The sequence below is a fragment of the Protomyctophum bolini genome (genome assembly GCF_963924005.1).
Source record: "Protomyctophum bolini genome assembly, chromosome: 1".
Lineage (NCBI taxonomy): Eukaryota > Metazoa > Chordata > Actinopteri > Myctophiformes > Myctophidae > Protomyctophum > Protomyctophum bolini.
In genome coordinates, this window is record NC_137862.1 from 44,272,704 (window position 1) to 44,344,792 (window position 72,089).

The 72,089-nt window shown below is 42.8% G+C and overlaps 1 protein-coding gene across 1 annotated transcript; it reads right to left on the reverse strand.

Annotated features, from left to right (window-relative positions):
* Positions 1-25,553: 25,553 nt before the first annotated feature.
* On the reverse strand, positions 25,554-59,960 carry zfand3 (zinc finger, AN1-type domain 3). The gene is made up of 6 exons (XM_080772308.1): positions 59,604-59,960; positions 47,256-47,296; positions 43,582-43,770; positions 39,497-39,562; positions 35,659-35,856; positions 25,554-29,462 (listed from the first exon to the last, which is right to left on the reverse strand). The coding sequence occupies exons 1-6, from the start codon at positions 59,678-59,680 to the stop codon at positions 29,308-29,310; spliced, it is 726 nt and encodes a 241-aa protein (XP_080628434.1). The 5' UTR covers positions 59,681-59,960; the 3' UTR covers positions 25,554-29,307.
* Between the last annotated feature and the right edge of the window lie 12,129 nt (positions 59,961-72,089).

Here is a 72,089-nt window from a genome sequence, read left to right on the forward strand (position 1 = left end):
AAGGAATATGAAAAATCATGTGAATCATGTGAATCTGTGTCGCAGTGTTTTTTGAAGGAAATGGGGGATGTTGCCTCCAAGGAAGCCACGTATATCTATTCTACGTCCGAGCATAGACATGGTAACACCTCTGATTGGACTACCGACACCTCACTGCCCGTCTTGCACGTCTCACCAGACTGTCCTCAGAGACGCGAGGTTACTCCGTGGTGGGAAATAATACAAGGACAAGGTTATGGCAGCTTGGCACGCACGACAGTAACTTGTAACTTGTATTTTCGTAGAAGAGGCAAGTATTGTTTATGCAGTTTACTTTGATTTGTATGATTTGATTAGGGTGTGTTCTAAATTAAAGTGTTGATTATCATGTATTAATGTAATTATAGTAAACTAATACTAAAAAAGATAAAGATAAAGGGAAAAGAGACCTTTTTACAGTACAATAATGTTTAAGTTTACACTGTAAACAATGTATTAGTTTGCCTCTTCTACAAAACATAAAAGTTACTGTCGCGCGTCCCAAACTGTCACTCTCATGTATTATATCGTACTTGTATTATTTATTTATTTCCCACCACCTAATTAACCTTGCATCAGATTATCCATGCAGTTTATAGCTATCCACCTCGGAGGAGAGTCTGGTGCGGCCGGCAGTGTCGGTGGGCCAATCAGAGGCAGGCGGGGCGTTACCATGTCTATGCTCGGACGTAGAATAGATATACGCATTACTAGCCTGTCTAAAACGGTTCTAGCCTCTCTGAAAGTCTTCTCAGTGCAGCTTTTCTGATGGGGGCATGGCCAAAGTGGAACTCTTTGGCGATTGGTTCATGCTGGACCATCCCAGTGGCCAGAGATTCAGGGGCTGGAGCCAGCCAGGCTACAACGGTTCAACAGTTATACCAAAACATGAAACGCTGTATTTGAAAAAAGGTTTCACGGCAATCAATGGTGCTGGAGATTAGCTGTTCACAGATGGACGGTTGGACACACAGACTGATGGATGGACGGACAGACAGACAGACAGACAGACAGACAGACAGACAGACAGACAGACAGACAGACAGACAGACAGACAGACAGACGGACGGACGGACAGACGGACGGACGTGTCAGGGATGAAGACAGAGTTGAACCCAGGAGCATAGTCACAACAAACTAGAGTAATTAATAATAAAGAATAAGCAGATCTTACACGGTAGATGCAGGTAGGAATCAGGCAATCAAGAATGACATACAAGTCAACGCAGGAACAGGCAGGACATCAATGACAACAGGTTATGAACTGACAATGAGTGTTTGTACTGAGTCCAGTTTTATAGTGAGGAGGTTGATTGGAGAAGTGTTCACTGCTGGGCTGATGAGGTAGTTGAAGACAGGTGTGTAAATGGAACTGGGTGAACTGGGTGTGCTGGAATGGGATATGGGAGTGGCCAGTGTGGAGTCACAGACTGAGGGAGAGACAGAATGTGACAGGACGGACAGACAGGAGATCCGGCTTGGTCCGCCTGGCCTGGTGGATCAGTTATTGCTCCTGTAAGCAGCACAGAGCTGAGAAAAACACTGCTGCAAAGGACTTCCATGACCCATAAACATAATGTACTTGTCACACTGCCCAGTTACGACGTGGTTTGCAGTGTAAACTACTGCAGGTAGGTGTGCAATGCATGCACTGTGCAGTGAATTAGGTGAGTGCTGGAATGATTTTAGGGAGCCTCGATCTTGTCTTGTTTATGTCATATTCTGCACTGACACACTTTATCCATCTCTCACTTCCCTGAACAGCCTCCACGAACCCAGAGGACTGCTGTGCTGTGTGTGCTGTGTGTGTGTGTGTGTGTGTGTGTGTGTGTGTGTGTGTGTGTGTGTGTGTGTGTGTGTGTTTGTGTGTGTGTTCCAACAGAATTGCCTTTAGAGATGATACTGCCTTTAGAAACAATGATGTTCTCTTATTGAGGCATGCCAAGAAACCTGGCTGTAGCCCAAGAATGCAATAAAAAGACAGGATGGAGAGATGTTTGGGCAGGATTCCATGATTGTGTTTATATTGTATGAAATGGAGAGGCAGGAGAGTAATTAATTTATCGATGTGAGTTTCTTGACAGTCTTGAGGAAAGTCAAACAAGAAATGCTTTGAATAAATCATATGCCACTGGCTTCTCAGCCTTTTCTATAGGCTACACTGAGTATGGGATTGTGAACACATGTAGAGGAATTCATGTTGTTTAATCTACTGCGTGCTTTATCATTCAGTGGCCTATATTTCAGCTGAATAATAAAATGTATGGAAAAAGAAAGAGAAAACTACATTAGGGAAGAAAAAGTGAAGGATATGGTCATTCTCCACTTGAATGACGCTGCTAACAAACAGCAGCACTGTCTGCAGGTGTGTGGAGTCAGATCACATGCAGTGATCTCAAATCTCAGTGCTGAACGTTCAGATCAGAGCCCTGTGATACACAGAACTGTCCAAGCTGTCAGATTGACTAGAGTGAAGGCATGTCTGCTTCATAGAGTACAGAGGAGAGAGAGGGGGCAAAAAGCCTGTGTGGAAAAAGTCTATGGTGTCCAATGGGGTTACTATTAATGCAGGAAAACGCCGCGGACAGCCAACTCGGATCGCGACAAATCATGACAATGAACACAATATTTTGGGCCGATCAAATCATTAGAAAGAAGAAAATAAAGACACTATTTGTTTTGTTTTTCTTCTTATAAATTATTTGATCGGCCCAAAACATTGTGTTCATGACATTGTGCGTGCGGTTTTTCACGTAACTCGAGAACCGTTTCCCCCATACCTGCCAATTGATTCCACTTTTCACAGTCAGTTAATTAATTTGCATTGCACTTCAGACACAGGCAGACAGGCAGATATGGAGATCTTCATCTGGGACACAGTCAGACAGTTAAAAAGGTGCCATGACAACGGGTATACAATTAGGCCGACGGGCACGTACAGGTCTAGTTACAACAATAAGCAGATTGAAAAGCATTTGGCCCAATAAATTGCCCAGCAGAAGGTATGAGAAAAGGTCAAAGCTTTACCCTCCATCTCAAGACAACAAAAATTGGTCCATTCAGGGTTTCCTGCACAATGTTCTTGGCATGGCGCTGCGCCATGCCTGGAATTATTTGCGCCATGCCAAGCTATAACAAAAAAAAAAAAAAAAAAAATGTTTTTTTTTATTTTTTATTTTTTTTAAAGGGGGCTAGTGAATCATGGTGTGTGTGATATGAAATGTCCAGTACCTCCCCAGTGTCCCCCTGAGTGCCTCCCCAGTGCCTCCCCAGTGCCTCCCCAGTGTGCCCCTAAGTGCCTCCCCAGTGTCCCCCTGAGTGCCTCCCCAGTGCCTCCCCAGTGTCCCCCTGAGTGCCTCCCCTGTGTCTCCCCAGTGCCTCCCCAGTGTCTCTCCAGCGCCTCCCAGTGCCTCCCCAGTGCCTCCCCAGTGTCCCCCTGAGTGCCTCCCCTGTGTCTCCCCAGTGCCTCCCCAGTGTCTCTCCAGCGCCTCCCAGTGCCTCCCCAGTGCCTCCCCAGTGTCCCCTCAGTGCCTCCCCAGTGTCCCCTCAGTGCCTCCTCAGTGCCTCCCCAGTGTCTCTCCAGCGCCTCCCAGTGCCTCCCCAGTGCCTCCCCAGTGTCCCCCTGAGTGCCTCCCCTGTGTCTCCCCAGTGCCTCCCCAGTGTCTCTCCAGCGCCTCCCAGTGCCTCCCCAGTGCCTCCCCAGTGCCTCCCCAGTGTCCCCTCAGTGCCTCCCCAGTGTCCCCTCAGTGCCTCCTCAGTGCCTCCCCAGTGCCTCCCAGTGCCTCCCCAGTGCCTCCCCAGTGTCCCCTCAGTGCCTCCTCAGTGCCTCCCCAGTGCCTCCCAGTGCCTCCCCAGTGCCTCCCCAGTGTCCCCTCAGTGCATCCCCAGTGTGCCCCTGAGTGCCTTCCCAGTGCCTCCCCAGTGCCTGCCCAGTGTCCCCCAGTGTCCCCCCAGTGTCTCCAATCGCAATACAAGAGCAATAATACGAATTAATCTTAATTTATTAATCCTATTAATTAATTAATCAAAATTTTCGACGCGCGGCCCAAGGGCGCGCGCCCTAAGCTCCCCCCCCCCCACGCCCAGCACCATGCCAAAGCTTTTTCCTGCAGGAAACACTGGGTCCATTATTATAGAACCATTTGCAGAAAATGTTCTTAAGTGGTTGTGTGTCTTAGTCAGTGGTTGTCAAACTTTTTTATGTATTTGGCCAGGGACCCCCATCTGTAACCTCTTAAAATATTGTGTTTACAAGCTCACAAAACATTGGAACAATGTAAAAAAAAAAAGAAAAGACGGTTGAAACGGCAGTATACAATAAATTGCTTTACTCGGTCGAAGCTGATTTATGAAAGGCAGAAGTGAGTTAATAACATGTCAGTCATGATCTGTAATCTCCTTCCAGGTGTGATTTGTCATATTCAAGTGATTAGCAGTGATGCACACATAGGCACCCCCAATTCTACACACTGACGGTGAAACTGATAGGCGAAACGGAAAAAGAATTCTAAGAGAAAATAAAAGAGTAAAAAGTGTACCTTTATTATGAATGATATTGATCTAAGAAGAAGTCAGAGTGCGGTGTGGTTACAAGAAAGGTCATTTAATGGCAAGGTGGTTGAAATGCCAAGCATTGTCTGGAGGGGTCTATGCTAGTCCTCGTCATTTTTGAGGGGCTCTAGCCCCTCCTATGTCCAGCTTTTAGTGTGTCCGCAAACTCTGTCCTAAACAAACATTAAATTCACATTGACAATTAATGGACAATTTTACGTCATAGTGTATGAATTCTACGTGATCATAGTCAAATTACGTAAAATTTTACATCATATAATGTAAACACAAACATTGCATAAACATTGACGACAAAGATGAGAACGCAAATTGTGATTGGCCGGTAAGATGTATGATAATGTACAGTACGATAATAAGAGCGCCCCTCACTTTACACGGGTATGATATTTATTTCCCTCTACAACAAATCTGTCGCCAAATGTTTTCCCCCAGAATAAGAACACTATATGGTTAATTAAATGTAATGAACGTTAAATTAGCTGGTATGAAATATTGCGGTTGTACATCAAAATACAACTGCACTCACGAATTAATAGTCTTTTATTAGTCTTTTATTAGTCTTTTACGGCATTTAATTTAAGCAGTGGCTGCTTCTGGGGCACATTAAATGCCTTAAAAGTATGATTGCTTGGAATCTGCACCCGTCAGTGAACAAAGTTGTTTTTAGTTGAGCGTGTCGAGTGTTTGAAGCACTTGGATCATCTGTGGAATAGCCACAGATCAAGCATGACTTTTCTCTGGAGCAATGCATCTGAAAGTGATCTGATAACATGGAATAAAGCAGTGAGGGAGGCCTAAATCTGCTTCACAATATTAACCACTTAAGAAATACACTATATATACTTTGTTATACTGATATATAGTAGTGGAAATCTCATACAAGCTCACGTCTCATTGCATCGTGTTCTGAGCTTGTAGATCGACTATTATTTTACACTATTTTTGAAAATGTATATATATTTTTTTATTCTGACTATAATGACATGCCCAAACTAGGAACATGTTGAAAGTGCACTGTAAAATCCTCCATTTGTACACTCTCGGAATCACTGAGGACCCCATGGAACACCATCAAGGACCCTTGCGGGTCCCCCAACCCCACATTGAGAACCAGAGGCATGTGCTTTTCACCAACTGTATTTCATGTTCTCCACTAGGGGTTTTGACTTTCCAAATAGAAACTGGGGTTTGGTGAGATCAAAAACCGTGAACATTGTATCAAATAGGGGTCTGTGAAATTAAAAATGTTGAGTAGATGATTTAGAGTAGACTAGAAAGGAGACATCAGGAAACTGGTGGATTGTACGTCCACCCCAGCTATAGAGAATTTGTCCCTACTCTAATAGAAGGACTTCAAGTATATCACAGACAGTTCACGAGTGAGGGGTGGATGCAGTGTGAGATCAGCCAGGGCAGCAGGGGCAATACGTTACACAGTTGTGACAAACAGAGCTGAGCCAGAAGGCAAAGCTTTCTGCATCTGCACGTCAATCTCCATCCCTACTCCCAGCTATGAGCATGCAATTTGGGTCATGACTGAAAGAACAAAGTCGAGGATGCAAGTGGACAAAATCATTTTTTCCCCCTTATTTTCTTTATAGGAGGGTGGCTGGCTGGCTGCCATAGGGATAAGGTGAGAAGCTCAGTCATCTATAGAGACACTGCTCCTTCACGTAGAACGGAGGCAGCGTCTAGTGAAGATGCCTACTGGTCACCTCCCCAAGGAGGAGGTTTTCCAGGCAACATCCAGCTGGGAGGAGGCCACAGGGCAGACCAAGGACCACATGGTGGCATTACATGTCTCCACTCTGGCCAGAGAACGCCTCAGGGTCTCCCAGTTGGAGCTGACTATAATGTGGGGAATGCAGGGAAAGAGATGTGAGCGGATGGAGACGGACGACAGATAGATAGACAGATAGACGGTGGCACAGTCGGTATAGCCTGTCACCTCACAGCTAGAAGAGACGCTGTGGGCGCTGGGTACAGTACATGTTCTCTCCACCGTGGCATCAGCGCCCATACCCTATAGTGGGGTTGGTTGAAAAGGGCCTGTGTGGAGTATGAATTGATTGCATAGGGCCAAAATGGAAACAAGACCTTTTTTTGGTGCTATCCCTTTTGGACTGAGTGTTTGACTGTACTCTGTTGCTGTTTATAAACATATTCTGTCTAATAAACTACTCAATCAATCAAACCCCGGTTAAGTACCCTGACACAAAACATTCAGTAAAGCTGGTCTCTATACTGCCTCCCAGTGGTCAGCTGGGGCTTGGCCGGGTGGGAAAGGAACTGGTTGGAATAATGTGTTCCGCTATGTCCTACCGAAACTCCCCCCTCTCAGGTGATAAGAAGCGGCCTGCTCACTCCTCATGCACTGGAGGAAGCATGAGCTCAGTTCGGGGCTCTCCCAAGGTTGGCAGAGGGAGAGTTTAATTAAAAAACTAAGAAAAGAAAAAGACTGATGGACAAACGGATAAAATGTTATAGTAATTATGGTTCAAATTAAATGTAGGTAGACGATAATCACTGTTGTGATATACAACATGATATGTGTATGAGTGCCTATGCTGTGTACTTGTACATGAATATACAAATGTACAGGATATGTATTGTGTACTGCCATGAACTGTAACAGACTGACTTTAGCCACTGAAGCCATCTCAGAGCAAGGACACTTGCTGCTAGCCGATGTTATTGTTATGTCTCTGTGGCACGTCATGAGGACACGAGGATCCAGAGTTAGTATATATGATTCTGTATGTGTGTAATAAAGTGTGAACCTTTGGCGAGATACTGTCTGAGTGTCCCGTTATTACTGTTCTCCCGGGCCCGTCCGATCGCCGCCGTTACCACAGGAATAATTCAGTTGGATTATCACACACCACCCAGTCTGCACACACACTACCGGTCAGCCAGAACCGGACCAGGGTCCTTACCAAGAGATTACAACAATCACCACCATTCATTTGTTGGCTAAAGTATTAACTGAATACATTAATTCAAAGTAGGCTGTGAATTGTTTTTCAAAGCTGCATTTTGAGCTGGCAAATTGTGAAATTTCTTTTCAAAACAGACTTACTGTCACGTTCCGGTGGTGTGGTGAGGACCCAAATGCAGGACAGCAAGCAGACAGAGTTCAAGATGCAAGATGGGTGATTTATTATAAAATAACTGGGAAGACAACACAGACACTGAACTGAACAAGGAGTGACACCAAACAATGACTGGACAAAGACTGACTGGGGAACAGGACTAATATACACAGGAGGGCTGATTAGTGATTACACATGAGAAACACCTGGGGAAGACAACATAGAACCAAAACAACTAGAACATAACATAGAATTACAAGAGCTAGACAGGCAGAGTCTGTGACTGTGACACTTACGACTTACTCTTTGCAGAATCTCATACTTCTTGGGTCACGTAATGTTGTAACGTTCTGTTGGGTGAAAGTAACCCTGTTCATCAGGGGTAGGCAACAGGCAACTGGCACCCCAGAAATAATATCTGGCCTGTGAGATCATTTTTTAAAGATTCTTTGAAAAGATATTGGCCCGAGAACGAGAACTTAGTTGCATATAGCTCTGGAAATAAGAACCTGTATTCCAATGGATCCATTATTATTAGTCACAAGCTTTTAAAATACTTTTCATAGGTTTACTTTAAATCATTATAAAACCCACAGACATACTGCCACTATCAACCTGGCATACACATTTTGTGTATGCATTTTAGGCCATTATAGAATACAATTATACAAGCTAACAACTCTTCACAACATGATACGTTGTGAGCTTACACTATATCTATTTACCTTTTTCATGGCACTGCCCTCAGACGTATAAAATTAATTAAAAATAAAAAAAGAGCATAAAAAGATACAAGGTTTCTGCCCCAAAGCGACGATGACCAAAACATGGTCCAGTTGCTGCGTTGGGTCACATATCACATAATAGGTCACCATTAAAATGCTTTCAGGCAGCACAGTATGACAGAGGCCAGTCTTTTCCCATTACGCTATCTGCAGTCTGATCTGAAAATCCAATAAGGTTGTGGGGGCGGCCAGACTGTCCACTCCGCTCCGCTTTGAACCAGGTGTGGACTGGAGGCCTGGCAGGTGCTCTTCATTACCTGATAAAAAAAGAAGAAGCTTTTTCATTCCCTACTGCTGACTGTGCAGCACTGTGTGTGTGTGTGTGTGTGTGTGTGTGTGTGTGTGTGTGTGTGTGTGTGTGTGTGTGTGTGTGTGTGTGTGTGTGCGTGCGTGCGTGCGTGCGTGCGTGCGTGCGTGCGTGCGTGCGTGCGTGCGTGCGCGACTGTGCGTGGGTGTGACCTCAGAGAGGGTTACAATGACACACACAGAGGGAAAGAGAAGAGTCCCATAAGGTGAAGTTGCAGAGTAAAGACAGATTTCTGTTAGGCTATGGTTTACTCATCAAGCCAGGTTCAGTTTTCTTTTCCTGGCACTGCACCTGTCCACCCGGGTGCGGTTATTTTGTGTGATTAATTCCCATTAATTCATTAATATTGAACTAATAATCAACTATTAATTAATACAAGCTCACAATGCGTCAAGATGGGCCGCGTTGTGAGCTTGTAGATCTATCTAGGCTATTTTCAAATAGCCGTTCAGTTGTGAACGGTTAAAGTGATTAAACAGATTAAACTGATATACCAAATTATATTACCAGTAAGACGCGCAAACGCGGGAAGCGAACGCAGCTCGTACATATTTGGATTTATTTTTAAGTTATTATTTTTTTTAAGTCTCATGTCACCATGACTCAGCCATAACCATATAAGGAGTCCCCAAAGCAGCTATACGTCCAAATATGGAGTGTGTTGCATCAATCACAAACAAATCACTCAGCTCCATATATGGGCACAAAGGGACACACGCACGCACAGACATGATCTGCTAGGTCTCATAGTAAGTGCTCACTGCATTCGCAATAATATGATTTGATATATATGATATCGTTTTGTCAGTTCACACTGACAATGCAGCCAAGTATGCAGAATACATATACACACATTTGACATAACACAAAGAACAAGACAATTTACAAGAGCAATATCCACCACCAAGAATTGTCTTCACCAATGTGTTTGTAAAGGTGTCTACTAACATATCCCACATTGGTTTATATTCAACCACCCTAGGGGAATTTTTGACAGCTGCTGAAAGTAGGCTACCATACAACGCAAGGCAAAATGTTCTAAATTTCATTATGCTTTTAAGTAGCATGTGACGTGTCAAACTATAGGGTTTTCATGATGCTGAATTTAACAGCATTAACTGACATTTAAAGCATAATGAAATTTAGAACATTTTGCCATATATTGGCTGTTGATGGTACCCCAACTTTCAGCAGCTGTCAAAAATTCCCCTAGGGTGGTTCAATATAAACCAATGTGGGATATGTTAGTAAACACCTTTACAAACACATTGGTGAAGAACATTCTTGGTAAGAAATGTATTCCCAGATTATATTGATAATATTGATAATATTCCCTGACTATTAGTATTAGAGGTGATATTCCTTGCTAACCTTAGGATGCTGTTATCATACGTAGATGACGTATAAAGTTTCTGAAGTGGTTGTCCAACAATCGTTGAACAAATGTTCAGTTGTTGCAGCAGTTGACTTTAGGGCTGCAGACAAACATCCATACCAGGTGGTACTACAGTACTGACGAACACTCATAATAACAGAAGTGAAAAACAAAAGAAGAATCCGTCTACTAGAACCGAAGGATCTTAGACGGCGAAGGAAGTAGATTATTTGCTTTGTTTTCTTACACACTGAATCAATCTGATCGTTCCATGACAACAGATGGTCTATTACTACTCCTAGTGCATGTTATATTAACACATTTTGTTCAGTAACAGGGGTCTCCCCATCTACCCAGCTCTTTAGTACAGAAACAGAAGAAGGTAAAAAAAGGGTTCAGCTTCGGTTTACATTGTTTCAGTTCTAAAGTTGTCTGCACATTTTTCTCTCTCCTGTCCTGCTGATTGGATGAAATTTCTATCCAGATCCAGACCTGAACATTTATTTTCAAGTGACCATTGTCGCACACATGCACACGCACACGCACACACACACACACACACACACACACACACACACACACACACACACACACACACACACACACACACACACACACTTGTGCTTCTTTCAAGTGGATAAATCAGTACAGTATGTAATATGGAGGGCTGATGTGAGGAGGACATGGTGAAGACGTTCTGCCCAATGCCCATAGCGAGAGAGAGAAATAGAGAGAGAGGTAATTAGGGGAGCAGCTGCTAGACAGAATGAGATGACACACACACACACACACACACACACACACACACAATGAAAGGGTGTAAATTGGACACTGCAGGTGGAATCATTAATGTTCACAACATTCACATAGATTAGGTGTTGAGATATGTCGTCATTCCTCAATAATCTGAGACATTCATGTTGTCTGTTTGTACTGCAGTTGTGTGTGCATGCACACGTGCGTGCACAAGTGCGTTGATGATGAATGCTTCTTATTCTTGGGTGCAGGCACAGGTTTCAAGGATGTTTAATAAAACAGTCCAAGCAAAGGTATCCGGGAAAAGGCAAAACTCATATAGACAAAGGCAAAGTACAGTTCAGCGACAATTAAGACTAACACTATCCACGACCGCGTGGAGTGTGAAGACAATACTGAGTGAGCCAGTGGAAGAGGTGGGTATATAATAGGAGTGAACTAATGAGGAGCAGGTGCGTAGAGTTAATAGGCTGGAGATGAGGATCTCTGGAATGAGGTCGTGGGCGTGGTCCTGGCAGGTTCTCTTTAAAAGACAAAGAACCTACAAAGGACCATGTTATATAATTCACTGCGTTTTGCATGGGAGATATTCAATAAATGTAGCATACGCCTATACCAACACAATCCATGGTTAATGACTCTATCTGACTATGTCTTCCATCGTTAACCCTCCTCTCTACAGCCGGGCACTGGTCTAGTATATTTTAATAATCAATTAAATGGATTAGTTCAATGAACTGTTACATAAACAAGATGAATCGGCTCCCAATTTCCAAGAGGGACGACTCCTCCTACCAAAAATGCACGCACGCACACATGCACGCACGCGCGCGCACGCACGTCGCACGCACGCACGCACACACACACACACACACACACACACACACACACACACACACACACACACACACACACACACACACACACACACGCACGCACATGCACACACACACACACACACACACACACACACACACACACACACGCACGCGCCACTGTCGTCTGAGTGAATTTGGGCCTTCAGGGATTTTAGCTGCAAAGAAACAGCATTTTGCTGCTGTGTCTTCTGTAAGGCCACAGGAGGATACTCAAACACTTTCCATTGTGTTCCATAAATGGCTACAGAAGCTCCAGATGCCTCAAAGCCTCAAATGCACGTCTCTGTGGGCATGTCTCTGTCAGGGGAAAACTTTATATAGCTTTGTTTTGAAATGTTGACCAGCAGACACAAAGAAAAAGCTTCCAGCCAGCATGAATCCCACACACATCAACCCTGAGTGCAGAGAATGGTCAATAAAAAGAAACAGCGTTGGAAGAAAAGACAACCATTTTATCACTGTCGAGTAGAAACCTTGTGTGTCCAGAACCTTTTTCCAGTGTAGTTATACTTTATTGTTAATACTTTTCATTAGTTCAATATTTATGAAACCCATGCAGAGACCCACTTAAATATTTTCACTTTCACTTCAAATGTCAAATACTATAAAATATTGTAAAGTAACACAAATAGCAGCTATAACCTGCGCAACGCATCACATCGCATGATAGTGAGCTTGTAGATCGGCTACTTCCCCCACTGCCCCAAGGTGTTTTGGTATTTCCATGTCAGGCCTTCAGACTTTGCATTGTATAAAAGAGCTATAATGTCTCATCCCCCCGAAGGCCACAGTAAAGGAGAGACTGTCTCAGCTAGGGGCCCACGTGTGTTGCTATGGAGCAAATTCAACACGCTGCCAAAAGAGTGTGAGTCAACACTGAGCTAATTAGACAACCCTCCCAAGGAACATTTGTACATTTCTGGTGTTGTGTTGTTTATTTCTTCTCGTAACAGTTTCCCAGCCTTTGTGCCAAAACAACACCGCCTGAAGGGAATAGTGCCTGGTGTGCAGTACACCAGGGGCATGTTCAAAACCTCAACTCGCCACTAGCATTAGCAATATCGACAGTGACTGTAATCAAGATAAATCAAAGAAGCCTACTATAAATGAATGCGTTCTTATAATATGTTATGTATACTTTACTTATATATACTTAGTTTATTATTATACATTGACACAAAATAATTCCATTTCTTTTTTTTTTTAATAATCAGCTAAATCAATTAGTCTGATTATTTAACCCTGAAACCCGAAAATAGAAGATCTACACAGGGTCGGGGCAATACCGGGGCCCCTGACGGCTGACAAGTAAGCCTTGCCGAGCCATGAGGCCCATATAGTATAGTATGCCCATATAATAGGGCAGGCCGCCATACCTCCTGTTTCTGTAGCGTGAGGCAGCTTGAAGTAGACCCTCTGGACATGATGCTAGTATGTCGCAGACTCGCAGGGACTTACCCCCAATCCAACCCTCGATGCTGAGTGCCAAGCAGAGATAGCCTGGCGCAGCCACACTTCACCCGTCCCTATTGCATATGGCCCGAGGCACGTAGCCCAGCGCAGTGGTATATTAGTATCGCAACGCGAGGCTAAAGCAGAGAGGCATTTGGTATGACCCAGCCGGGGATCGAATCCCGACCTCCCAGACTCAGGGTGGACACTTTAATCACAAAGGAGCTGGTTGACTGACTGCTGAGTCATGCTGACAGCTTTGTGTATTTGTTTGAGAAATATGAAAACCTCAATCTGTGGATGCACATGGGACAAGCGTGTCTCCAATGTGGATCTCAGGCTACATGTGGCCAGCCTGCAATGTCAGTCATCTACATCTACTCAATTCAGTCGGTTCAAAGCCATACCCATTGACTTCCATTATGAAGGTGGCCTACTGGTGGTGTGCTGCCCATGATGAGTGCCGGTTAAGGCTCACCGGTGCTGCGGGTTTACAAACAATTCCATTATGGATAAGTCTTCATAATCCCATGGCATGTTAGATAGAAGTCCATAATCATGTCACAATGATTGTATGATTTCCTCTGTGCCAGTCCCTTCAGAGTACCCTGTTTTGACAGTGACCTTGTTGTTTCCATCCAGTTCATAACAAATATGTCAGGGCCTCATCATCATTTATATCTGTTATATCTATTATGTAGCCCTGCACATTCATACAGCATTTGTCACCACGTTCCTCTGGCCAACCAGGGGCCACGTCGGTCCTCGTCATCTAACATCACCGGACATGAACTCTTCTCATCCAATCACAATAGAAAAACAACTCCTGCGTCATTTTGCCTATAACTCTGTGTATTCACGGTTTAGACTTTAATATATTAGCGCCCCTCACTTCACACGGGTGTGATTTTTCTGTAATACTAAGCTATGGATAATTTATCTAATGGTAAGGGTTTATGATAACTATTATACATTCTTCTGGTGGTCTGGATATATTATATTTTTCTAAGGGTTTTTAAGACTTACATCAAACCCATGCTGCAGGTTAAAAATCACCTGTGGCTAGGTTAGAGTTTGGGATAGTGTTATTAATGAGTCTGACTAACGGGAGATCAGACCAATGACATGTTACCGCACAAGGAATGGGGCTCTGATCGGTCCAACGGTTTGCAAGATGAGCTCCAGAAACCCAGGCGCGCGCGTGTGCTCTCTCTCTCTCTTGCTCTCTCTCTCTCTCTCTCACACACACACACACACACACACACACACACACACACACACACACACACACACACACACACACACACACACACACACACACACACACACACACACACACACACACACACACACACACACACACACACACACACACACACACACACACACACACTCACACACACACTCTTTGCCATAATATGACGGCTGCCAATAATAGTGGAGACACCACCACAATACTTTTCCAGCCTTTTTGGGCATCCCAAGTTGTTGGAACCCTCGAACAACCAGTCTGTGCTTATGCCCTACAGGCTGTCAAATATAATAGCCCAGCTCTGAGATGGTATGTAGGAGTGTTTGGTATTTAAGGACCGTGGTCATAAAGGCTTCCTCTATGCTATAGTCAAAGGTGTAGGCTATCAGACTCTTCTCAACCACAACAACATCTGGTGTATTAGCTGTCAGAGATGTAAAGGTATCTGGGTTATCACAGAGTTGGAACATGGGTGGAATGACACAGGAATGTTTCTACATTCTCACTGAGGATGCATGATATCTGCATGATCCTACTGTATGTCCTTTGCTGTGATTTCCACTATTCTATCATGGCGTACGTGCTATGTACTGTACATTCCTTTGTATGCAAAACAGCCGTTCAAGAGATGTGTGACCGTGTTCCAGTCATGTGTTCTGTGGTGTGGCGCATGCAATGAGGAATCTGAGTGGTGGGGAATCAGATGGAAAGATTGAGTCTGGTGGGAAGGACTTCTGCAGTCTGCAGGCTTTAACTGTGAATGTGATAATGTCCTTGTGACCAAGCTGGTCACAACCCAGGGCACGGAAGGACACGACACAGCCAGTCAGTTGTTCTCAAGTAGGCTGTTTATTCCTGGTCATCAAACAAACTAACTCAGTCATCAACAGGAGCCAAAACTATAGGTAGCTAGTCACAGAGTGTCCTCAATGTGAATCCTAAACTCCTATAACATGAACTAAACAGTCACCGAATGACATTAAACATCCAACTATCACATCCACAACTAACCCAGTCTCTCACTGCAACCGAGAATGCAAGCACATTAGCTTCCTTATATACACAGCAGCTGTCCTTCATTTAATTGACACAATCTGCTGCAGGTGCGCCTGTGAGCTGGCAAAGCCCTGTCACCCCACTCACAGACACCTTGATCCCGCCCCCTGCCACAGTCCTCATTGAGTGCAGTGATCTTAATGAATGACGCATGCACGCACACACACACACAAGAAGAAAAACAAAAGATATGTGAATTACATAGGTTTACAAATAAAAAGCTAAGACTAATTTCAAAACGATCTAAAAACAGTTACATATTGTGGGGGTCTGTATGCTCAGTTGCTCACCAAGGTTTTAAAACGGCTACCAAGATCAGAGACAACTTTTGGTACCTTGAATTTGGGGAAACCACTTGACCGGGGGTCGTACAGTATAGGGCTCAGAGTCCCACTTCAGAAAAGATGAGATGTATTTAGGACAATCTCCAATGGCTTTATACAAGAACAGGTGCCAATGCAGCTCTCGTCTCTCTGTCAGGGAGGACCATGTCCAACCTTGTTATATAAGATATACAATGGTGAGTACCATCTATCACCTGTAATAAATCTGAGTGATAAACTGGGATTTAAGAGTGGATGCTGCTGGCATGTCTATAGATTATGTCTCCATAATCCAAGACAGACAGGAACACTGCCTCAACTACCCTCTTTGTGCTAATGACAGGAACACTGCCTCAACTACCCTCTTTCTGCTAATGACAGGAACACTGCCTCAACTACCCTCTTTCTGCTAATGACAGGAACACTGCCTCAACTACCCTCTTTCTGCTAATGACAGGAACACTGCCTCAACTACCCTCTTTCTGCTAATGACAGGAACACTGCCTCAACTACCCTCTTTCTGCTAATGACAGGAACACTGCCTCAACTACCCTCTTTCTGCTAATGACAGCAACACTGTCTCAACTACGCTCTTTCTGCTAATGACAGGAACACTGTCTCAACTACCCTCTTTCTGCTAATGACAGGAACACTGCCTCAACTACCCTCTTTCTGCTAATGACAGGAACACTGTCTCAACTACCCTCTTTCTGCTAATGACAGGAGCACTGCCTCAACTACCCTCTTTCTGCTAATGACAGGAACACTGCCTCAACTATACCCTCTTTCTGCTAATGACAGGAACACTGCCTCAACTACCCTCTTTCTGCTAATGACAGGAACACTGCCTCAACTACCCTCTTTCTGCTAATGACAGGAAAGTTGGCCTTATTTCTATACAAAAAGCCAATTTTCTGTCTCAATTCACGAGCAAGGACCTCTACATGGTGTTTAAAAGTAAGTTTCTCATCAATCCAAATACTAGGATATTTACAGTATACTCTGTGACTCTTTCAATATCAGCTCCATTCATATAAGATATGCGAATGTCATTATAGGAGATTATTTTTGCTCTGGAGAACATGAATTTTGTTTTGTTGATGTTCAACATCAATCTGAGACCAATAAGGGGATCCTGGAGGATGAGTGAATGTGTCATCTGCATAGAGATGAGAGCTACAGTTATTTAAAGATGATGATAGTGCATACCTCTCCACCCCATCACTGTGATTTTAACCATTGCTCACTAGATTAAGGCAAACACATAAAAACATTTAGATATAAAATTATGTTTTGGTTAAAAAAAACAGTAGTATTTGACGAGTTAGGGTGACAATAGGACAACCCGGGCAAAGTGCCCTGATCCCCAAACTAATGTTGAGATGGTGTTTTAGATGTCTGCCTTCCTCAGTGTTATCACGCTGAGGAAGGCCAGGGTGCTTCCTCAGTGTTATCACGCTGAGGAAGGCCAGGGTGCCGATCTCTGAATAGAATACCTGAAGGACATTTCTGAGCCATGTCATTCATCATAGACTCCAATTCAAAGTCAAAGATGTTTCCATTGCTTTTCAATTGGATGTATGCCATGGCATACCTAAATCACTGCCGCAAAAGTAAAGAAGTACCTTAATCAACCACCTTTTTGCCTCTCTATTTTTGTCTCTTTCACTTACCATAATTGAATCCATGCTCAGCAGAAGTGAATAAACTTGGACCGAAGTAAGACGGAGAACAAAAAGCATATTGCTGAATGTCAGTCCGGAGACTGTCTTGAAGTGAAATGCTCTCAGCGTGCTCTGAAGATGCCAAGGCACACCCATCTGAACACTTAAAGGACCACTTCACCACTTTTCAACTTACCTTCATATAATTGGTCCTCACAATGTTCATGATAAAATGCCACAATTTTTTTCCTACTCTGTCTGTCTCATGTGAGGGCTGTGGGCAGTTCAGAAACCCGTCCACCAGTGACATCATCGATGGGGAATCAAAGCTAATAAAAACTGCAGACTTTCTATTCCTAAAACGTTGCAATATGGTAATAGAAGCCATCGTTCTCATGATAATAAAAATCAAAATATATATATTTTTTTTTATCTTGTTTAAAATAAATCTGCACGATGATGTCACTGGTGGACGGTTTCTGAACTTCCCACAGCCCAGCTATGAGACACAAACTGAAAGAAATGGTGGTATTTTATCATGAACATTAGTGAGGAACATACTGTATAGTACAGTATGAAGATAAAGTGGTCCTTTAAGTAGTCAGATGATATGGGTGGTCTACGAAACTTTAGAGAATGGCTGGAAAAAGTTTGGGAACTGCTGCACTGTATACAATACATTGGCCACAGAAACAGGAAATAATGCTAATCACTTTGTGTATTGTTTGATAGAGAAGAAAAGAGAAAGAAAGAGAAGAAAAAAAACTCCCAAACTCTCTCCTTTATCTCCCAAGAGACATGACGTGACCAAAACGTGTTAAATGCTGTGGCTGGCCACCCCTCCGACACAAACGGGATGGCCAAACTCTATTTAACCTCAGTCTTGGACAAGAACCAAGCAGACAGTCGACCGCAGCAAAGCAGAACATAATACTGGGGGGTAGGGGGTAGCACAAGGACAGAGGGAGAAAGGAGAGAGAAAGGGGTGATAGAGAGAAAAAGAGAGAGCAATAGAGAAGCCAGGGAATGAGAAAGAAAGAGCAATCCAAAGTAAACACACTGTTCCTCTCTGGCCTGTGTTAAGAGACTTGAGAGACAGGAGAATCAATAATGGCAACCACCCAGGCAGCCAAATAAAGAAGGCTCTACAGTAACCCCACGACGCAGGATGACTGCAGATTAATAAGGAAATGCTTTTTGGAGGAAAAATGAGATGCCAGTGACCTGCTGCCCTCTTGCTCACATAAAGCATTGTTCCAACTGGCATGAGGAATGGACAGAGGATGGGACTGCTGGAACACCATGCACTATGAAATGACTTCTTGTTTTTTTTTTTGCTAATCGAGGCAATTTAAGAAAGATTCAATCAGTCTTCTCTTTATTCTGTGAATTAGTTTTTACCTCTTTAGACCTGGTGTCCTTATTTTGGAATTGTCATTATATGCCAACATTGGCAAAACAGTGAAAAGTGGCAGTTCAGTCAGGACAACTCATGAAAGGATGAAATATATATATTTATTTAATTTAATTATTATAATAATTAATTGGATCTGCTTTGTACAAGTAAGTACTCTGATCAAGTGCATCAGTCCCAACCATAGGGACTCCCCCGTACCTAAACATCAGATCCAAAATGACAGGTGGAAGGTGAGCAGCAAAGGTTTAAGCAGACAGCAGCACAGCAGAATCAGTGTGCAGCAAGCAGGATGAGCAGTGCAAACTTCCAGTTTAAATAGCCGGTATGAAGATGGAATGACAGTGTGACTGGATGAAGTGAATCATGTGAATGTGATGCTGAGGCGGCCCAATGAACGGCCGGCAGCGACTGCACTGAGTTTCCTGACTGAACTTGCTTTGTGCACGTCTGTGACAGGCTCAAAACTACAGTACAAGCTCACAATGTGTTGCATTGCGATACATTTGATATATCAAGATCTAATGAACCCTAACCATTTGAATGACTAAATAAACATTTTACATTCATGCACAGCATTTGTTTTTAGTAACGTTGATGCTAACCACTTATAGCAGTTAAGAACACATTCATTAAGTGGGTTACACATTTTGGTTGACCTTTTGAGACCAGGTCAGATAAGCAGGCCTAGCCTAATGATCCAATACAACTAATAGACGTGACACCTACTTTAACACTAAATTCCAATAACATTTGCTACTGTGTGATGGATAGTAACTGACTGTTAAATGTGCTATACAAATTTGTTTTTATATGATTTCAAATTATTTGTTACTCAATGGTTCAATGGTGGCAAGTGAACATCATTTCTCTCCCTTTGCCTCTCACTCGCTCTGTAAACAGAGATCTCAAATTCATCAGTAATTCTTCATTAAACATTCATTCTTCTCTGGCTTGCGTGGTTGAGCTCAGCACAAGTCAGCTCCACTCAGAGCAGGAATGTGCCGTCAGCTTCTCCCGTAAAGGTCAGCTTGAAAAGAAAAGAGAATCAGCCAACTCACCGCAATGTCTGCAGAGAATGTTCAACCGTCACCGTCCATTTCCTCCAAAAGCCCACTAAATGTCAGCAGCACGCTGCCGGAAGCTGCTGCAGTGTGCCGTTGTATTCGGTTGGTGGGTTTTAGATGATAGACAAATAATAGCATAATGCAGTCATTGGTAATTGTATGGGAGATGGTGGGGCCATTTAGAAGGTTGTATTACACACAAACATTGGTTATGCTTAGCCTACCTTAACCTTTAAGGCCACTATGCCACACTATCTCCCAATTCGCTTTCTGGAAAAAAGTTACTCTGACCACATAAGCCCTTTTTTAAACTTTGGCCATTCAAAAATAGGCGATATGCAAACTCGACACGGTGTGAGCGTGTACTAGATACTGTAGGAAAGAAATACATATATATTTTAAACACTCACCTTTTAATTATTATTATTACAAACTAATACAGGAACTTTTGTTGTAAAAACAAAAACAAAGTTGTCCTTAGTAAAGAATCAGAATACTTCTTCCACCACTTTAAAGGATCAGTATTGCCAGATGGAAAACACAGGTGTAAATGTAATGTAATTTCACGAAAATAGCATATTTATTGTAGGAAACAACCTCGTTTGACACACTGTGGAAGCAGGCAACTTCCTGGAAGTTAAAAGCCTGGAACTGACTGAACTACCGGTAGAAAGATGCGACCAGAAAGATGCGGCCCTTTGGAGATGCCTCCAAAGGGCCGGTCCAAGGGGGCAGGAGTGGCACTGGGCAGAGCCCACCCAAACCTGCATCATGCCCACCCAATCCAAAGTTATACCATTTATCATTTATGATAAAGGCCACCTGAACACCGTTTGCCATCAGTGCTGTTGACTGACAGGGTGCTGATGAAAATTGGGTTACTGTTGGTAGGAGAAGCTAGATAGATGGATAGATAAACTGATATGATGAGTCAGTTTCTGACACATCCACGGTCACAGAGTCGGGCGGGCGCACATTTCGGATTGCATGCATTTCGGGGGATTTGACCCCCCCAAAAAAATCCACCCGCAGGCGCTATGCAGCACATACAGGGACGTCCCCCCAATATATATTTGTCCCGCACCCCCTAGTTGGGCAGGCTAGAACCAGCACTGAGTCCATAATATTTAAATATAATAATATTATAATATTTTAATAATATTTTTATTATGTTTTAAGTGGCATGTGACATCTCAAACTAAGGGTTGATAATCAGGCTATTGCAAGCATACATTTTGCACGAAAAACACATTCCTTGGGCTAAATTCGGACACTTTTTTAACCAAAGGAGTGTTTTTCGCGCAAAACTAATGCTTGCAATGGATTCAGAATGAAAACCCCCTAGTTTGACATGCCACATGCTACTTAAAGCATAATGGAATTTTGAAATGTTTGCCTTATAGGTTGTCAGTGGTACCTCAGATTATTATGCTAATTATGAAAATTGCCCAACATGTGCAAGTTAGCATTCGGCAGTTTCTAAATGCTGGGGACCCATACTCAATATTTCTAATATAAAACTTTAGGCTACTCAAAATGTCCGGGTTCACAAAGGGGCTCTATATGGGCTGGCAAGTAGACTAAAATACGATGGACAAAGTCAGAGAGAGAGAGAAGAATGAGGCTGGCAGGTACTGCATCAGGCACCCAGAACTTGAGGCAATATATGGGAGCCAACCCAGGGCAAAGCCAGGAGGGGAAAGAAGCGTACCACCTATGTAGACGTGCTACGGTGCGACAGCTTGGCTGACAACACTGCAGAGCTGATGTTGGATAGGAAATTGTGGAGGGCAGTGATCCAGGGATCCCGAGTTGGTGTTGACTAGACCGCATGATCACATGATGATGATCATGCACCTGGCAACATGTAACAGTACCCTTTTTTCTGCACACAGCATACACCAGGGAGGACATGTTAAGGAAGTGCACTTTCCCCAGGTGCAATTCACTCCATCGAGCCATGTCGACGCCTTGGTTTTCAGATTAGCATAATAATGGGTGAATTAACGACGTTGCTTGAGCTAAAGTGGGTCTCGTGTGTCTGGAGAAGTAGAGTGTAGCATTGTTTTTATGCTGTGAATTTGCTGCTGAAATCTAATAAGCTTTGTTCGCCTGGGTGACACTGATGCTGTCCCGGAACAGAGCCGGCTACATTACATGACAAGATGAAAGTGATCCTCACTTCACCAGTTCACCTTAGTCATAATCACATCACAGCCACTGTGCGCGCACACACACACACACACACACACACACACACACACACACACACACACACACACACACACACACACTATACTATACCTGTGAGGTCCAGATGTCCACACAAGTATACAGTAGTAGCATAATGAGAAAAATACATTGTGGGGACCATTTCCTGGCCCTCTCTTTATGTTTAATATGATTTGGGGAGTTTAGACTTCCAATTAAGATGGGTCTAGGGTTAGGCATTTAAGGGTAGATTCAGAAGTTGGATACGGGAATTATGCCTGATGTATATAATTTGCTGCATTAGGGTGAAAAATGGCAAAAGATATAAACAATTAAAATGCCATACATAAAATCAAGGTCCTAAAATGTTGATGGCCTCACAAGTATTGTAACACAAGCATCTCTCTCTCTCTCTCTCTCTGTGTGCGTGCGCGCCCGCGTGTGTGAGAGAGAGAGAGAGAGAGAGAGAGAGAGAGAGAGTGATAAGACATAAATGTGCAGTCAGACAGAGAGTGAAGACAGTACACCAGGCACAGTGTGAGTATGACAGAGACGGACAGATTGAGAGAGGAAGGAGAGTGGTGCACAGAGAGATAAGCAGCACTTAACAAGGACATGATCTGATCTTGAGGTGATGCACATTAGCCAATCACCACAGTCAGACTGTCAGGCCTTCCTGTTTGACGGTCTCTAAACAGATTAGCACTGTGTTGTATCACCATCCCACCACACGTCCAAACCCCCATCCAGTTCCAAAACAGCCTCTAGCACAGCCATTCCCAATCGGTGGAATGATCGAGGCCCACTGGTGAACCGTGAGGATATCACAAACTATGGGCCCCCAAATAATTGGCAAAACACTGAGATTTTAATAACGTTGATATAAAAAGAAAGAATGACAGAGAAGATGTCGTGGTAGTTTTTCGACTGCCAAGTGCGCCTTTTGACGGCTATTTTCGTATGTACCTCGTTGTGAGTGATGCCTTATCACGCCTTTTTTAATATCAATTGATTACGGTGCTCAGCTGCGTCCAGTTTCCACATGTACTGTAACACTCCCATTTGCATCCGGTGAAAATCTGCTGGCTTATGCTTATCTGCTGGCTTATGCTTGCTATGGGACACAGCAACTTAGAACGTAATCACTTTTTAGACCAAAAACAAGCTGGTTTGCGTCTGATGTACGATAGTATTTTGCTTTACCAAAAGTATGTTTTGGGTGGATTAAATGACAATCGCGGGACATGTTATGGGGCTTTTACTTCCTGATTTAGAGGTTTCTGGCCAACACGTATCGCTAATTCACAATGAATGCCTGGCAATGAGAACCCTCCACCATGTGATGTCGCTGGAAAAATCAGCTTCATTGGGATACCGATTAGGAATTTCAAAGGCGTGTTGTGCGGCTGAACCGAACTAACACTAGTGTAGTCATTACTGGTCTGGTCCTGCCATGTCATTCCTATGGGATCTACAGAGGCCATTTTGTAAATAACTTGGGCCTCTTCCCTACTTCCTTCACAGGCGTTACCGATGATACTAATGAAGGCTCTGTTCCATTCTGGTCAAACAGAGTCAGGGTGCTGCTATTGTGCATGTTGGCTCACTGGAAACACTGCTACGCCAGAGGATTTGGTTCCATTTGGGGGTGTCACTGTACACTAAATGGAACAGAGCATTAATTAGTATCACCTTAATTAGTATCATCTGTAACACCATATAGCATCCTCAAATCTGCCACCTCCAGGTCTGCCTATTATGCTACTGTCTTTTTGTAGGTAGTAGTACCACCGTACAGGCGTACACTACAGCATGGTCTCACTACCATACCGTCTTAGATGACATTCCCAAAACCCATTAGTTTGATTAACTGTTTCACACCCTAAAATGATCCATGGGTCTGGTCTCTACAGTCTACACATTCTCCGTAGTGCCTCCAGCCCATTGCTCCCCTTCCGCTGTGTGCTGGTTTGCAATCAGGACAACATCAGGAATGGAGTATTGAGGGGTGAAGAGGATCAGTTGGCTCCCAAAAGACCAAGGTAATCTGAAGAATTGCTTCCAGCTGTGTTTGTGTGATGAAAAACTGGTAGGGAAAAGTAAGAAAATAGATACAGAACAGTTCTATATTGTAGTCGAGCAGAAACCTTGCATCCTCCCACTACTTTTGTTTTAATGTTTTCTTCGTACAAGAGTGTTGTACAAAAGTAGCCGATCTACAAGCTCACAATGCATCATGCCATGGCAAGGAGTACTCCAGTACTAGTCTACTACTTTGACAGAGCAACTTTCACTTGTAGTTGAGTAATATTTGATACTTTGACTGAAGTACTGTGGTTGAGTACTTTGGCCACCATTGCATCCATAAAAACCAACACGACCCGGGAATGGTGTTCTCCAGACTTACCTCAAAAAGCCTCCCTACGACCTTGAGGGAGAAAGAGAACAGGGAACAGTTGGGTGCTCTGAGGAGACGTGCTCTGTCTCCATATCTCTGCCTCCGTTCGGGCGAAGAGGAGTGTTTCTGCCTGCCGCTGGTAGCCAGCCAGGCTTGGCACCATTTGAAGATGCCTTTTGATCACAGTTACATATGTTCTTTTTTTCACTACACTAATTAGTGCAGCCGGCCCACAAGACTCAACGCCCCTCTCTCCGTTCCTGCAAACATTCTCCATTAGTAAGAGCGCACACACATGCATGCACACACACACACACACACACACACAGAATCTGTTAGGTAATTGAGAGTAGCTTTACAGGGGCCTTCTGTGGAATTGTAAACAGCCAATTACATCACTATAAAAATAACTGCGTACATGGAGTTATGACTAACCTGGCAGACAGCCAACTTCCGGGTTCGTTGTCTCTCTCTCCCTCACTCACTCACTCACACACACACACACACACACACACACACACACACACACACACACACAGCAGCCATTTTGCTCTGACGTCATATTGGCGGTTTGGGAAGGCGTTAACATAATTGCAAAATGGCTGCCGTGTCAATATGATGAATTCACTAGCAACTGTCCAGAGTCCAGACTACAATAAAGATGGCGGCATATGTCCAATCCTGTCTGCTTGTCCTATACTTGACACTAGGGTTGAAACTTTAGTGGAAGAGTAGACCACATCCAACCACTGCACATGTACTAGTTAATTAACATTAACTAGTACATGTACTGTGCAGATGTGCTAGTTATATTGTAGTAACATACTCTCCTGCGCAGATGTGCTATAGTTATATTGTAGTAACATACTCTATCAGACAGATGTGCTGCCAGACTACCACTCACACACCCAGTCTGTCAGTGAAGGATAACACTTTTGTCTAATCCAGTTTTTATTCTTCTCAGCAAAACAATGGAAAGGGGTTCAAGCAACACAAAAAAAAGGAAACAAACCAATAAACAACTTTCCATCTTCTGGTCACTTTTACAAATGAAAAGATGTAGCTCTCTATGCTAACTAAAAGTGTCAGTAAATCCAAAACGCAAGAAAAGGGTTAAATTAAGTTAAATATTCATTCATAATTAGATTGTTATTCCACTTGCTTTTCATCCTTCCCACTGGTCAACATCCTTCCCACTTGTCAACAGGATAACATCCTTCCCACTGGTCAACAGGATAACATCCTTCCCACTTGTCAACAGGATAACATCCTTCCCACTGGTCAACAGGATAACATCCTTCCCACTTGTCAACAGGATAACATCCTTCCCACTGGTCAACAGGATAACATTGGAGAAAAGTGAGTCACACACTAGGGCTGAGCAATATATCACACTATTGTTTAGAACCAATGACCTAATCTAGCTCATCATTCTATATACGGTAGCTCATTAATCATAATCAAGGCAAAGGTTTGAAGTGATTTGAAGTCATATCACCCAGCCCTAAGTCTCACTATAGTTGTCATGGAGTCTGTCTCCCCCCCAACCCACCCACACTCACTTTCCCCATGTCTGCTCTGGAGGAATGAGAAAGATAAAAAAAAAGGGAAAGGAGGGGGGGGGGGTGGACTAAGAGAATAAAGAAAAAAAACAGCGATCAATAACGTGAAGAGATGAGAGGGAAATAGAAAGGCGGGGGGGGGGGGGGGGCAAACAGAGTCTACCGTGTGGGTTGGAAATTAAAAGATGGTGTGGAGAGAGAGAGATAGCTTTATGATAGATGGGAGCGAGGGCTATGAGCAGTGGAATCTCATTTTGAGGGTATAGCTTTGAGCTTCCTGAGGCCAAAACAAAAGAACAAAAAATGAAAAGATAAATAATTTTCACACAGTGGTGGCTGCTGGGAAATGAGGGAAGACATGGATTGTAAGCATTAGGGATCGGTAATTAAATGGAAAGTATATCAAAAGATAACATATTTAGAAGCAATAACAGAGTTAATCTCACTCAAGTAGGTTAATTTAATAATCACGGACCAGGTTCTCTTTTCATCTTCAAAGAATGTTCCTATAACACCACATTGACCAAAACAATTAAATTGCTTTACCACTAAATCTTGTATTATACTTTGTTTTATAGTGGTGGCAGAAAAAAAAAAGGGAAATAAAATAACCAAACTACAAGTTCAGTATGCGTTGCATCGTGACATGTTCACCCAGCCCTAGTAAGCATCATCATCCCATAGGCCGGGGAACATTCTGTCCCATCTCGCTTTGGAGTTTGACTCGCTCATGCTCCTGCAGCTGAAACACACATGGGTTGTCTCTCGGGTTTGACTTGCTCATGCTCCTCTCAGCTGAAACAGTCGGACAAAACCTCTTTATCTCCATATTTTAACGTAGTTTTTTCGTAACGCCCTAGTTCATCAAACACAAAGGCAAGTAGCAAGCATTTTGAGCTTGTAGAACTGATACATACGTAGGTAATTTTGTTATTTGAATCCTGGAAAGTAACTTTTTGTTGTTTGGACATATGAGGTTTATTATACCCGGCAGAGACTATATAAAAGAGTGACTCTGTATTTGCAGACCAGTTCTGTGTGTGTGTGGACATAATGCAAACATGTCATCTCCAAACAGAAGACCAGTTCTTTGTGTGAGTGGACATATTGCAAACATGTCCTCTCCAAACAGAAACCTTAACACAGTTCCACAGGTCATTGTTGCACCCTCCATTCCTTATCGTTCGTCCAGCACCCGTAATGCAAATATTTGGGAGGGTGTTATGTGTTTTTTGGGGGGTGGGGGAAGAACCCAGAGAGAAGTGGCATGACTTATTCTCTCTCATACGATAGTGACACAAAACGAATATGGCTGATTTCCAAGCTTGCAAAATCTTGCATTGTGAGTAGGGCTACAACTATCGATTATTCCACCGATTCGTTTTCCAATTAGTCAAATAATTAATTGACTATGCACTTATTTTATACTTCACCTCACAACAGTTTGAATGTAGCCGATTTACAAGCTCACAACGCATCGTATTATGTGACATGTGAGTTATGTCATAATAGGGTTAGATTATTAATAGACTATTTTATTAGTTTATGGATTAGCAATATTTTAATAGATCAATTTGATTACATGTTGCACCCGTAGTTGTGAGCTTATGGATCTGTGATTTTCGGAATGCGGCAACGTCGGCCGACTGTCGACCATTTCAGACACGAGGGAGGCGTGAGATGGGACCAGACAGACAGAACGGGAGATGTAATGAAGACCAGTTCACTGTACCAAACATGATGAGCGTCCCTTTGCAAGTCCAGGTCCAAAGGTAGATAAAAGAAAAAAGATCTAAATTCGAGGCCGAATCACAGCCTAGGTCATTCCTCGTAATTAGTCCCACCCCCCATATTTCTCAGGTCACTTTCCACTGTGTGCCGTTCAGTGGAACTCAAAACAACCAGTCTTCATTAAACAATACAGAAAAAGGGGAGGAAGGCAGGACTAACAGGGAGGTGATAGTGTCCAGTGTCCTCTGGTGAAAAACAACCCACAAAGTGGCGGTGTAGGTAGAGATGCAGAAAAGGAGGCGGGCTTTGATATTCCCATAACCTGAGGCGGCATTGTTGTGTAGTGTTGAGTGTACAATTTCCCAGACTTTGTGCGTGCATGTATTTCTATTACTAAACTTGTGAGGGCCAAATCTATAGCAGAATTTGAGAAATACACATTGCGAGGACAATCATGTTCTGGTCCTCACTCAGTGTGTGTGTGTGTGTGTGTGTGTGTGTGTGTGTGTGTGTGTGTGTGGGGGTGGGTGACAGAGGGAACTCTTTTATTCACAATCACATGGAGCATGGTGATGACACTGTGACTTTGTGTTTGTTGGTGTATAAGCCACTGATTTTAAAGGTGCGTCTGGCTACACAGCAGCTTTGTCCAACGTTGAGGTAAAAGAGCCCAGATCTGCAAAACAACGTGTCCTCCACTCATCTCCTCCCTCCCATGCGCGTGTGTGGGTGTGTGTGCGCGCGTGGGGTAGGTAAAGAGCAAAAGGTCAGAAACGGGCTTCGGGGGCAACAGTTTGTACAAAGCGCTATAGGTTTCCTCCTCTTCTTACACTCCTGACATTTGTGTCTTTTGAGGAGCCTTAAAAAAAAAGGACAAAAAACAAGTTGTGCACAAAGCATACGTATATAGATTTAATTTCCTTCCATTCTGTCACTCTGGGATCCGAGGGGGCTTTGGTTTCCCACTGAAGGCATCTTATCTTAGGATGTGATCAGGAAAAAAAAGAAACGATAACCAGAGTGCATGTAAAAAAAAAAGGAAAAAAAAGGGCAGGGTGTCAGAAATCCTTTTTTTTAGGGGGGATGAAGGTGGGGGTCTGGAAGAACCACAGACAAAATCTGAAGGATTGAACAGTGGTTGTCAAACAAAATTTCAAGGACGCCCTTAACTCCAAGAGTGCAACAATGGACCCAAATGGACCGATTTAGTTCCATTTCCACACTCTCAAAGTTACAGACCTGTAAGGGTCCATTTGGACCCCAGAGGGTCCCTGGACTCCTTTGAGAACCACTGAAATAGAAAATAAGATCACGTCCCTGTTAGCAAGTGAGACACCATCTTGGCACTGAAGATGCCTCTTTTTTTTGGGGGGGGGGGGGGGGGGGGGGAATGTTCAAGAGCATTCCTCCCCGATGCGCTGGCAGGATCGGCCCACTTTGCGGTCCAACTTGACCATCTTGAGGACGGCCTCCTGGCGCCCGCGGCCCAGGTGGTCAAACATACAGTCGTGCTGCTCGGGGAGCCGGTGCAGCATGCAGAAGACGTAGCCTGGAAAGAGACAGAGAGGGAACTCATTTGTTCACAATCAATGTCAAAATCAGGGTGACGATCACACTGTGACTTTGTGTTTGTTATTTTACCTCTGTAAGTGTATACATGGAAAGGCCCACTCCTTCCTAGCCAGGAAAACCCTGCTCTCACTTTGTCTGCATGTACAGTAAGCGAACAGTAGTAGCCAAATCCTCATCTCAATCTCCCCACAACTCTCACGCCGCCCTGCAGTGCCGACAGGAATGCTCGTTAAGCTTGGAGAGACAGAGCTCCTTAGCTCTCGTAGTCTTAAAATTAATTAATTAATGTGCACGATAATGCTGCGCAGCGCTTGTTGAGTGCTGATTAAATGTCACCCTCGAAATTAAAGTCTGGGAAAAATTACGCCGGGCCCCGATCGACCCAGGATAGAACAAAAGAGTGGAAAGAACAGTAAGGGAATTGGTTCAGCCCAGGAGGATGACATTGAGCCTCGAACCAGGCGGGGCAGTGCAGATCAGGATCTGATTGGAATAATAGTGTACAGTATAGTGTCCAATAGGAACTGATGCAGAGACACAGAGATTAAAATAGGGTGCGTTTTGCATCACAAAACGCAGTTTATAGTTAAGGGACGCAATGAAACAACGACCTCTGCATCCACAGGATGCACTACTGTACTGTTTTTTATTCTAGTTCATTTTGCTAGCTTTAGTTATGATCATCATTTCTTCTTTTGTTTTCTACATGAATATAACCACATTATAACCATATAAAATGAAATGGGAGTTAAATGCTGCAATTTGTAAAAATGGCAAATAGTGAAAATACTGTATGACTCCTAACGTCGTTGAAGTGGGACTCATAGAATGTCCCTGGGACTCATCTAAAAGACCATCCCTGCATCCTGGGACTCATTACTTTGAAAACCTATTTACATCACTGCAAGTGGACCATAGTGTCATGGAAAGCCCTGACAGATATGGTTGCTGTCTATATATATATATATATAGTGTCATATGTTTAAGTAGGGAAATAAAATGGGATTTTTACTCTAGTCGTGACCCATAAAAATTGGTCAGTGACCCACAATTGGGTCCCGATCCAGTGTTTGGGAAACAGTGCTCTAGTGTACGCCAAAAATAGCATTATTTTTTGGCAAATGGGATACTGGGGTTCAAGTGGTTAAAACTGCCATCTGCTGCAGCCAGTTTGCATTTCTCTTGGTAAGTCAGATTTACTGACACAAAATAATGGATTGAAAGCAATGCACTCTGTCCACGGACCCCCTGGGAATGGCTTCACGGTCCCATGCCCCACTTTACTGTGGGTTCAGCTGTACCAGCAGAGACAAGGTTACATACACAGAGCTGCCGATAAGCATGCACACAAACAAACATAAAACACAAACCTTGTATGTCCAAAACTGTGAATTTCCAGGAAATGTGTGTTTATTTATGACAAACAGACTTAACCACTTTCAATTAAAAAACACATTTGTTTTGTGTCGGCCTACAACGCAGCCAGCCTACAAGCTCACTACAACACTAGTCTTGAATGATGAAGTGGGGCATTAATGTATGAAAAATACACATGAAAAAAAGTGAATGATGACGCAAAGGTCCCCTTTGGTATGGAAGTACCTTAGGGATTTATCCAAAGAGACGAGTTGCATCATTCTTCATTTCTGAAATATACACGTTTTTCAAAATGGCCACCAGATCGTCACCATTTATAGCAATACAGCTGAGCCAAAATCTTTGCTTCTGTTAAAGCTATAATAAAATTGGTGTCAAAGTGTACATTTTTGGCATCAAGTAATCCAATTCAATAGCTTTCAAGGCAAAAAAACTAAACTGAATCCTTTTCTCAAGGCCAAGACAACAGGGGTAAAATATGCAAATATCACTAAAAATATCAATAATATCATTTAAACAGGGTAACTTGAAGTGCCAGGTTGTTACATCAATTGGGCAGCAAATCATTTACAACTCTGTGAAATGCAGATCCACGTGAAAGTAGTGTCAGTCCTCACATAAGAGAGAGAGGGAAACACCAGCTTCACTGTATCTAGCAATGAATCCGCACCTGCATACTGGCAGCAGACACCTGGTGGATGTCATGCATAATAGAGTTATGTGTACGTTATCGCTTGAAAACATCGAGTACAGATATGGCAAATTCAGTGATCAATCAGTGGGAGCAGATTGGTGTGGTGGTCCCACTTCAGGCAGTTAATGTGGTGCGACGGCACAACCTCAGCCTTTTTTGGAAAGAAGAAGACAGCCTAGTCTGTGTGGCAGTCCATACCTGAACTGACCAGTTCGTGGCGTGCTACGAGCTTGTAGGTCTGCTATTTTTGAAAAATCGAAGAACGACTGAAATAGAAACATAGCTTTTTCAGAAAACTCAGGATGTAGAAGACATTTTTAGAATCTGATCTCAGGTCAGAATGTACCTGGGGCGGCTTTGGAATAGCGTAGCTGGCGTTACGTATGAGACAAATGCACTTGGGTAAATAGAGGGAGAGAAATGGAATAGGTACAGTAAGGGTATTGGATTTCATTTGTCATTCTACCGACATTTGTGAGCATGCAGCAACACTCTTGAAAACAAAGAATTGCATTATGGGTTTGAGCTGACAGGCCTTTTTTATGTCAATCAATGAAGTCAACTTAATTCAAGTGGCAGATGCCAAAACGTTTTTTTGAGTGGTGCAACCACTCCAAGGAACAGCAATGTCCGTGTTCAGTACTGTTCACCTATGTGTGTCTGTGACGTTAATGAGCACCGTATATGACTACGAGTACCAGTAGGGGTGCTGTTGTGCCAGAAACAGAGAGAGGGATAGTGCTGCACTGTTGCCTGCTAATGAGAGAGAGAGAGAGAGAGAGAGAGGGGTGGGAGTTGCAACACTCAGTTCACACGGGTTTGATTTTATTTTATAATAAATGAATTATTATTTAGGGCTTATTATTTATGTGATCTACCTGCTGCTGCACAGCCTTTGTGATCTACCTTCTACGATCTACGATCTACCTTTCGGACACCCCTGCAGTGTATGGTGTGACGGGTGCAGGGACATCAGGACTCTCTCTCTTAGCAGGCTGTCTTACCTCATAAGAGTATAGCTTATCAGGTAAGACAGCCATGATAAGGTCATAGTATTTAAATTCCATTATGCAATATGTATATCACAAATAATGTTTTTCTTTTCAGAGTGGACATGTTTGGGGCGATATGCTGGCCAAAGACACTGGTGCGGTCTCAGCCTCACAGTGGGGATGGCAGCGGGAGTCACTGCACCAATACCAATGTACACTGCAACTTCATTTAAAATCAAGGGACTTGCCAGAACTGGTTATTTGCAAGTCATACTATAAAGCACCTTGCAAATGCTGCATGCCGAGGCAGTCGTGCATTTCGGCTAAGCAGCAAGCTTAGATGATTTCGGTTTATATTAGGATAAATGTGTGCGACTTTGAAGATGAAACAAAGTGGGGAGGAGGCTTTATCACTTACTGATCAGGGCTTCTATGTTCCAGGCTCTATGAGCAGAAACATTTGAAAATTGTGAAAGGCAACAGTCTGGCCACACGGGACTAATACATCTAAATCTAAAACAAAGCAAAAAATCACACACGTGTGAACTGAGTGGTGCAATTCCCCCCCCCCCCCCCCCCCTCTCTCTCTCTCTCATATATTAGCAGGCAGCAGACACAGCACTACCCCTCTCTCTGTTTCTGGCGACCCCTACTGGTATTAATAAGTCACATACTCGTGCTCACTGATACAGGTACACAGGTACACGGACATTGCTGGTTGTAGGAGTGGTTGCACCACTCAAATACTCTCACATTAATTACTCAGTAACTAGGATTCTCAATGTTTCACATCCATATAACATAATATGCATATTTCAGCAAGTGGGAAGACATGCATTTCTAATTAAATGTGCATATTGTAACCCTGTTGTCATGGTCATTTAGTCTTGAAACCTATTTAATTAGATTCCTTGACCCCAAAAATGTTAAATAACACCAATTTGATCATCGTTATAGCTTTAACAAAAGCAAAAATATGGGCTATGCTGCGATTGTATTAGAAGCAACTATCCTTTCTAGCCAGTCACACTCTGAAGAGCAGACATACATATTCAACTAATTATCAGATCCAGTTAGCTTCCAATCCATAGATAAACCTTCCACAACAACATTAGCGAAGTAATCAGCAATTAGTCAGAACTGCTACCATTATCCCCTTTAGCCCCTATGAAATATGTTTTCATACTAACTGTGCGTTCGACTATTAAGTAGGCATAGAATCAATTGGCCTGTCTGTGGATTCAGTGATTCCTGGTTATTTTCTTTTTTTTAAAAGGTATGCCAATTTCCCATTTGGCTGCAAATGTATGACAGTGCAGTAAAAACCGCTGTCTCTTTAAGCACTTTAATATGGATGCAAACAGGTTGATTACTACCTTCATATTGGTTAAAGTGCATTAGTGTTTGTGGTAATTGGCTTATGCTTTATGTGAGAAGTGTAAACAGTTCAGGCCTGTGGTAGGGTTCCCCCGAGGCTAGTAAAAGCCACACACACACACACACACACACACACACACACAAAACAACTCAACAAGCCTGCATTTGTACCGTACGTACATACGTACATGCGTAATTGTATTCATGCATGAACAAAATAACCTTTTATTTTAGCTTTTGTTATAGTTCTACTGTACCTCTACCGACATGTCGCATACTTATATATCGGATATTTTTGTCCTTGCTTGTTGTAAATGTTGACAACCTATTATGTACACGCCCTAAATATGGATATAAATGTTAATTCAGTTGATGTGTTACGTGCTACTAATTTATTTTTTCTTTATTTTTTCATAATTTTTATCCCACGATTTTGCAACACATTTTTTCACCCAGTGTCAATTATCTAATGTAATCATGGGTGCTACACTTCCTCTGCCAACCTGGGGGGCGGGGGCAGTGGACTGACCTCCTGCTTCCTTCTATGCATGTGGAGTCTAAGCTATTTTTTCACATGACAGGAGAGTTTCCCCGGGAACACGTTATTCTGACCAGTTCCTTTCCCCTCCATCAGGCGCCTCGGCTGGCCATGGGAAGGTAGTTTATAGACCAGAATGACAAATTACTGCATGTTTTTTGTGAGGGTACCTACCCTAGGGGACACGGGGTGAACATGCAAACTCCACACAGAAAGGCCCTTTCGCCAACCCCGCCTCAGGTATGGGCACTGATGACGCAGAGGAGAGAACACTCCGCCAGCACCCACAGCGGGAATCGAACCCAGGACCTTCTAGGTATACGGCGACAGCACTACCGACTATGTCACCGTGCCCCCACGTGCTACTTATGTGTTTAACTATTTTGCAATTAACCAAAAATATCAAAATCCAAAATAACCAAAAATACTTTTATCAAAATCGATATTTAGAACCAACAACAAACCCTTGCTTTAGTAGGTTAATCGAATAATTGTTTTTATGGCCAGAGCACTGCACAGTAGTGTGAAGCCCTATTGAAATCCCAATGAATCGCGTTTTTGAGGTGCTAAACGTCCTCGAAAAGTTGCAAAACTTTGCACACACGTCACAACTGGCAAAACATTACGTACATATTTCAATCGTCTCAATAAGGGCTGTGTCCTAATGACTCAATATGTTGCTTATTGAACATAAATGTAAAAACAGTACAGGTCAAAAGGGATAGCAACAAAAAAAGTACTTGCGGTCTTGTTTCCCCTACAAAAGTATATTGAAAGAATATGGTTTCACCATGTATGCACATTGGTATACATCTGTATCTCTCCTTCTGCACCATAGTCCTTGCTCTTTTGCGCGTTGTCGTTCACTTCCGTGTTTACCGTTCACCACTCCGTGGTTTTGACCAGATGGATATCCTAAGCTCTTCATTTCTGACTTCAACATGCCTCTCATTGAAAATATGAAGCGAGCGATCATCAGCGACTTTTATCGTAATCTTGGCGAGGTAAGCAAGCAAAAATATGTCTCCCGTCTTACAGAGTAAAAGCGGCCGTATCTTCCTGGCACCTTGCGCTTCTATTTTGAAAGAAATCCCGGCACTGATTGTCTTAATAATCATTCAATAATTGTCAGCAAAAATTGTAATGGAAGTCTTATCAGCTAGCCCTGGGTGTGTGCGTGTGTAGCAGTCTTTACCACATCGACAGGAGCCCAGTTCTTGCTGTACCAGCTCCAGTTTGGTTTGGCAGCGATGGCAGCGCCTGCGACTCCGTTGTTTGGAACCGCTGCGAGATGATGATGATAATGATGATGTCGATGAAGACTCCTCAGCCCCTGGCACCTCGCCAACTCTCACCCGCTTTTCTGGGGAAGCGTCGCTCTCTGACTCAGAGCCTGGACATACACATTCAGCCACACACCCCCCACACACACGTAAACATGTTTCACTAGCCGGCCAGGTACTGTTCAATACATAGATGAAAACCAACCTGCATATAATATGTTCAAACCCCCAGCTACAGGACCTACTACTGTACTGTAGATCTACTACTGTAGATCTGGATTTAAAGTAATGGTGCAACAGTTAAATTGTACTAATCAACTTAATAGAGTACTGTATATATACTTTTCAATAATGATTAGCCTACATGACGGTTGTTGAGAGCTAAAGCAGTAACCATGACAACAGACCCTGTATGCTCAGCGGCAAAAACTGCGGCCGTTAACGTTACACAGTAAAAAAAAACTGGCTGGCTTGGCAGCCCAGGTGCCAACCGTCCGGGCCTCTCCTCTCGTATCGAAACCGAACCCATGGCCCAAAGACGGGTTTGAAGTATGAACCTGACCGCGAGCCAACTGGTTCCGTTAAATGTCTACACAGTAAATATTGAACTAAAGCTAAAACACGAATGAAATCGAACGCATCAGAAAAATCTTAATTAGACATTGTCACAAATCGTTCAGCCCTAGTGCATGCTGGGAATTCAACTTGAGTTTTCTCATCAATCCTGCACTTTTTGGGTAGTTTTCATTTTTTTTACTGGCCCAAGCAGCGAATACAGATCAGTGCTCGATAAGTCTCTGAGAACTAGGCCAGGCTGAACAGCCAGATCCTCATGGTCTTCCCCATGAGTGTGTGTGTGTGTGTGTGTGTGTGTGTGTGTGTGTGTTCCCAGTGTGTGCCATCTGAACACTGCATGCTGCATTACCTACTGGCTGTTATCTGGGTGAATTTCTGTGGCCAAAAGTCCAGATTAGGGCTGCAACAATAATGAATGGTAATCAATAGTAGTGATTAGATTCTATTGATTACTATTTTGATGAATTGAATAAAAAATGTATCCCGACAGATTTAGTTGATGTTTTATATATCAAGGAACCGACGACTATATATATATATATATATATATATATATAGAAGTATAAAAATGCTCCTCGGAGCACAGGTCTACAGGTCTCAGGCACAGATGGACGGACGGACACACACGCAGACAGGGTGCAAAACAGTCTCGGCCACGCCTTCGGCCTGGCGGAGACAAAAACAACGCATCAGGATTCAACACAGCTTGTACAGCTTTTATTTTCTAATTAATGAAACTAATAACTAGAAGGAAAGATGTGATACACTTCAAGAGTCAGGTGTGTGTGTGTGTGTGTGTGTGTGTGTGTGTGTGTGTGTGTGTGTGTGTGCGCGCGCATACACACGCAGTTTGTGTGCATAGCAGTGCTATGACCCCCTCCGACTGTTTATTGTACATATCTTTCATTTTTATATATTACTGTATATATATATACACAGTATATATTGCAAACCGTTTTTTTTTAATGATTGAATACTTTATTAACAGTGCTCATATGATCCAGCTGCATTACATAAGTGAGTGAATGTGAGCCATGCACATGTGAGCCATCGCCCCAAAGCAAATTACTACGACCATTATGTAAGTAGCCCAGACTCCTGATAAGTCTAAGCCTATTATGTTACGTTAGTGTTCTGAATATAAGTCTGTGACCCGCACATTCACAGCCAGCATCGTCTGCTTCCAGCAAACGGTTGATTAGCCGGCTGAGTTCCCTCAGCCCCTCATCTCATTGCCTCCCCCCCCCCCCCCCTCCTCATCTCATTGCCTCTGCCCCCCCCCCCCCCCCCCCCCCAGCCCCCTCCCAACCCCCCCTCATCTCATTGCCTCTGCCCCCCCCCCCCCCCCCGTAAGGCCAATTAACCCAGCAGCAATTTTGGATCAATCCACTGCAGCTGATCCTGACATTTCCTCCATTCCAGCTTCGTAACTGCTTAACGGTTCGGTTCCGGTCCCTAACGGTTCCCTAACGGTTCTCAGAATTAATTTTAGGTAATTTTGCCTTAACCCATTTTGGGCGGGAACCCCTTTTGGTGTTTTAAACATTATGTTATAATTTAGCTATTGAAGAATTGTGAAAATGTGGTGCAAATCTTTGAATATATATTCTTTCAGAGCAAACGTTTTTAACGCAGAGGTGTCACTGGAACAACATATTTTCAGATGGGGGGTCGGAGGTCAATTGCATTTTTGGGGTCCTCGACATGAAATATTGTGCACCACTGATACAGAAACATCTGTATTTCAGAAGACTGTCAGAATTTAGAAGATTTTTTTTTCATTTCGACGTCAGGTCTAAATGATTTCCATGGGGGCTCAATTTGTTTAATAACCCTCCTAGATGACAAATCCATTGAGAAACGGACCAGAACTGCCGTAAACAACCCAACTAATAGTACATTCCTTAATGATTAGATCTGGTTTCAGTATTCATTTGTGACATATTTTCTCTAATATTAAGGTTATTTTTGCAGTATTGGGGTGGGGGAAGGGCGGGGGTCGTGAGACATGGCCAAAGCATTTCCGGGGGTCCCCAGCCAAAAACGTTGAGCCCTAACGGAACCTAATATTTTACCCCCTTTCTCCTGACATACATTATGCTAATATTATACAAGTACATAATAAACACAAATTCAATCATACGCTTTATTGTAGGCTAATTTCACTATACAATGAGGTAGGCACTATTATTTAGACTTCACCACCACCAGCCACCACAATATATTTTATGCAATTTGTACTGTTTTGTGTATTTAGTATTCAGATTAATTTAATATGAAGGGCCCCAGTTACCCCAATGGAAACAAGCCATAGGCTTTTCTTGGGTTATAAATCCTAAGCAGACCTTGTATTGAACTGTACGTTCCTGTGCTTTTTTGTTTTTTAATCCTGCAACCTGTTTATAAAGTAATCAATCATTCAAAGCATATGCAGATATATGCACCTAAAGGCTGGGCTCGCAGTTAATTTAGAGACAAATTAAAAGCAGTTGAGTTGCATTTTAAGATGTAACTAAGTGCAGACAAATTGACTTTGTTTGATGTATGGCTCTATATAGTTATATAGTTTCATAAAATATCAGACAGACGTCAAGTCATTGGCGTTGTAAATGAACACCATAAACAGTTAACAATACAATAAACCTAATACAAAGTTCCGTAGAAGTTAGTAGTTTGTCTATTTTCTAACGTTACTAGCCTGTGGCGAGGCTACGTTTTCACAGCATTCTTCCAGAACAGTGGGCGTATCCTCCCCGACCCCACTCACTCACACAGGTGTGTGAGTGGGGTGAAGACAAATGAGAACAGTTTGCGCAACAGTTCATAAAAAAATCCCACATGTGTGAACTGAGTGGTGCAACTCCCCTAACTTCAATCCAAGTTTTTCAAATTGATTGGATTCGTTTTAGTGCTTTGACTAAATATCCTTCAAGAATCAAGATAGCCATAAAATCTGTCATCTAGGACTCTCTGCCGGATCGGAGCCAAATATTTGTTATTGGTCTAACTCTAATGGAAATGGTTGATGGGTTCTCTGTTGAAATGTTTGGCTTGTACAAATCCAAGAACCACAATGGAAATGAGTTGCAGACTTTATCCTTGACATTTCTGTGAGAAGCATGTACCAAGTGTTTTTCTTCTAAGCATAACGTCAACTGTTGTGCCGAGGCGTACCTGACTCAAAGGACCGCTTCGTAGGGGTGGAGACTGTGCCGACGGCTGTGTCTGTGCTGGATACCTCTGGAGGAAGGAGAGGATGGACAGGAAAGGAGGAGGGAGGGCAGAGACATGTAGGAGATACAGTTAAAGGAGAGAGGAATGGGAAATAATGAAAGAGCAAGAGAGGTAGAGAAAGCAAGACATTTGTTAACTTTAGACTCCGCAGAAAAGAAACCTGTTGAGAAGCTTACTTTCCACGTACTGTGTACAAAGAAGCTAACGCACACCAACGTCCTTGTGGCGGTGCCGGCACATGGGAGAAAACTGTAGAGTAAATCTTGAAAAATAGCCAGAGTGCCAATATTTTATTAGGACAGCAGGTAAGACAAAAATGAATCCACCGTTTCGGCAGTTAAGCCTCATTCCCTGATGAAGGCTTAACCGCCCAAACGTTGGATTCACACTCCTGTGTGCCGGCACCGCCACAAGGACTTTGGTGTGCGTTGGCTTCTTTGTACACAGAAGCTTACTTTGCTACAACTTTACAATGCACTCTTATTATTTTGAGGTCCACCGCCTGGAATACAAGGGCTTACTATTGTCCACCATGACAAGTATGAGCTTTGCAATAGTCACGGTAAAATCACTGATAGTTCAGTAAACAGACGCCTTGCCGTTTTTTAAACTGACATGGGAGAAGCTTTTCATTTATCTGTTTGCTGACGTTTGGGTATTTTCACACATCGCCTAGTAATTCTTTTTCCTAGAGGTGATCGAGCAGGTCCCGTCAAAATGTCGCAGCTGTCTATCGTGCGCACGCTCGAGTTGAACTTTTTTCCATGTGACACAGAGGGAAAGGTGTTGAATGAGTTGAACTTGAAATAAGCTACTAAACACTGAAGGGGTGATTGTGATTGGTTGGCTTTGCAGTTTGAGCTGAGAAAATGTAACTCATATGGGCAATTAAAAAAAACTTTTTTTACAAACAATACTAATAGATATTTAATGAACAACGCGTTGAACTTGTTGATCTGCTATTTTCACTATTTTAAATAAATATAAGCACTCATTAATTGTAATCGAGGCAAAAGTTTTAAATAGCTGTGATATGGATTTAAAGTCGCTCAGCCCTAAGCTGAACATCATGTTTTTAACCTTGTTTTAAAAAAAAGTATTTCATCTATAAACTTGGAACTAGGGCCATGTGATGCGGCTCATACATCATGGATTGTGCTGACATAAGTGTCCTGAACGACAATGCAGGGACCAGGGCAGTGTGAGCGAGCTGGTTTCATTTCTTGCACATTGTCCTGTGGTCTATTTAATAACGCCTCTATTCAGCAAGCCTCCGCTGCTTTTTTTTCCTTCTCCAGCAAATAACCTTGTCTTGTGCACAGTGATGAAGCGTGCCCTGGCAACGGTAAGTGTCTTCCTTCTCCTCTGAATGCATAACCTTTCATATCGCTTCCGTTCTATATGTGCCACCGGGACAAATATAGCCAGGCCAGGGGCCTCTACAGCTGCCACCTCTACTGCGCAAAACGGTCACTACAATCGCCAGCTCTGGGGGGGAAAAGAAAGAAAAGGCCTGGTTTCAACTACTATAAGCCCAGGTTGTTTTGGAGGCACTATAATAGCCAAGTGGTCAAATCTAGTATTGCAAGTTTGGGCCAATTGGGGCCCAATGCATGAACGAGTGAAAAGGGTTATGACCAATGTGCTCAACTCACGGGCTCGTCCGAATGCGCACAGAAGTTGTTTCATGACGTAGATGCATTAAAGGACACTACTGTCAGTGATGGAACTAGGTTTTCAATGCAACAGGTCCCTGGACCCACAGGTGTTCATTCAAATGGGTCCCAGAATTATTATTATTATTTTGTGTTCTCTTCTGGGGTTCCCTGGCACAGATGGATGTCTGCGCCACTCTGCGGCCAAACACATAATTTCCTTGACAGGAAAATGTTTGAGAACCTGTGGTACACACGGCAGGACTCAGCCCACCTGAGGAGATGTTTCACTACAGTAGTCTTCACTGCAGGGAACCTATCCTACCTGCCAGCAGTGTTATCGACTGAAGCTCTCAGGGAAAAGTGGCCATAAACTACCAGCCTGAGAAACCAAAAGCCAGGAGATTTCAGAGATACAATATAAACAGTAGGGGGGGGGGGGGGGGAGGTGATGGCACCTCTCACAGAGGCAATACAAATGAAATGAGATAAAAATGTCTGGGTAATGGATTCATATGGTTGTCTGAATACATGGCTTTGTGCTGGTGCTATTTTCTTTTTTTCCTCTCTTTTTAAAATGTTCTCAATTTAAAGCAATTAGATTCCCTCCATGCGTGTGCAGTCCCTGTCACTGCCAACGCCTGCAGTTGGTCTTAGAGAGGGCGTCAGGGTTCCTACATACACATTCTCCAGTTCAAGCTCACAACAATGTCACAATGCGACACATCTCAAGCTTGTAGATCGGCTATTAAATCTTTTATGATGTCATTAATCTTTAGGGATACCTTAGGGATGTTAACTCATTTTCGGCTAAAGAGGACATTGGACGAGTTTTATTAAAATCGCCTAGAACGACATTGGATGAGTTATTAGTTTATAATGCATCCAGCATCGCTAGTATTATATTTATGGTTCTTGGCGTCTCCGTCGCCCGGCAACGTTTTGCTTCCACGTTGTAACGTCATTCAATATGTTCCCTCCGTCCACACCATCTTTAGCGCCGCTCGGTCTTTAGCGCATATTGTTTATTTATTTTTAGTGTTTTTTCTCTGTCTGTCTCTCCAAAAAATGATGTTTTAGCAAATTCAACATAAAGAACCATAAGGCGGAACCAGGGAGGTAGAAGGGCAGAACGAGGCAGAAATAGCCTGCTGGTTAGTCATTCAGGGACCAATCAGAAGGCTGACATTTATGTATCGTTATGAATAAAACATTTTTCTAATAACTACTGCGTAAATAATAAATGTTCCTCAGACAAGCATTTGTCACAATGTTACTTGTGATGCTATACAGTATGCAGTACTATGCACAGAGATATTGCCGCATTCTTTAAATTACTTTGGTGGGGGATGTGTGTTATAAGTCAATAGTCTGGATTGGAAACAATTGTTTTTATATACTCTTTTTTTCTAATTTCCACACTTATCCAGACCTATCCTGAGAAATCTAATTCCATAATTGTGTAGGAACCCTGAGGTGTAGACTAGTAGTTCTAAAATATCTTCATGTCAAGGACCCCCAATTATGTGTTTGGTCACAGACCCCCATCTGAAATAATGTTGTTCCAGGGACCTCATACAAGATTTGTGTAGTTTCAAAAATATTCAAAATGTCATACTTGCTTATGATGTCATTCATACTATAATAATGTATTATCTCTCAGATTGTGGGTTATTATTCATTAGGGGCAGCAGAGGCTCAGGGGTAGAGTGACCACTAGGGGGCGGCGGTGGCTCAGGGGTAGAGTGACCGGATGGGAACAGCAAAGTTGCCAGTTCGAACACCCCCAGAGTTAGTGTCAAGTGTCCTTGAGCCAGACTCTGAACCTCTAATTGCTTTCAAAGTTTGCAGGATTGGCCCTACTAGGCTGAGGAATATATCCCACCCTTTTCATATTGGCCTGTTATAGCGCCACCAACAGGTGGATTTTTGCTAAACATATTTTTGGAACAAAATGCCTCAAATCATCCGATTGCCATCCAAGGTGTAAGAAGAAAGGCACCCTTTTCACATTGACCTATTATAGCACCACCAGGAGGCCACAACCTGACCTGCCCTGGTGGAGACCTGTGCCCCGATGGGCAATTTATTTTAGGGATGCACCGAATGGGAAATTCTTGGCCGAAACCGAATACCGAATATAGGAAACACGGGTTCTTTGACTATTCGGTGTCGGCTCTAAAATCAACCAAACTGAATACCGAATATGCATTTCTTGCCACTAGTGGTCCGAATAGTTTCAGTGGCCGAATATTTGGTACATCCCAATTTATTATCATCATTTATCTCTATTAATAACGGGATAGGAATTTGCATCCAAGGATGAAAAATAACGAGGAATCATTTGGCTGACATAAAGTGTGATCCTACCCTCCAGTGTGGATAGAGACGGAGTTATCGACTCGGCTGGCGAAGGTTCCTCTGAGGTAGTGGGCGTCGACATCGGGGACTGGCTACTGCTGGTTTTTGGCTCATTACAGAAGGCGTCTGATTGGCTGCTACTGGAGCTGGGGACGGGCTTCGGGGCGCAATCCTCATCTGGCTGTTTCGCCTGAACATCTAGGTGAAAAGAAGTGAAATCACAATTATTAAGTGGTTAACTTTTTCTCTACCATCTACGATTATAATCGTAGCCCTAGGCTAAGGTACTAAAGGTACTAACTACGTACATGTTCGTAGACAACCGTATACTCCATATATGAAAGCGACGACCGTCAATTTACCCTTTAGCATTGCTCCGGTTTCTATAGAGAGCCTCCGTTCTCACCAGCTATGGGATTTTTAAATCCAGCTCCATTGTGCCTCCATTATAACAGGATTTCCAAAGCCTTGTAACTCTAAAGCTTTGAGCGCTGTCCATGGTGAGCTATCGCGCATCCCGACGATCGTAAATCATCAGGTCTCATTTGTGAACATCGCTGCGGACATGTAACTGCTTCTAAGAGAGCTAAGCGGTATGAGCTACGGCTAACGATCAATGTCCTCACAACAACAGCCCCCACCTCACTGAATGGATATGAAACAAGGATCGTAGAGTGCGAGCGGACGGGTGGCACAGGTTAGGTGTGCTAATGCTGCCACCTAGCGGGCAATAATGGAGTTACTTGAACCAATAGATTTAGTCCATACAATACAAATAAAAGTGTGTGTGTGTGTGTGTGTGTGTGTATTCTTTTGAATATTATAATAAATAAAGAAATTTGTCGGTTATTGGTCCTAATTTTTGCCAGCCCTAGTGTGTGGTTACGTAGTTGATAACAGATTTAATTCTGTTAGATTCATTAACAATTGAACCACTATACATTAGTCATTTTATTTTAAATTCAAACAATTAACTGACCGTTTAGTATCCCTTTCAAGTGGGCCCTGCTTCATACTCACAGTTACACACATCGACACCAGAATTTCACGACGGCCATGGCCGTCGTTGCCCCTCTCTTTGGCAGTGTGCCCCTCGAAAAATGATATGCCCAGACGGCCACAGTGGCCGTTGTGCACATGTGCCCCGACCGGCGCCCACAGCAGTTCATTTTACCGTTTTTCCTCTGCACAATTTCCCAGTCATTACGGTAACCAATGTGCCCCAAACGTCCCGCGCAGAACAAATCTGTGTAGCGCACATGAACACCAGAGATGTTTATTGTAGTTGTGTTTTTGCCAAGTGGTTTGATTCTTTTGCGTTACTTTGCCTTAATAACTACCCCTGCATTTTATATACATTGCCAGTCTGGTGTATGTGTCATTGTGATGTATGTCTTGTTTGTCATGTCTATAAAAACCTAATAAAAACTAAAATAATAAAAAATAACTACCCCCGCTGGTCGTCATCACACACACACACACACACACTAAAGAGAGGGCATTTAGCCCACACGCTGCCGTTATGATTTATTTTTGTCTAACGCGAAACAGCGTGACTGTCCATAAAAGGAGGAGGAGAGATGATCTATCTATCTAGCCCACAAAAACAAACATAAATCTGGATAGCGACAGAAAAATACCATGGATATTAAACACATTGTTCCCCTGTGCACAGGGCAGATAACACATGTACTCCAGGTAAGAAGCTGCACTTTTATTTTGTGTTGACTTATCTCCAGAGTCCTCAGTCCTGCAGCCCCACAATGGAGAGATCTCATCTGTCACTACAATGCCAGTCTAGCCTTAAAAGCTACATTTATATGTTATTCAATATATTACTTTAGCACAAAATATAGGCTTTTCTAAACCAAGCCCTCATTCAAAAGTTATGTAGGCTGTCATTGTATTTTCTGTGAATTAAGTCACAGTTTAACCCAGTGATCTTCAGCCATTTTAACTTCAAGGACCCCCAAATTAAATGTATATGAATTAGCCTAGGGTGACAGGGTCCTAGGTCATATCATTATGATTTTAATCTCTGGACCGGGGCCCCAATACATGTTAGACATGTTTACAATATTTCACAACAGTAGCTACTTATAATTTCTTATTTAAAGCTGTGATTATTTATTTAAGAAGCACTGTTCTGAACCAATGTTCGCCTTGAAATAAATAAATATTTTTTTAATCATCCTTAACCTTGAAGCTAAAATAATTATGACCGGGGACATAAAATCATTGTTTTAATTGATGGCCTTCATGCCCTGGCACTCAGCCTTTGTGCCCTCAAAAAGTTGACCACACTAAAGGCCAAGTGGCCTTTCCCCTAAAAGGATGAAATTCCAGGCCTGATTGACACTGGAGTTTTGAGGTTAGGTGCCTTGCTCAAGGGCATTTTGTGTGTGTGTATGTATATGTGTGTATATATATATATATATATATATATATAGTGCCAATTAACTAATGTAATCCTGGGCGCTACACTACCTCTGCCAACCTGGGGGGCCAGCGGACTGACCTCATGCCTCCTTCGATGCATGAGGAGTCCAAGCTGCTTCTTTTCACCTGACAGGGGGAATTTTCCTGGCCGGACATAGCGCGTGGAAGGAAGTTGGAACCGACCAGTTCCTTTCCCCTCCATCAGGCGCCCGGCTGGCCAGGTGGAGGTAGTTTAGAGACCAGGATTACTGCATGTTTTTGTGAGGGTACCTACCCTAGGGGACATGGGAAGAACATGCAAACTCCACACAGAAAGGCCCTTTCGCCAACCCCACCTCGGGTATGGGCACTGATGGCGCGGAGGAGGGAACACGCCCCCAGCGCCCACAGCGTCCCCATTCGGAATCGAACGCAGGACCTTCTAGCTGTGAGGCGACAGCACTACCGACTGTGCCACCGTGCCCCAGCTATATTTAGCTTTTAATGCAATTAGATAGACCTTTACTGACCCAGAGCGAAATTCTGGTGGCCAGGAAAATCATTCATCATTGATGATGAATTGATAACTATCAATTAATGAAATGCCTTAAAAGTTGAATCCTCACCGTGTGCTGTTGTATGTATTGTCTATAGTGTGGCTTCACAGTTCGATTTAATCCATTTTGGTCCGACCTCGAAATTAAAAAAAAATCCAGTTTTCTGAAATAAATATTTTCATGATTTTTCAAAAATAGCAGACCTACAAGCTCGTATGAGCTTGTAGATCTGCTATTTTTCAATAGCTAAACTATAACAATGTTTAAAACACCAAAAGGGGTTTCCGTCCAGAATGGGTTAAGAAACGTTTGACAAGAACATCAGTTATTTTGACTTTGACATGTTTCAAGGGGAGGATTCAAGTAGGTTTGGTTTGCGTAACTTCATTAGGCATTATTTAAACAGGCAGGCCGATAACTGACGTGGCCAGAAATTGCAATTTACAGGGTACACATTATGATGCGGCAGAGCCGCCGAGAAGATTATGGCTTGGCACTTTGTGTTGACCCCCTCTGCGTGTTGCCCTACTCACAGTGCGTATTGCGTGTATACGTAGCACTGGCACTGATCATAAGCTACATATTTACTGTTTAGCTTTTTGTTAGATTGGCTTATTGATCGTGATTCTCAGGAAAATCAATTATCATCTAATATGGTTAACGAGAAGAAAAAGAAAAAAAGAAGTTAACAGAAATATAAAGACGTACCTGCAAAACATTTTGAGCAGAGATTCATGGTTTTGCTCGACCTGAGGACAGATAAAGAACATGCGTTAATCAAATATGGCAATAGTCTGCTGCAGGAAGCCGTAAGCAGGGGAATAGCTTTTATAATGTTCTTTCTGAAAACTGTATAAAAGTGTGTCCGAGAAAACACTTAAGTACAAGTTATACCAATGGTTGGTATAATGCATTTTATTGTAAGGTTAAAAGCATGGCTAAAAATAAAAACAGCATTATGCAATCAATATTATGGGATCCACCCAGCTCAGCTAAACTAAAAAGGGTGAAGTTAAAATTACGCGAGACAAAAATCTTAAGAGAATGCTTTTGTAAAAAGGTAGGTTTTTAGTCCATTTTTAAAAGCATCAGTGGAGCCTGCTTTCTAAGGGCCGATTCATACTCTTTTTATTTTAGAGCCGAATAAAAGTTGGTTCGGCTCCTACAACGTGACGTCATTTGAGGTTCGGGGGGGCAGGTACCGTCCTAAAGTCTTCTCTTCGGTGCTACACTGCTACTGAAAAATTTTGACGAGCCAAAATCATTTCGGCACTACAGCGCGGAAACAGTGGTAAAATAGGAGTATGAATCGGCCCTAACCGCAAAAGCACATGGAGGCGTGGCCCTTGCACCTAAACACACCACCACGGCCATCTTGAGTGACAGGCATGACAACTGTTAAGAGGCAGGCAGGCAGATCACGCCAGGCGATGATTATATTTATGTACATGTACATTACATAAACACTGCTGCCGTTTTTAACATGCATTAAAGTTATTTTAGATCGATCCATTCATATTTTTGCTAAGAGGAGGTTGTCAAACCCAAGAAATCACTTTGGCATTTCCTTTGCTGTCCAACTTCCATTCATACGAGTAAAATGCGACCTGTAAATGTATGTTACAAATGGCAGCAGGCGCCTATGTAGTAGGATATAATCATCGCCTGGTGCGATCTGCCTGCCTCCAACAGCGAAAGAGAGAAAGGCCTGTGGTGCTCTCAGGTGCAAGAGGAGGGAATTCCCTGAGACTGGGAGCATCTAACCCCAACCTCACAGTCTCAGGGCAGAAACTCTAACCACAAGGCTACTGAGCTACTAAAGACTCTACAAATGGGACCCAAGGCCTCAGCCTCAGCATCAAGGGTTAGATTGGGTTAAGTGCCTGCAACATACTAGCGTCATGTCCAGGGGCAGTGTACTGTACATCAAGCTGCCTCGCGCTAAGGGAACAGGAGAGAGGCTCCTGGCCCTAATGGGCCTCAGGGCTCCCCGGCTCGGCAATGCTTACTTACTGTCCGAGCCTCCGAGGACCCCCAGAGGTCCTTGAGGGGGTTCCAGGGGATGATCCCCAGCTAAATTGGTTTAACCAATTTAACCCCGTTTTATACTCTGGCTATGATACTCTGTCTATTTGAAAGGAGGGAATAAAATAGATCTACATAAGCTCACGAGTTGCAATGAAACTTCTTGTGAGCTTGTAGATACAGTTTTTTTCAAAATTGTGACAAGTCTCACAAATGTTTCAAGAAAAGGGGCTTATTAGGTATCAATGTGTGGGTCTGAGTCAAGGGACAATGTATAATCACCACTGAGTTTTACAACAGCAGTTCATTCAACATCATTTTAGAGGCATCTTCAAAAAAATACTATTTCAGTAGTCTTTAAATAACGATTACATATTTTTACTTTTTTTCTCCCAATTATAAAAATTGGCAGTGGCCATCTTTCTGTGGTGCAACTCTCTAGATAGAGATAGCGGACTCTTTGGGCACAGCGGGCGTGACCGCCGTGACGGTCACTGCTATCAGTCACATCTTATTTATTTTGGGCACTCAGCTGCACACCCTTGTCCCCGTTTCTAAATGGAGGGTCTACTCTGCCTGCAACAGTCAGAAACCCTCTGGTCTGTCCGTCCCTCACCCTGTATGCACCAGGGAAAGGAGAGGTACTCAGGTTTTACTTTACTAAAGTAAAAGTTGTAATACCACAGTGTAGAAAAGACACTGTTAAAAGTAAAACTCCTGCATTAAACATTTTACTTGAGTAAAAGTGCAAATGGCAGTAAGCATAAAAATAGGGCCTAAGTGGTTAACGCATGTTTTGTTACAAGGTTACAAGAAAATGTTTTCAAATAATAGTGCAATCATTTTTATTTATTTATTGTATTTGGGATGTAGTGGAGTAGAAGTATATTCAAGTAAAAAATTGTATTCATTACTCAAGTAAAAGAACCAAAAACATTTACTCAAGTACAGTACTTTGGGAAAATAATTACTTTAGTTACTTTCCACCACTGCAAGCGGGGGTGGGTGTTAAGTCAACCACCAGTAAACAAACAATTTCCTGTCATCTTCCAGGTAATCAAAATCATAGGCTAATTAAAGAGACGGAGTGAGAAAAGTCGACACAGCGTCAGAATAAATGCGAGAGTGAAATGTGACACAGACAGATAAGACAGACAGACACAAATAAAGACATTAGTGGATTGTGTGCTTGTTACTGTGACCTGGGTCTGAGCAGTTTCCTAGGCAATCAGTCAGCGCACATAGTCAGCCTACGGCTGCTGTGCTGATGACAGCTTCTGATTGTCAAAGACGGGCATCCTGGCCCCGGCAACACAGTTTGACTGACAGGAAAGGGAGAGATGACAGTTTGAAGGACGGCATATCACTGCTGTCGGGCAGAAACCTTGTATAACCCATTTAGGCCTGACATCCACATAAAAGAAAAAGTTCGCTCTGAAAGATTTCAAACTTTATATTTTGTATTCATGCAAGGACAACAGCTTCTATTATAGCATGCTAACTTTACAGGAATAGAAAGCCTGCGGTTTCTAATAAGTCATTTAGCTTGGATTCCCCATCAATGTCGGCAGGCAGGTTTGTGAACTGTCCACAGATCTCCTCTGAGACACAGATGGGGAATTCCCACAGGTTGGGAATCACTGTTGGAAATCTTGGAATGAATACCCATAATATTACACGTCGCTTGTTTTTTTCTCCTTGTATTTAAGGCAGGGATGTTGTACAAGAGAGCATCCTTACTTACAGCAATGACATGTGGGAGCAGGTAAAGTGAACAGAAGGTTACACACATTTGTACTGGTGCTCCTGGGAAATGGCCGGGCCAGTGAGTACACACACAATACAGTCAGGAGTACTGCACTGCTGTGAGCTCACAACAGGTCACAATGTCATGTGTTGCGTTATTTTAAATAAACAATTTATATACATAATATATATATATATATATATATATTTATTTATTCCTTTTTGGTATATGGGTAAGGCATTAGACATGATATTTCCCAAAATTCCCACCCAGCTAAGAAATATGCCATTTGTATATCGGCTGGTATTCTGGTTCTCCATTAAAAAAGGGAATGCACGACAGGAATTGCTAGTCTTCAGTTCCCTGGAGTGGTTAGAAACAAATGCAACACAACAAAGTGCACTGCAGATAAACAGCCACTCAGACCCTCGTAACACAGCCAATATACAAACACCACACACGCCTGCAAGGACAATGCTTCTAACCTTCATTTCAGCAGTGAGAACATTGAGCGTGGTTCTACGGAATACAAACTGGTAGTTTTATTGACCAACATTTCTCTCAGACGGGTGCCTGGCACAAAACAAATAAGCAATCTTTATTAGACGAGCATTTGATATTGAACATGTGTCTCATCCACTAACACGAGCAGGTAAGACCAAGACCTTAATCATCCTGGCTTCATTAAAGTTCAATTTAAAATCCAAACTGAGCTTTGTGCTCTCCAAATTGTATAACATCCATTTCACCAAGAAACTGTGTGCTGCCGAGAGGGTCATTAAGACTCCCAGAGACTCATTTCTGATGCCAAGTTGGGAGAATAAAGGCGACAAGTAGGGGGGAAATAAATAAAAGGCAAACAAGCTTCTTTGTCCTTTCATTTTAACTTTTCCACTCCCCTTCCTTCCTCCTTGGCTCCCCATGCCTCGGATCACTCGGAGCCAATCAAGCCTGCCTGCTCTCAAGGGAGAAATAACTAAAGTGGGAAGCAGGGATTAATTTGACATCTCCTGCTAAATGTCAAACGCAATTAAGGCTTCTGAGCCCCATCCTGAGTCACCAATCAAAAGCGCACAGGGTGGACCAGTGTGTGCCTGCTTCACAGATATTAGAGACCACGAAAAGGATTGAAGGAGCGAGGTGGCAATAGAGGGATGCTGTTAAAGGATGGTATCAAGCTAACAGTAGAGTATAGCACAGAATGCTTTTGTGTGTCAAAGAAGAGTCATGTGCCACACAGGGTGTTCCACGAGCACCGGGCAATGGCTGGACAGCCAAGTATTATACGACAGGATTTGTTTTACCTTTTGGTGTGAGCTGCAGCTTAAGTTTGATCATCTTATTGATGTAAAGTCAATGGTTCTCAAATGTCAAGGACCCCCAAATGCATTTGCCGAACCCACATATATTTTGTGCCAGGGGACCCCATACAAGATTTGTCGGTCTTTTTTTTATTTAGGTTTAAAGTGGCTCCACTTATTTTTATCCTTTGGGCTCATTATCATAACAAATAGTGTTGATCCAGGGGCGGCCTTAAGGATTGGGAGGCCCCGTTCATGACGTCATCATTTTAATGATGAATAATAATTATTATTTTTGTTTGTGTATTATCAGACTTCAAAGCATGAACAGCATACAGCACAGCCAAGTAGAAAAATACACAAAAGCGTCTTGGTTAAACCATTTTACTTGAAATTACTGTAAGGTATAACTGGGAGGCAGCATATGTTATACAATGATGCAATCGCAACTCTCAGCGCTGCTAGTGCAGTGAGTGCACACACTGGGGAGTGGGAACACTTACAAACACAGGTCAACGTGACATGACAGTGACTAGTGGTAAGTTGGACTTACAGGATGAGGCCGAATAATTGACAAGGCTGATTGGAATTTGGAAGGCTGCGATGCAATGCAATATTACTACTACTTTTTTACAAATTAAATAAATATATACAGTATATATATATAAAAGAATGAGGCCCCTGGAGGCTCGAGGCCCGTTTCAATTGAAAAGATTGAAACATAACATATGCATACTTCATGAAATACCGTAAATCCTCCAATAAACTCCTCCTTTCTATTAATTACCGAGCCCCTATTAATCACCGGTGATGGCGTTGAATTAAGTAAATAAATTCCGGCCTCCTTTTATGAGCCGGGGTTTTTTGTGTTGTTTTTTTTTCCCAAGTGCCGTATCTGTTACTTTCGCTGCTCTGGCTGGCTGTGCCTGCCTGTCACGTCAGCGTCCACTGTCCAGATGCCGTGGCCGCGGTGCTCGGCTCGCACACAATACAACAAAATAACTTCGGGAGAGAGCCCCCACAGATCTGCCCTTCATGCAACGAACGTATTGGTTCTATAAACGGCAGATCGATGAGCGCATGGGGGGTTTTGCAGCCTGGCGCAGCCCCATGCGCCTTTTGGATCTCTCATTTTATGGAACGAACGTAGCCTACCACCGGTATGCTGTTAGCTTGTTGCTAACGCACGCTAACGGGACACCGTTAGCAACAAGTCTCTCTCTCTCAGACGTTCTCTACGTCTCTCTCTCTCTCTCTCTCTCTCTCTCTCTCGCGTGCGCGCGCGTTAGAGAGAGACGCTCTCTCTAACACGTCTCTCTCTCTCTCTCTCTCTCGCGCGCGTTAGAGAGAGACACTCTCTCTAACACGTCTCTCTCTCTCTCTCTCTCCCTCCCTCCCGTTGAAGCACTGCAGTGTTGCACTGTTCTGATTTGATATTACCGGTATATGAAATAGCCTATCATACATTTTATTTTTATGTTATTATTTGCATCTGAACTTGTCAGTAGCCTAACTGTAGGCCTTTACCACAGTACTGTGGTAGTCTATCTCAGTTGAAGTTATATGCCGGTATATTGAATGTGACCAGATTTGACTGAGGGACTGCCATTGTATTTTTATTTGTTTCATGTCATATGAAAGCAGGGAATCATATAGCTTCAAATGACATAACAGGGAATCATATAGCTTCAAATTACATAGCAGGGAATCATATAGCTTCAAATGACATTGGTTATTCAAGTTAAATTGATGTGTTGATGTTATTATGGTATTTACCATAGGCAATATGCCAATAATGGAAAAACAGTTAAAATGACCATTGAGCACCTGCAACTGCACTGTTCAATATTTCACGAGGACTTGGTTTCAATAGGCTATGAGCCCAATACATTTTACTGTGTTCTAACTGACCCAAAATGTGATTTGTTCATTATCATCAGTTTGAAAATTAGAAATAAAATTCCTCCTTCTTATAGCTGCCTCCTTCCAATAAAAGCCCGGTATCGGGATCGGTTGAGACAAATAATAGCCCGGGTTCCTAAAAGAGGATTTACGGTATCAAACGTTACTCACTGATACACACTTTTAACACACACAATATTTGTGCATATGTTTTATTGTGTCACATTAACTATCAGCATTGGAAATGCATCAGGTGAACACCTGACCTAGCTAAAGAAGGCCCCCCATCATTAATCTCACTACACATTTACAACAAGTCTGTTAATAATTGTACATCTGTTTATGGAGCCTGTGTACGGGCAAAGTGTAGCCAATCAAATTATTTAGCCAACACCCACCATCTGTTGGCATTCTTTTAACTACAATTTTATAATAGGCCTTTAACTGTTCGAAACTTTTATTCCCTTTTATGGCCAGTTCAAAATAGTGGATAACTGATACTGATTTAGTCGGGGACGCCCTGGAACCCTTCTCAAGGACCCCACTTATGGGATTTGCTTTTCACCACATAGACATATCCAGGTTTTTACTTTAGTAAAATGCCATTGTTTCAAGCTCATAGCGTGGCACCGAGTGCCGCACTATGAACTTGTAGGTCGTGAAAATGTGCCTCAAATCTTTGAATATATATTATTAATGAAGATTATTAGTGAAGATTTTCATTCAAATCTTTGGTTCTGGGGAGGTCCCTGGAACAACATATTTTCAGATTGGGGGGCGGAGGCATATTACACATACTTTTTGGTGTCCTTGACATAAAATATTGAGCACCACTGATACAGAAACATGACATTTTTCAGGCCTAAATGGGTTAATAACCTCCATGGACCAAACAAGCAATGCCAGAAAAATGGGACCGACTTGCCTTCAATGATTCTCATTTAGAATCTACGCTGAACATTTTGAGGGGGTTCCAAGGGGACCCCAACAAAACAGCTAAAATCGATCACAAGTGAGCTGCTATTTACAATAAAAATATCTTTAATAATGTTTAAAAGATTGTGAATGTTTTTTAAACAATTTACCGGTAACACAAATCGTGTATGGGGGTCCCTAGCACAAAATGTTTTCATATGAGTGTCCATGGACAAAAACAAATATATATTATATTCATTTGGGGTCCTTGAAAAGTTTGAGAACCACTTTTTTCGACTTAAGAGTAATGTTAGACAAAAAAGACGTAGTAAAAACAAACTGGCTTCTGATAAAAACAGTTCTACAGGCAATGGCATGCATGTGTTTGTGTGGGGGGGGGCTCACGGGTGCAGGTATTTAGAGCCAGCAGTTAACATTTCCCTCCCCTCTTCCATTATTCGTTAACAGCTTAAGTCTCTTATAGCAGCCGTTCTCATACTTTTCCATTCCATTTATGCCAATACCTCCAAAAGTGTACAAACTGCAATCTGTGTTACACGTAATGTGTACACTTTCAGAAGTACATACCTGGAAGGGTCCATTTGGTAACTATCAACATTTTAACTTGGGAGTGGGGACCCTCTGAAACCCCCTCAAGGACCCCTGGGGGTCCACGGACCCTACTTTGTGAACCACAGTCTGGTGCTATGTCCAGACGAGGACGTATTCTGCGTTACCCGGGCAAGTATTTAGCCGATCTGCCCTTTCTGCCACACGGAGATGGCGTTTTGCGGGACTTAACCGGCTAATTTTGAAACCACCTCCAAGAGTGGGAAAGTTTGGAGACACGACTTTGTCGTCTCCATGTGTACAGCGAATGCCGTCTCTTTCCCCTCGCCCCCTCCAAACTAACCAGTTTTAATGGTTTATTTCACCACAGTATCACAAGTATCTCAGCCAGTATCACAGCCATTTTATATTTGCACATGCATGCCTATAAATCTCTTCTCCGAAAATATGCAGCCCATGCATGAGCTTGTAGAAAGAAAAAAAACGGATGATTTGCATTATTGTTACTATATTGGTGTAGTGTAGAATAGATTATAATAGGCTATATCTAAGATCAGGCAGGTCCCTCTGCGAGGTGCACAGAACAGCAGCATAGACTCACCTCGTCAAAGTGGGTGGAAATTAAACCTTCTGAAGGTGCTATCCATGCTTCAACTTGCTCTCTAAATTATATTCTTTGCAAGCAAGCAGCCAAAATGTCACAGCGGGAAAAGCCTTTGTGTAACTTCAAACCGGCTTTGCATTGAGACCCCAGGTAGGATAAACCCATCGTTTACTGTCCATATTCCTCGATAAACGGCCTGTATAGCCTATGTGCAATTTCTCTTGTTAACTAGCTGCAGATTAGGCAAAATGTTTAGCACTGTGCAGGCAGCTGAAAATACAGCAGTGTTGCGCCCCGAATATAATCTCCAAAGTCAAACTCATGAATTCACAATGCATCATGCCGCCCTTCGTTGTGAGCTTTAAGATCTGCAACCTCTGAATCTTTTTTTTGTGGCTTTCGCCTTTATTCTATATTTTCTACAGAGGGACAGACAGTAGGCTGACAGGAAATGGGGAGAGAGATGGGGGGGTGACATGCAGTAAAGGCCGTCGGGACCGGGAGTCGAACCCGCGGCACACTGCCAGACTTGGGCTACCGGCCAAGGTGCATAATTAACATAACCACAATGTGGACGCTAGAAACTTTAATACCGTTTACAAACTTGTGCGGCTAACATCCCGAGCCATCCTCGTCTGTACAGAGCATTAGTTCTGCTTAGAGATTCCTTTCATGGTGACTGGCCACTGGCAGGCACTTCACATTCAACACGTGCCACTGTTGTCTGCCTCAAACCCATAGGATGTCCACTCACCTGCAACACTTGAGCAGCAAGAGTAAAGAACATTATCTTTTACAAATCCCCATAGGGAAATTTCTTTTTGCACACTGTAAGCTGCAAATGCGTCCATCTTATCCTGATCTCCCATTTGAAATGGACTTCATTTTCAAACTCAACTGGCAAATCTTGGGTATATTCCAACTTGGGATTGGGAATTGAAGAGTCTATTTCACGCTGAATCAATCACATTACACTTGACACAGTTGGTTCTGGCAAATATAACACCATGTGAGATGCCAATCACTTTTAGTGCCGTTGCTAGCAGTGGCTATAGTGTGTGACACTACTACTGAGCGATATCATACTATAATTCTGACAATGTCTGTCTGAATGTGTAAGTACTTCTTACCCCGACATACATATTACATACCCATCCCATCCGACTTAGTTATGTCATCATGAATGGTGGTCCCTTATTGGCCGATGGACAACTAACAACAAGATACCCAGCGGCCGATTGCAGTACTTGCGTGCTCTGCTTGCGCATTATTCATGATTCTGACCCCATGGCATTGCAAGAATTAGTTTTGCACGAAAAACACTCTAAATTCGGCCATAGCCACTTGTCCAAATGTGATGACCTTCACTTTGTGAAGATGGCAATGGCCAATGTGTGTTTTTCGTGCAAAACGAATGCTTGCAATTGATTCAGAATCATGAATAACCCTAGCCCCGCAAGCAGAACCCGAATGTAGTAAAGTTTCTGATACTTTGTTTACTTTACCCATTGGGTCCTGCTCCACGCTGGGCTGTCGCCAGTTACGCACAGACAAATACAATGTAAACACGCCATGAGACGGACTTCTGCGCGCTTTTACCATGTTTATTCATGTATTGACTTACAAATGTGCGAACTATAAGTACCTTACATACCATACCGACACATCTCCTGTGTCGCGGAAGCCGTTAAGTATTTTTAATCCATGATTGATTAAAAATGTTGCTTCTTCCTACCTTGTTTATTGACACCTCATTGTACCGCCTATCTGGCTAGCTAGTGGTGCTACAGCTATGACGGAGCAGATCAGAGGCAGGGACATAGCCCGCAAAGCCAACCGCACATCGAGAGGCGGTACAATAAACGGTAAATAAACAAGAAGAAATCAAAGCGACATTTTTAATCAAACATGGATTAAAAATACTTAACGGCTTCCGCGACACAGGAGATTTTATCAGAGGTATGTAAGGTACTTATAGTTCGCACATCCGTAAACAAACACAATAAAAAGCGCCGCAATAGCGCGCCGATCGAAGAAAGGTTGAGTTTGTGTATATCCGCGTTCCGACAATCGCATTGGAAAATCTTAGCATGACCAGGGACCCTACCAAAAGCGAAAATAAAATTTCATAAAAGCTTTATGTAGGGTTCCGAGAGGGGCTAGAATAACCCCTAGTTTGACATGTACATGCTACTTAAAGTTGACAATATTGCCTTATATAGGTTTTCAATGGTACCCCAACGTTCAACCCCTGACTTTACCCTGATCCACAATTTATACAATTTATTTGGATGACCCTAAGGATCATAAAAAACCTTGAATGATTATGATTACTATTGCAATTTATTTTGGGTCAAATCTTAGATTGGCTGTTATGTGGTTATGTTTCTGTCAGGTCGGTTATTGTGGGCCAGCAATGTTGGGAATTCGCCAATCAGGATGGAATGTAAATATTCTAACAGATCCGTCTTCATTCACATGACTAGGAGTAATATAAGAAAATGTTTGCAAAAATAAGCCTCCTATAAAAGGCTGATGATTTGAAAAATGCAAAACAAAGTGCTTAACATTCTCCATAACAAAGCTATATTTCAAACGTAAATGTTAAATCATTTGAAAAATGCAAAACAAAGTGCTTAACATTCTCCATAATAAAGCTATATTTCAAACATAAATGTTTTGTTTGTTTACAGACTCTTGTGTGTGAGTAAAGCAGACAAGCATATTACACTTATTCACACACCTAATAATATACAGTATAGAGGCTCAGGATACACACATATGGGCGAAGGGAATTAATGGTCACACTGACTCAGACACATTTGGCTAACATTACATTAGCCGTAGAAGTTGTATGGTGATCATTGGGGTCAGATGAAAATGTTATGTTCTGTAGTGTCATAGAAAATACAAAATAGTGCATTGCATTTCAACTCGTGCAGAACATTCAACCTAAATATGACCTAAATAGAAATTCACACCTGTGTGAAGTGAGGGGCGCTTTTATCATCAGCATGATGATACATCATGATAGTACATCATCATGGCGTAAAATAGAATAGAGAATGTAATGTTTGTGTAGGACAAAGTTTGTGGACACACCAAACTGACAAGGGTCAAGTAAGTTAAGTGGGTCAAGTAACTTAATTAGCACAAGGCATACAGGAAATAGTTTTACACACAGCTAGATATTCCTCTATTACTGGCCGGTAAGGTTTGGCTGTAAAAAAAACCCTAGTTGCCATACGAGACATAATAAATACAGACATTTGTCTTGCTTAATATCCTCTCATGGTGCCAAGTACGGCCATACTGTAGCAGCCAATATGACTCAGTAATTGTCTGATCTTGCCAGAGGGCTGTAGTGTAGGCACCCTCACTTCCCCATGTGTTTTTCAGATCATTGTACAAACAAGGGGCTGGGCCTCTTGAGAGCTTTAACTCTTCTGTTAAAGGCAATGTCGGTGAAGCAGGGTCCTCTACATTACAAGTCTATCAAACCACACACAGCAAGCTTGCTGCTTGACAGCCTGGTAAAGTGGTTCTCAAACTTTTTGAGAGCCCCATAATAACTCTGAAAGCATACAAATAAGGTAGGATATATTTTATCGAGTCTTAAGTAAAGGTCAGACTCGATAAAATAAATTTATGATAGTCTTGATCCAAGCCAGGCAATACAAATGGAACCAAACCCAGAGGGTCCCTCCCTGTACCCCAGTTCAAGGACCACTAACCTAGTACCTGCTAATTAAAATATGACAACAGCACCCCCCTCCCCCAGGCTTCAGAGTACAGTAGTAAAGAATGACTTGGCTAACTAGCTAGCTACTAGCCAGCCAGCTAGCAGCTAACAGTACAAAACAATGAGGGGGGAGTTACAACCAGAAAAGCGGCTCATCTTGATCTGCTAGCGTTGGTGGCTAGCGACTAAAGCTAGCCGGGACAACCCCACAAACAAAAGCAACACAGCGGGTTATTATTGTTGTTCTTACCCCCAGAACCCACAGGCACAGCGTGGGGGGATACCGTTACTGGGAGGCTTGCTGCGTTCGCTGCCCGTGTCCCCCATGTCGCTCTTCGGTCTCCGCGTAGCAGGTGAATCCGGGGACGGAGTTGGGGCCTCGTTCGCTATTTTTTGTTTAAGGTTTCCTCGGGTCGTTTTAAACGAACAACGGAGGCACTTTCCGACGGTCAAATGTCTCTTTTAAAGGGTCTGCGGAGAACTGACGCCTCGCCGACACGTGCGGCCCCGGAGACAATAGCACTTCACAACCGGTATGAATTGATAGAAATTATGACAGCTGGATAAACTAAACGACAGACAACATCCATCCATCCATCCACCAGGGCCGGTCAGCTGGAGTGAGGAAGGAACCAACCACTACCGAACGGGGGGTGGTGAGAAGGGAATCCTGCAAGTCAAAAGTTAAATTCACGTTTCCGTCGCTATTACCTGTAATTATGCATAATCTTTTTTACACTAAATCCCAACATCTTTTAATTACCGATATCTTACAGGGGCTTGCCGCTTTAAATTGGTTGGCGTTAGTGTTGGGAAATGGGAACGTTTGCAGCAGCAGCTCCCCTGGTTAACATGGTATGATCCATTCAATACTATCTTCCTGCAAACAAACAGAAAGCCCCACATAACAGATAACACTAGAGCAGTAACACAGTGGGCTGTGGCCCTCAAACTTTTTCATGTCAAGGTCCCCCAACTTGTATTGTAGCCTATTTGGCCGCGGACCCCCTTTAGAAAATGTTCTGTGACGGGGACCCCCATACAAGATTTTATATATATATATATATATATAAAATAAAAATAAAAATTGTATTAATAGCAGAAGGTCACAACCGTCAATAGTCCGGCACCCACCCAGCACTTTGTATTTGTAACATTGTTTTGAAAGGTGCTCTATAAATAAAATGTACTTACTTACTTATATACTTATACTATACTTACTTACCCTATAGTTACCCTAGTGGGCACCTGGATGAATGGGTACTCGGACAACTGGCCACCTGGATGGTGTGGCGTGGCCATCCACCTGGATGGTGTTGCGTGGCATTTGCTAACCTGGGGAGAGTCCCGAACTGAGCTCATGCAATACATGAGGAGTGAGCTTCTTATCACCTGACAGAGGGGAGTTTCCCCGGTAGGACTAGGACGTAGCGCGTGGAAGGAACACGTTATTCCAACCTGTTCCTTTCCCCTCCATCACCCTAGGGGACACAGGGAGAACATGCAAACTCCACACATCCCAGATGTAACAAAGTGTGAATAAGAGGAATAAAGAAAAGTATACATTGACATAGGATAGTGTAAGAAAACGTTTCATTTTTTAAGTATCCTATGCTGTAAAGTTAGAGTTAATTGATAACTGCAAGTTAAAGTTAATTGATAACCTTAACTTGCAGCTACCTAAAAGAGCCAATCGTTAACATTCCTATTTTCAATTCTGTTTTATTGTAATTGAAATGATGTAGGCCATCAGGCTCTGACGATAAACTATTGTTTTTCCCGGACATTAGTACAAGTATGAAAATGTTGAGTTTATCATAAAATATACAAAGTACAAAAGTCCTTGTACCAAGAAAATAATCAGACAAGATTTCAACAGTGGACCACATAATTTACCATATTATGAGGTTATAATTATGATATATATTCCACCTGTTTGTAACAGCAGTTAAATAGCTTGATTTTAAATGACAGTTGACTGAGCACACGAACAGACGGACACACAGAGGGACGGACAGTGTACAAAACATACTCGACCATGTCTTCGGCCTTGTGGAGACCATTGGAAACCAAATGGAAAATCTCAATACACCATTAGACACCTTTTTTTATATAGCATCTATCTAGAAATACATGGTACAATTTGAAACTATTCTACCAAATTATGCTGGAATTAGACACACTATAAATATGTCAAACATTGGCCAAATTGTCAAATATTACCTGTTGTGAGGCAAACAAGTCAAACAAAAATGTATAACTGCAATACAATTCCAAGTGCTTGTCAGGGTGGGGGTCCCCAGTTCAAATATGATTATTTTAGGGGGTCGCGGCCTGAAAGGTTTGAGAACCACAGACAGGTATACATGTTTATGTATTTGTTTTATTTGAAAAGGATCCCCATTAGCTGATGCCATGGCAGTCAGCTCGTCTTCCAGGGTCCACACAAAACATAATTATTACAAAACACATTAAAAAAGAAAATACTACAACATGAAATGCATTAATTCAGTTACATCAATATCAATATATAAAACACAATTAAATAACAACATACATCAAATCTCAGTTATAAAACACATTAAAATATAAACACTGGTACAGAATAACTGTAAATGTTTTGCCTAAAGTTGTTCTTTCAGCTATGGTCATCATCTATGTTCAAGTAAATAACTATTTACCTTTTTCTTAAAGGCTGATTTATTTTTTGTAGGTATAGATGACCAGAAGCACCGTAAAATCACGATAGCACCCTTAAACCGATTTGTTATACTTCAATTAACTTGGTGGAGTATTTGTCTGATATATCTTGTAAAATGAGATGGGGATATTCAAAGTGCAGTTATCAAGTCTGGCTTTATTTGAGACTTACATTTGATAAAAGAACAAAGGGAGGACCCCTTATTCCCTCTATCTGGATGAAACCACTGTGGCATATCAGTGAACAAGCTCCTTTGCCAAAATAAGTACACGCTTGTCAGTACCTATTTTAGGCTTGTGGAGCTCATGGATGCTGATGCTAATGGGATAACGGGTGCCATAATTGGCTTTGTAGACCAGAACAGTCTGCCTGTTAAAAACATGGTGGGCATTTCTGCAGTGGGTGGGAAAACACCCTTCAGTGATCACTTTAAACGAAACAGACTTGCAGCTTATTCCCTTATGTGCCACAGTGCCACTCGCACAACATTGTTGCAAATCAGGCCAGTTAGCTTCTCCACCGCAATCCTTGAATATAATCAACAACTGGTTCATCCATTCAGCCATGTCAGTGTGATTACAGGAAAATCTATGAGGCTATAAATAGCGGGGGCTGTCCGAGTGTCCGTTAAAATTGTTGCCCAAGCTCTATCCACTGGTTATGGAAGACTGCATTGATAGAGTTGTTGAACAAGAGGATGCTCTCAGATTTCACTTATCATGTCTTCAAGAACAGAACACTGATATTCTGCCAGGACAAGATGTATTTTACAGTGAGAAACCAGTACAAGTGAGAAAAACGGGGTGAGGAGCGCCCAGTTTCAGGCCGTGGGCCGGGGCCCGAGGGGGGTCAGCGTGGCGAACGGGAAGGGACGAGGCCGGGCCAAGCGTGCGGGCGGCCCAGTTGAAAAAAGAAATACAAATAAATGACGACGAACGAGAGGGAGAATGGAGCAGGACCACATCACAAAGGTGACCTTAACCCATTTAGACCTGGGGACGATTCTACAAATGCATTCTAAATCCTTACATTTAAAAAAAAAGAAAAACAGATCTACAAGTGCCGCGCTACAAGCTTGTAAATCTGCTATTTTTCAACGGCTAAAGTATAACATAATGCTTAAAACACAAAAATGGGTTCCCGTCCAGAATGGGTTAAGATGGACACCACCAAGCAAGAGAAAACATGGGCCCAAAACCATCTGGTGCAGAACTGTGACACAGGATGAGCTGGAACAGATGAACATGTCCTGGGGGGATGCAATGGAGAGCGCTCATTGAAGCCTTAGTAAGTATGAACGAGAGGCTCACAGTGCTCACTGGTGTCCGGCAATCGCCACCGACATTATTCGCCCTGGCCGTTCGTATCCCTTGGGGGGATAACATAACTGGACTGAAGTTCAGAAACTCAGTCTGCATCGAGAGAGAGAGAGAGAGAGAGAGAGAGAGAGAGAGAGAGAGAGAGAGAGAGAGAAGAGAGAGAGTTCCTTGTCTACACCTAATGTTCATCAATTAGGTTTGTGGGTTTTCATTCATGTATTGCTTTTTTTGTTGCTGCTGTTGTTGGGGCTGAGTTTAGAAATCATTGCAACAGCCACACAGAGTGCAAAAGTTAATCATGGTTAATCGTTTTATGGCAACATGTTTTGAGATGGGTTTTGTTGCACTAAGCGCTAAGTGGTTGAGCTGGAAATTGTCAAACCAATCTGGCTACACTGATCATATGAGGCGAGTGATGGTTGTCTACTTCCTCCCCAGTCTGGCAGTGACAAGGACCACATCACTGCCAACGCAGCCCAAAACGTATTGCCATAAAAACATTAAACATATTATGGCTTTCTCAACCTGTGACTATGTAGACTAAAGTAGAACAACTTTGGAACATTTGGAACAGTAGCAACATCGAGGTGAATGAGTGAATGAACCCCAACCATGTATAAAAGCCAAGGCAGACTTGAATGACTAGAGCAGTGATTCTCAACCTGTGGTACTACCACTAGTGGTACCAAGGACCTCCTCTGGTGGTACCAGAAATCTTCCTGGACATGACAAAGGTGGGGGTGTGGGGGGAGGCGAGTTTTGTTGTTGGCTTTGTGCCAAGCTGCTCTGCTGACGATGCGTTCACGGATCACAACAAGCAAACTGGCAATTAATGCAGTGGCTTGAAATGGAACTAAAGTGTTTAATTAAGGAGAATATTTTGACCGGCAGCAGCTGCACGTAAAAACTGCAGTGGTGGACGTCTCGGAGTCAGACGGACCTTGAGCACTATTGCTCCAGTGAAATGAGTTGACATCCAGGCCGTGTTGAAGTCCCAACACAAATGAGTGCTGTTCAAATATAAAGGTTGAGAACCACTGGACTAGAGGGTATGCACATGCATAAAGTGAATGGCAAATCGAGTGGCAAAATAAGTGACAAAGTGAGTTTAATGTTGTTTATCGTCGTTTAATGCAATCAAATTTAAGTTTTCTGTTTGTATATGGGCTGTCAAGGCCAGAAAGTCATTTTTTGCCACTCAGTAGATGTTCCTACATAACTTCCAGGTTTGATGATGATGTCACGCGCATACACTCAGACACCTAATGTGACTTAAACCATATAATGGTAGACAAGGAACTTTCTGTCTCTCAACCATCTGTTCACCGAGTGTTACATGCAGCATCCCTCCATGGGATCTAGCATTAAATCTGCAAACAACATTATTTTAGCCAATCTGTATGGTAGAGTATATCATACTTCTTCCATTGAGACACTGCTGTGGTTGGATAGGACACCTACTTACTAGTTGACAAGAAGTATTGCATCTCCCCTACCCTGCCCAAACCAAGCTTTCGGTCTTAGCACAGCAGTCAAAATGTCGGTGCTTAAGATGCGTGGGAGACCCGTGTTCATTAGTAAACTAATCCTGGCTCCTGCCCACATACAGGATATGGAATGTTACCCCCAGAATATGGATGCTGGGGTTCAAATGGTTAACTTCATTGCAACAGGGGGGATTGTGAGAGGTACACAGCCATTCTCCGCCCGCCACCGCTCCACTGCTACCCATCAGCAGTGAATTGAACACAGCCTTGCGTTGCTGCTGCTGCTTCGGCGTCACGTCGGGTGTTTGAAGTGGAGAAGGAGCAGTGTGCATGACTTTGAGAGCCAAATGCGCAGAGCCCTGCAGCATCCAGTAACGCTGCACCCCCTTCCTGCATCCCCTCAGCTCATCAACTGCTCTTAATAAGACTGTGTTCTGTCCCTGGAGAGAATGCCACTGGAGGAGAAAGGAAGAAGGGAAGCTGAGAATTCATCAACTTACACCATAATAATAGGCCTACAGCAGATTCTCAACCTATGGGCCGGGGCCCACTGGTGGGCCGTGACCAGTGGGCCGTGAGAATATTGCAAGTGGGCCCCCAAATAATTGGCACAACACTTAGATTTTGATGGTAATAAAATAAAAAATAATGACTCCATGGTATCCTTTTTTTCAAAGCCATGAACGATTAGTTTACATACAGATGAATTCCAACTTAAAGTATAATTAGTTGATTATACTATTATGCTGATCAGAGCAGTAACACAATCACTCAATGGATTGATCATTAAAATAAACATGCTCTCAAGATGCACGTGGCCCAGCATTGACCATTTAACAGGCAGCTGTTAATGCGAATGATTTCAATATGTTCAAGTGGGCCTTGGTCCAGGAAAGGCATACAGTTTACGAGGCAAAGCACAAGATCACCAGGAATATCAAGCCAGAAGATCACCCTTCCCCCTTCGCCCCTCCTATATTCAGCTATTAGTGTAGATTTCCGTCCTACACAAACATTAAATTCCCATTGACAATGAATGGAGAATTTTACGTAATAGTGTCTGAGCAAATCGGCTTGGTGTCTATTTTTGTCCTACGCAAACATTAAATTCCCATTGACAATGCATGGAGAATTCTATTTTACGTCATGATGATGTACGAGCCACGCAGTCATGGGTGTACAGGGAGTAGAGAAAGGGGCTCAGAACGCCCAGGGACTCCTGTGCTGAGGGGCAGAAGTCATTGTGCCAATATATGCACCACCTGACGTCTGTCTGTCAGGAAGTCGAGTATACAGCTGCAGAGGTTTGTGTTCAGACTCAAGTACAAACTTGTCAGAGAAACTTTCAGCAGGTGGTGTCTCAGGGGTATAGTGGCTGGATGGTAACCGCAAGGTTGCCAGTTCGAACCCGGGCTCCCCCAGAGGTTGTCGAAGTGTCCTTGAGCAAGACGCTGAACCCATAATTGCTCCTGATGTGCTGGTTGTTGCCTTGCATGGTTTTCGCCGCCATCGGTGTATCAATGTGTGTGTGAATGGGTGAATGTAATGCACAATCTATGCAAAGCGCCTTGGATAAAGGCGCTATATAAATGCACCATTAACAATCACTACATGCAATTTCAATATACAGTACTATATATATACTGCTGAACTTGTTATAGATTAAATACATATTTTTTTATTTGTGGGGTCAAGAAAATATCCTACATCTATGACTGCCTGTCAACATCATGTCTGACATCATGAGAATCTACAGTACAACCCGAATTCTCATACGTTTCCAGCTTTGAGACAGCATTGTTTTATGTTCACAAATCGATTGAGCTGTCTGAGTCGAGATGATAACGTCAGTGGCTTCATGATTTTCACCTCAGAATGACTTTCAGAAGAACGCTGCACTTTACTTTTGAGCCGGGAGGATTGGATTCCCCCCTCGGCAATAAGAGCTCGCCGACAACTTCAAGTAGCTTCAGTCTGCGGGGAGAGAGGGACTAGCGGGCCCAGGGTGGAATGAAGATAGATGGCTGATGGTTCATTTGCTGGTTAAGAGCAGAGTCGGAGATACCACAGAGGCTTGAAGAATCTCATTTTATTTTTCAAAGCCATGCAACCAGCCCAGTTTCCGCTCTCTCAACCGCTTGGTGTAGCGATGATGCATCCATGTGGACATTCTGGGCCGATAACGATAAAATATCAATTTGGCAACCAATACCGATATTAGTTTATTTAGTTATTGATGTTATTTATTCCCACTTTTGTGCCACGGAAACTTACGAATAAAGAAGGAGAGTGTTGTAACTCAGGTCCATTTAACTATGAATAAAGGGTTTAAGTGGTTAATTAAATTATAATTAATTACTAAACTAAAACAGCCCCTGCTTGGCCTTGCTGTGGAGACGTTCCTCCTCACTGCTGGCTGAGTCCAGCCTCAGGCCTGGTGGTCCTCTAGAGACAGCACTTCAAAGACAGACCCCCATACACCTCCCCCCACCCCCCACCCCCCTCGCAATAAACACGAGAACTTAAGGAATTAATTAGTCTTTGGATCAAAGATGACTTGGTACATGTAGCTTTGCTGCTTAAGATGCTCGTACATTTGGATGTTGGCCCAGCAGTACGGTTTACAAAGTACTGTATGTATGCATCAATGCATGTATGTATGAATGAATGTATGTACTGTATCCCCGTAATATAATATTAGGTTGACAGTTCATATACAGGAGGCGAATTTAACTTTCTCTCATTCATAATGGGACATATGAGGAAATATCCAGTGGTGGAAAAAGTAGGCTACCAATGCAACAATAGCCTATACATATTCAAAATGTGTCTTGACTAATATAGGAAAGTATTGGCATCAGAATATACTTGCAGAAGTTGCAGTACCAAAGTCAGTAGTAAGTACTCAAAATACTAACTAAATGAAAACTACATTTTAACCATGTTACTCATTGAAAACCCACGTCCCCATGGTTCTGGTGACTGATATTGTCAATGCATGGGGCTTGAGGTTTTTTCATGACAAATTTGTAAATAAATAAATAAATACATACAGTAATTGAAGTAAAGTAATTGAAAAATCATGGCCCGCTCAAAGATGTAGGATCAAAGACCCTTTTCATTCAACTACAAGAGCAGTTAAGATCATATCCATAAAGAAGTTATATTCCCTTAGCTCAGATCAAAGAAGTATAAAGTGAAAACATCCCATATTTGATATTTCTGTAAGATGTTAAAGATTAATGTGGTCCAACATCAATTTGCGTCGCTGTCAGATGGAAACCCTGTATGTCCAAAACCGTGTTCCAATGCATCCAATGTAGTGATTATTTTGTCACAAGCTCTTAATTGTTAATACTTTTCATTGGTTCAATATTTGTTAAATGAAGAAGAAGTCTGCACACTGATCTGTAGCTCTCTGAAGCATTGTATTAGCAGAGGTTACAACGTTTCCACCCGTGAGGGTCTTCGTCAAGTATAATCATATCTGACGAAGACCAGATCAGTGTGTCTTCCTTCCTTCTTCACTGTACGTATTTTTTTGTTCATCACCTGTAGAATGCTTTGAGATGTGCGTGCTTCCCATTTGTAAAATATTTGTAAAATATTTGTAAAACCTACAGACATTGATTCACTCCCACTGTTTTTAAGCCCTTTATAGGACACATTTTCTGCTACTTTTGTGTCACATCGTAGTAGGCCTATATGATGAAGAAGTAGAGCATTAATGTACAGGGGGAAAAAAGATAAAAAGTTAAAATATTTTCTGCTCGAAAGCAACGGTTGCCTATTCTATTCAATCCAGTAGCCAGGGTATTATATCGTCATCCAGGGAATCTTATGGCCACCCTGTGTAGCCAATATAATGACATTACCTAGTGGACAACAAATCATAGCCTGTACAACACATGCTTATTAGGCCCCGGCTATACGTTGGCATTACTCCACGTGTCGATAAAAGGACTTGATTCATGGCGGCTAATATGAGAGGCAGGCTTTTCCAAAACACACTCTGGATGGATTGGCATTGGAAATCCATACGAACACGTTTGTCCATAAATGAGGATTTCTTATCTTTCAATGTTGTCCCCCACAGACGGACGGACGGGAGCGGTGGTTATTGACCGAACAAGCAACGTTTCACCACTTTATAGATCTGCTCTTAGGGAGGTGTTTCACAAAAGAGGATTACGCAATTTAGTCAGACGGGCTATGAAAACAGGCTTTATGGATTTAAATAATTCCGTTGCCGTCTGGCAGAAACCTCGTACAACTTTGTATGTTTTGTTTTTTGTCAATTAATGCCCTACTTCATACAAGAGTGTTGCACAAAAGTGGTGAAAATAGCAGATCCACACCCTCAATCATTTGAATGTTTTAAAATAGTAATAAAAAAGGAAAGATCTTTGACATACATGGTTTCCACCGGACAGCAGGGATTCGCTGCAGTGAGCATGGACAGCTTGGTTTTGATAGTTGGTTGGGGAGAATAGGTGGAGGTCATTTATCCTCATTATCTCTGTTATGGGGACAGGAATACATCACGTAATCATTGTGAAACTTATGTTTATCCTGATTTGAAAGCAACTTAACGTTTTGTAAGATAAGCGCTGTGGGGGACAATAACAAAGTATTTACTGGTACTTAATGTTGATTGGAACTCTCTCTCGTAAAATGTATGTTGACCGCCCTTATCTCCTTGCTCCCTATAAGCAAAGTTACTTTCAAAATGTAATTACAATATTACTTTATGCGCCAAGTAATGCATCATAGACTCAATTGCTTTATCATTAGTGGGCAATGTGTGCATGCATTCATAATTAATTCAATAGGAAAACCATAACAAAAATATGAAAGTGAATTGCTTGACATAATGTTATGATCAGCTGTTGGTGACACAAACCTGGACACAGAGAGTTAGGTATAAAAAGATGGGATTGGCCCGGGCCACTGTCGTAGCAGTCCGGCCACCTATAGGCTACCTAGGCTGCAATGCAACATGACAGCTGCAATGCAACATGACAGCGTGTCACAGGTTCAAGTCCCGATCCCGGCGACCTTTGCTGCCGTCACTCCACAGTTCCCTCTCTGCCATGTCTACTGTCCTATAAATATAGGCATAAAAGCCCCCCAAAAATAATCTTTAAAAAGATGGGAATCATGGCAGAGGTTGGAAGATGGAGATAGGGTAATGACGTGTGGAGATTTCTGCAGGAAGGGAGGAGAGGTAATGGAGGGTGCCGGACTAGAGAGGGGTGACGTGGGAGAGTGCGGCTGGCGGTTGGTAGGCTACTGTAAGTGGGTAGGTAGGCAGGCAAAGAAATGGGAATGTAATGTGATCTATTTGGCAGAAAAACGGTGTGTATAGTATAGGATACAACAACAACAAAAATGTCAATAGGAATTAAGGGACCTGTGAGAACACCATATCCCATTTATTTTTCCCACAGAGATTTCCAAAAATTATCAATTATTCTAAGCCTAGAATCAAGCCATCCAGGGTGAGGCTCCTGGTGAATCGTGATCGTAAAACCTTTGATTTTGACCCCCAGAAACGTGCCCAGGGAGTCAGGCTGGTTCCGGTGAGCCGCCCGCGTCCGAAATGGTTGAGAAATGACAGTTACCGTGTGGGTCACTGTACTGTACTGTACTGTACTGTACTGTACTGTACTGTACTGTACTGTCACACCCAAAATCAACATATACAGTCAATATGTGTGTGTTAGGTGGACTAGGTGGTGACACGTGGTGGTGAAAACCAACCAAACGCTATTTTCGTGCTCGGACAGACGGACACAGCCAGCCATGGACACACACAGCTGTCTATAGGAGTGGTTGCACCACTCAAAAATGCACGATGCCCTGCTGCGTGAATACGACGACACAGAGCGCACCACAAAAAAGAGCTACTGGGTTGACGAAGAACAATGGCAAAAGAAAAGTAAAAGCCGACCACCTATGTTTCCCCGCTTTTAAAGCCATACAGATTTAAGAGCCCTGAAATGCAGCTCAAAAACACCAGTAAGACCCCTACAAAGGCAACAGCATCTCCTGGGGCCATGTCTCAGTTCAAAGACACCTGTGAAACTTCAACGGCAGCAGCTTCTCCAGTGTCTCCAGTATACTCTGATACTGAAGACCTTCCTGGCACTGCGACCATACCACAGAACTCTAACTTTCGCATTATTTGGAAAGTCAAGAAGAGTGTCAATGACTTGAATTGATGAAGTATACAGAAAGTTAAGCTGTTTAAGGTTTTTGGGGACTTGTCTGCAAAGACTTAGACATTTCAAATTCATGTAATAATCGCCGCAAGCTCCAGTCCAGATTATGAACATTTGTCCAAGGAGGCAGCAGTCGAGGCTACCACTGAATTATCACAGGTTTGTGAAGTGGCTACAAGGAGTCCTTATGTAGTGATGGGGCCACTGGATTATCACCGCAGGTGGAAGAGGAAGAATATACGGTACACAGAGTAGTGGATACTGAAAGTGAAAGTGGAGAGGATCAGGGGGGGGGGGGGGGGGGGGTTGAAGATGTGTCTCCAGTGACAGGCGGGCAGCAGTCTGCTTCCCCCCAGTCTGATAGGACTAGACATAATAAAGGCTAGATGGCTCAATGCGTAGTCTCTGACGTAGTTCACCCGACGGCCATCTTGCTGAGGGGCTACAGTACAGTTCTATGGCAGCTCAAACAGAAATAGTCATAACTCGCTCAAATCTCTACGGATTTACAAACGGGTTGGTTTATTACAAACGTTATCAACGTGGCTATGATTCAGGATCTTATCTGCTCAATGTTATTTTTTATATGAACGTCATATAAAAGCATAAAAGTATGCAGACGTCTCTGACATTTATAACAAACCAAACTGTTTGAAAATCAGTTGAAGGTGGAGCAAGTTATGGTTATTTAAAAAGTACATGCCCCATAGACACAATGTTATGCTGCCCCTCAGTAAGATGACCTCCACGTAGCGACGTCGCTCTCCATTGGCCAGCCAAGACCCGGCCCACAACAGCCCTGCCAATCGGGCTCAGCCTTATTGGCACGACAGGTTGTGCGTCGTTCTGGCGAGTGGGAGACTGGGGTTCAATCCCTGCCCCTCTCGTTTCAAATGTTTTCAAAAACTTTCCTGAGAGCAACGTTTAGCTATAAATTACATTGTGGGTTTGGATACAGCATAAAATGCAAGTGGGGCAGCAGGTGCTCTGATGCTTTGATTAGAC

What these genes read in the sequence shown, in the direction of transcription:
- zfand3 (XM_080772308.1), bottom strand. Translation starts at nt 59,680, where the DNA reads ATGGGGGACACGGGCAGCGAACGCAGCAAGCCTCCCAGTAACGGTATC. An exon ending in TGTGCCTGTGGGTTCTGGGG is followed by an intron (nt 47,297 to 59,603) that starts GTAAGAACAACA and finishes ATCTGTCCTCAG; the next exon opens with GTCGAGCAAAACCATGAATC. An exon ending in GAAGCGGTCCTTTGAGTCAG is followed by an intron (nt 35,857 to 39,496) that starts GTACGCCTCGGC and finishes GTGTATGTCCAG; the next exon opens with GCTCTGAGTCAGAGAGCGAC.